General features: G+C 29.9%; 1 protein-coding gene across 1 annotated transcript; it reads right to left on the bottom strand.

Annotated features, from left to right (window-relative positions):
* Positions 1-980: 980 nt before the first annotated feature.
* mRpL41 (mitochondrial ribosomal protein L41) lies at positions 981-24968 on the bottom strand. The gene is made up of 3 exons (XM_067271039.1): positions 24785-24968; positions 21059-21171; positions 981-1396 (listed from the first exon to the last, which is right to left on the bottom strand). The coding sequence occupies exons 1-3, from the start codon at positions 24936-24938 to the stop codon at positions 1160-1162; spliced, it is 504 nt and encodes a 167-aa protein (XP_067127140.1). The 5' UTR covers positions 24939-24968; the 3' UTR covers positions 981-1159.
* Positions 24969-60948: the final 35980 nt, after the last annotated feature.

The raw sequence follows: 60948 nt of genomic DNA, 5'->3' as shown, positions 1-60948 counted from the left end.
AGATGGTATATCATCTGATCCTGTTGCTTTTCCATTTTTTTTATCTTCTTAACAGCTATTTTCATCTCTTCAACAGTAATTCACATAACTGGTCCAATCAGTACTTAGTATTTGTGGATGTGAAAATTCTTTATTGCATATTTCTTCAAAGTATACTTTCCACCATTGTGGTATGGTAGATGGATTGCCCAATGGTTGTCAATTGGCATCTTTGTTCTGTATTACAAGTCGCAAAAAAACTTAAAATCTATTTTCACTAAATTTTCAAAATCCCAAAACAATATTCAGATCTCCAAATTATAATTTAACTAAAATAAGCTTTAAGATTATCTTAAATTATTCTTTACTGCATTTAAATTTCACATTAAAATAGTTTAGTTAGATATTGACAATATTTTATGTTAATCTCTCCTTTTTCATAAAGAAGTAACTTTTAAAATTGTTTCTATACTTTCAAATATACTTTAATTGGAGAATTTTGTCTTTAACAATTTAATTCATTTAATAGCAATCTTAAGTTTTAAATTCTAAACGTCATTTGCATCAGAATACTTTTATAAATAGCAATCTTTTAATTTTTAATAAATTTAATTTGATCATTTTTGCATAATTAATTAAAGCAATTGCTGCTAATTAAATTTTGGTATTTTATATTCAAAATTTTTATATTTTATTATTATAATATTAACTATTTTATTTAAAAATTCTTAATTAGAAATATATGATTAATTCTTATTGATATCATATAATGAATATATATTTCAAAATGTTTAAAAGATATTTTCAAATATGCCAAATATAACTCCATACTGAGATAAATGTTATAAAAAGTCATTCAAAATATATATATATATATTTAATAAAATTCTTAACTTACACCTTTAACTTATTACGAAATCATCTAAAATATAAATAGGAAAATTATATAATAAATAATTCTAATTGCTAAATTGTTTGATATTATTATTGTTTAAGACTTTTTAGAAAGAAAATTCACTTTTATATTTTGTCAGTTTTTTAAAAGTTTTATTTATCTAAATTAACTATATGAATATTCCATTTTAAAAGTTATGTCTTAAATACATCATGAGTAAATTTTGAATTTATTTTTTAACAAGTTATTAGGAATATAACATTATTATTTTAATTTTCTCAAAAATTAACATATAGGATTAAAACCAAATATATCACTTCCAGATTTTCGAGCTCTTATCCTTGCTTCTTCAGGAGTAAGACTTTCTTCTTCTGATGGTTCTAAAGGATTTCCATCATTGTCAAGCTTACCAGATTTAAAATCATCCATAATTTTTTTAGAATATACAGCATCAAATAAATCTTTTGCAGTGAACTCTGATTGTGTAACTTCTGGAGCTTGATATGATACGTATGGCTTTAACTATAAAAAAAGTTTGATTGAAATTTCTAAAATATTAAAATATAAAATCTAAAAACAAAGATATATTTATACATAATAATGATAACTAAAATAACCAATTAATGAATGATTCATATTCAAATAACATTTAATTTGGTTAAAAAAAAATCCAACAATGTGTTGCATAACTTCCCCAGCTGTTAAAATTTTATTTAAAAAATAACTTTTATATTATTAATCATAATAAATAAAATTGTGCATGGCACCATCTGTTGTGAGAATTTGTTATAAAAACTTTTTATATTATTAATTATTATAAAATGGCAAAAACCTTAATTTTGACTGTAGTGATGAGTTTTATAAAAAATTGTAAATGCTTATGAGTGAAGTTCATTAGTCCAATCCCTCTCAAGATATGACAAGTGACAAGTGATCCACTATCCCCCCATTTGCTCATCAAAATTTAATAGCATCAATGCTCTTTATACCCACCAAGCTACCTGTGCCAAATTTTGTTTCTTACTCTTTATCCCATCATAAGATATTAAACAAAATAGATGCCAACATACACACATGCATACCCATAGAAATTTTTTTTTTTATGCTTTGGGTTCAGAGGGTCTCAAAACACAGAGATTTACAAAAAACCTGGAGGATCAAATTTGACACAATTCTTACATTTTCTCTAATTATGTAAATGTTACACTCAAAGAATGAAAATGCTCATTGGGTGAAAAAATGGCCACAACACAATGTGGTTTCTTTAAAACAGCCACAACACATTGTGACTGCTTTTACAAGTGCCACAACGCACTGTGACTAACTCAAAAAGACCACAAAGTGAAATTCACAATGTGGCTTTCATGATATTTGACCACTGTGTGTTGCAGTGATTAAGAAAAGCCATAACGCATTCTGAACATTAGCTGATGCAACCATAATAGAGGGTGATATGATGCACAGTGGTTTGTAACTTTAAATTTCTAGGAAAACTTGTAGAACTAATGTTGTTCGGCACTAAAAATTGTAGACAAAAATGTTTTCAGGCTAGAACCTATATTTTAAAGTTACAAACCACTGTGCATCATACCACACTCTATCATGGTTGCATCAGCTAGCGTTCAGAATGCGTTATGGTATTCCTTAATCACCGCAATGCGTAGTGGTCAAATATCACGAAAGCCACATCGTGAATTTCGCTTTGTGGTCTTTTTGAGTTAGTCACAACGCATTGTGGCCATTTTTTTGACACAATGAGTGTTTTCAGTCTTAGAGCCTAACATACACATAACAGCCAAGAAAGTAAAATAAATTAAAATTTCATAATGCATAAATTAGTGTTGTACCAATAATAAAAAATTTACTAATGCTAATATTGACAACCAGTTTGCTACACATATTGATATTTAGATTGTACTTTTACCAATATCATCATCAATACTCTACTGTTCATTAGTAATATTGTCATATACTACTCCTATTACTATATTTCAAATTAAACTTCATTAAATAAATGAACACTAAGTTGTAAAATTAATAACCTAGAGTTTTGATCAAACTATTAGCTAAAATTTAAAAACAACTTTGTCTCTAATTTGTTTGGTGGGAAAATTATTTATAATAATAAATTTTCTCAAGTGCAATAAATGTAAAACTAAAGAAGTTCCAGCCCATTCCAGCAAAACTTTTTAATTTTCTAATGTTTTCGGCTATCTATGTAGCCATCATCTGAAACAAACACAGAATATTTTTTTAAATTTAAATTCAAGTGTTCCAAATATGATAACTACATAGATAGCCAAAAATGTTTGGAATTAAAAAAATATTTTTTTTTGCTGAAACATGCTGAAACTTTTTTAGTTTAATTTAATTTGAAGTTAATTTAATTAATGTTATTTTATTGTCATTTTGTAATTTTTATGTTGATTGTACTTAATAGCAAAAATTTTGTATTTGTAAGTTTGTTTTTCTCTCCCTGAATCATGGAGTGTATCTAGTATGCATAAATAAACAACATAAATAAATTTGAGTGTAAAATAAGAAAATATGGTTGCACAGTCCAGCAAGATCATTTGAAGTACAAGATCATTTTGTATTATTTAAAAAATCTATGATTAAAGAAATAAATTTCAACTCCCGATGACCCCACCCTCAACCCAGCCCAAAAGGAATGCTGTACAGTGTGCATTTGCAACACCTACTGACACATCAGTGTTCCAAAGAGCTATACTATCACAATGTAGCTAGGCAGAAGAATAATCTGTCTAGACTATGCTGATTAGTTGACTCTGAGCCAAGATCACAAAGGTCTCAATGAGCCTGGTTTGAGCCAACCGTTTATCTGAAGTAGGGGTAAAAGCAGTGTTTGAGGACATTATATTGCCCCTCAACTGCCAGGATCCACCTTTCTGGCATACAGCTATCCATGCACAACAAACACATGGATGGCAAATTCTACAGCAATGGTAAGATAAACAAGACAGAAACAATATTATATATATACGAAGTCACTTTAATCCAAAAACTTTTTGGTTGACAGTCTCACAGCACTTCCAGTTAGAAAATTATATATATATTAATAGTACAGCTTAAGATAGGTTGCATTTGTGAAAACTCAAATATTGTACTTTGCGAAAAATCATTGTGTGATATGTATATATGTACACATATAGAATATTAATTTACTTTAACTAGAAGAACTGATATATAGTTACCTTTATTGTAAAAAAGAAACAACAGGATACATAATACTGGATAAATTTAAAATAAAAGAGTGTTTTATGTATATTTATGGAAAACAAGGATGTAAAAGTAAAAAACTTTATGTTATTTCTCTATGAAACATCACTGAAGAGGGGTTGTAAATTTACAACAACCCGAAATGCATTTGTATAACAGCCATTCAATTTGTGCAATAAAGTCTTAATTTTCTAACCAGAAGTGCTGTGAGACTAGGGTTACCAACCATGTCATTTTCGCCTGGAGAGTCCAGTTTTGGTGACATTTATCCAGTCTCCAGTTTTACTAGTAATTTCACCAGGAATATCAATGTTTTACTTATTATTCTTTAATATTAAAATTTAAAATCGGTTTGTTAATTATTCTGTAACATTCACATTATTCCTCATATTTCCAGATCGAAAACTTTTGTTGAAAATTTGCATACAAAATCATCATTACGATAAGCGCTGAATTATTAAAATTAAAAACTATTACATAATAGTAGTTTATCCTGTTATTAATCCACAGCTGTAAAATTATATGGCTTCAGAACAGTGAAAAAGCCATTTTGGATTCTGGTATATTTTCTTATTAAAGATTGCATGTGAAAAACAATTAAATTACCGATTTTTACTGATCTATTTAGCTATTTTGAAGTGAATATTGTAATAAATTACAATTTCAAGTTTTGGCAGACTAGAAATGGCAACAGTCTTCTAGTGTCTTGCAACTGTCTTGATAGAACGATAATATTCTTCGTAATGTCTTTTGTCCTTTCTTCCTTTCGCGCCGTCACCAACTGTCATCTTGGTCTTGCTGTCACTAACTGTTGTTTTTCCTCACTTCTCCCCTTCCACAACTCTCTCCCTCTCAACCCCTCGTAAATTTATTATCTTAACAGCTTAGGAATGTTAGTCGTCTAAACCCCACATATTTCCTAACATTTATTAGCACAAGCTGTACAATTATTATTACACTTCTCCCGACCAATTTCCTGTTTTCTAGGAATGTAAAGCTAGTTTTGCCTCCTCATGGTGCACCGTGGATAATGTCTATTTGTGAACTAAATGAACTAGCAATTTTGGCATCCAAATAATGTGTAGGATCTGGACAATACACATCTTTTCAACTGAACTTTTCAACTAAACTTTACATGACTCCTCATTACAAAGGCTCCTATAAGTGCCCCAGTACCAAAGACCTTGGACATCAAATTAAGATCTGTCAAATTAATATTGAAGGCATGGCATTAGTCAAACAAAATGCCATAGAATTCTAAAGAATAACGAAATTGACATAGTTGTAATTCAAGAGACTCACACTGAGAATGAACACCAGCTTCAGACAAGAGGTGTGATTCCTGGTTTTGAACTAATTGGTTCAACTTACCACAAAACATATGGCACAGCAACATATACCTGTAGCAACATTGAAGATGTCCTGTTTTCTAAAGCAACTACTGATGATAACATTCATGTGGTCGCTATATAGGTTGGCCAAATCACAATCAGCAATATCTATAAGCCTCAGCTACAATTTGGCCACAACATATCATACCACAATTACCTCATACTGCTGTCTACCTAGGAGACTTCAACAGCCACCATGAGTGCTGTAAATACTGTGACACTGATCAAAATGGTGAAATGGAAATTAAATGGGCAGAAGAAAACAATCTCTACCTTCTGTTTGATGCTAAAGATCAATGTACCTTTAAGTCTAACACTTGGGGTTGTGAATACAATCTGAGTTATGCTTTGTCTTCAGATGAAAATGGACAACTGCTACCAGCAACACATACGGTCTTAAATCAGTTCCCGCATGCCAGCACTGCCCAATAATTATAGAAATTGGACTTAGTATTCCTATAATAAATAGCATACCATGCCCAAGATGGAATTTCAATAAGGCTAACTGGACCTTGTTCTCTGAAAATCTTGACAAATGTTTGGGATGGATCCCACTTAACAACAACTTTAAACTGGTTTATTGGAGCACTGTTTATTGTAGCCAAGAAATGTATACCTAGAGGATATCACAAGATATATATCCCTGGATGGTGTGAAAAAAGTGAATCTCTGTATAAAAAGTTCCTAGAATCTGGTGATCTTGAAATAGGGGATGAACTACTTCATAGCTTAGATGATACCAGGCACACTTCAAAATCTGGATTTTAAGAGTCAAGTAGGAAGGCATGGTCCCTGTTTAGAATATTGGGAGGGGCAACTGTCAAACCAGGTAGAGAAATCTTTATTACGCCAAATATTACTGCAGAACATATATTAAATACATCTAGAGCTCCTACATACCATGAATTCACAATTAAGATTAAAAAAGAGCTTATGTCCATCAAAGTTAAATGTAAATATGATACTGCATAGTCACTACCCATTATTATTGAAGAAATCTCTGCTGCTCTTAAACAAATAAAAGAATAACAACAATCTTTTTAAATGGGAGAAAAGTTGCATCCCTACAGTGTAATTGTGGTGCTGAAAGACAGATTATACATCATATTTTGGAAGATTGCCCAATAAGATCCTATCCAGGAAAACTGAGTTACTTCCTGATTGTGACTGAAAGTGCTCTAAACTATGTTTTTGACTAGATTTACATTTGTGACCTGTTCTTTTAACTAACTAGATGTGTAGCCATATGCTAAATAAATCCTGTTTTCTAATGTAATTATTAACACAGTTGTGTATATCTTTGGTAGCTTTTTCTTGTGGATATTTACACGAGTAAATCTTCTATATTTTTATCAAAAATATGTAACAAATAAATACTAATAATACTGCAAACCTGTGACATCTGAAGACTCATCCACTTGCAATGCATATTCACTGCAAAAATCTAATTAGCTCTCTATGTCAGCAAGATCTTTAATGCAACATAAAACTGTATTATTTGATAATTGTACTGCATCTATTATTTTTAGCAGCATGCAACATGCTTGTTTAGGGTACAATGTCTTTTATACAAGGCTTTCCCTTCCTTGTGTCTTTAACCAAGAATTAATGGGTAATTTTGGAATAATATTTAAATTCTAATATATATCAGAGGTATAATAGAAATAAACATAATTGTTTTATTAAGGTAACTTTAATATGAAAAACAATAAGATAATAAATAAGAAATGTCAAATAATGCAAAATAGTAAAAAAGACTGCAACATACAAAAGTATATGCAGCACAATACTGGAAGAAAAGTACTAAAACCATGTCAAATAATATAGACAATTGTAATAAGAATGATTTGATAAAAAGTTTAGTAACAAAAATTACACAGTTCAAAATAAATCCGCTATGTCATTATAATATAATATAAAATCAAATGTAAAACAGTTGAGTAATGTTCAAAATAACCACTCAGTCGGTTTGACGAAACACAAAGTTTATATTTACAATATAAATGTACAAAATAATACAAATTAGAGTCACAATTAAATATGCACAAACACTAATCCAACGACAACCGACTATTCCCGTACAAATTCGTCAAAAGAACTCCTTACGATCAAACAGACTTGTAATTAATAAAACCTCCGAGTCAGGAACAAGTTTGTACTAAAAACACTGGAGATTACTTTACCCGGATTTCCGTAGCGTCCAACGAGAGAGTTGGTTAGCACTTCGATAACGACGATCTCGATCCAATCCGATCTTCCCGATCCAAACCCAGCCGATCCCGATATGAACTCCCGTTCCCGCCGAAACTTGCTGCTTATATAGTGGTCGGCGTTTAAATCGTCCGCCAATCCAATTCGAATGTTTCCATAACGGCCGACAACAGTCACTTCCCGCCGGCCAATCGTCCGTCTGCCGTCGATTTGAAACACAACGGATCTTTCCAACGGACGTTTCTAACGGCCGTTGCTAACAGTTTTTCCGTTATGAAAGTTCGTTATAGTAAAACAGGGCGGAAATCGCTTCCCTAGGCGATTCCAAACCCTACACCTCCGCAGCCAAGGATCAAACTGCGCTTAGCTCAAGCCTGTTTGATCCAACAACAACACACAGCAATTTTACAAATGTCTTCTAGTGCGGACTGACCCTTAACTTCCGGTACAACCGGGAATGTTCACTCGTACCTACGCACAGAGATGCTTGCGGAATCTGATAAGACCCGATCAGTTCTATGGCCGCGCGCATTTTTACTATGATCTTATGCGTATCTTGATGCGATTTCCCTAGTCCGATCCATGACAAATATCCTGTAAAACTACTAGCCTGGGCGTCCCACGCCGAGGGCGAGGAACATAGGGGAAAATCCCCAATTTGTTCGTGTTCCCGGCTGCGATCGTACACCTGGCGCATAGGTAGAGCCATTACTACTTTTCCGACGCTTGTGCCCAAGCCAAATCCTATTCTGGCTGTACTAGTCTGTATTCGGCAGACTTCTACTCGGTCACCTTGGCCCGACTGCTTTCGGCCGTTCTCTGCCCTTCTCCGGCGGCCACCATCGCATTCTCCCCTTTCCAGCGTGTCGATTTTGTTGACCCGGTACACTTTCCTGACCAAAATCTTACCCCCGACACTCAGTTCCTCAGCCCCTGCGAGCGTCGTAATGTGAACTGTCGTAATGCGAACCAACGCACTGCTCAGGTACTCGTGCCAACTCTGGCCGTACCTTCGAATACCCGTCGCCGTTTCCCGACGGTATGAACCACCGTGAATGCGATTCGTCACCTTCTGACCGCCTAATTGTTCTTCCTGTGGGGTCTTGTAAGCTAACCCCAACATCCTTTCCCTCCCTTCTGGGAGTTTTACAGCCTGTTTAAAGGGTTTGCTGATACCCCTATTCTAACCCATGCTGTCTTTGGGGACCGGCGCGTCTTCCCCGCCCCCGGCGGCTTCTAACGGTCGGGGGAGCGACCTATCTTGGACTTGGGTGTCCCGGAGACCTGACCCGTTTTCCTCACTGTCGCTAATTTCACTGTCCGCTGTTTCCGAAAGACGTTCCGGTTTTTCCCCCCTTCCCTGCGTATCTTCATTCCGGTCAGCCACCTTTCGGTGATCCTCTTCCGCTACAGGTACGCCCGGAATCTGATTTACCGTGCCCACTACAGCACGTGATACAAGCCCCGACCCTCGTGATTCCGTGGGATCTTCCTTCCCCAATTCTATCGGGATCGTTACCTTATCAACCCGGTGACCGAAGGCTCCAACGAGTTGGCTTTTCTTCTTCGTTCCCGTCACCGCTTTAGGGACCCATGACCCCCTTAAACTCGACGCTTCCGTTCCCGAAACGTCCTTAGCTGGGGGACTATTTCTGCCGCTTACTGTCTCAGTTCCCTTCAGCGACCTCCCGACTTCGGGAACTTCCTCCTCTCGTCTTGCCGCGACTCTACTAGGCTCTCTGACGTCCCCGTCTACCCATGAGTTGCACCTTCTCTCTACTATTAGCCTGGGGACTTTTGCCATCCTGACACTAGGGGTTTCCGTCCTCGATCCGGCTACGAGCATGAGCCTTCCTTTTCCCCGCATTGCCTTGACCCGATCCCTTGCTTCCCCGCTGCCCGATGGGCAAGAGAGTTTGGATGCTCTCACCTCCACCCCCACACGGTCCGCTGCCTTGGGTCGCCTGCGTTCGGCCTCGCCGTCTACCCGCCTATCAGGACACCCTCTTTTCTGCCGGTCAGTTTCCCTTGGCCTATCCCATTCCACCCGCGGCTTGTTTCCTGACGAGCTTGTCCTATCCCCAAAGTCGCAGTTCCCCTCGACTTTAAGTCCTTCGGATCGTGTTTGCCGTTCCTGCCGCCTCGTATCATCTAATTTTCCGGTGATCCCCAGCCGTAACTTCAACTGTTCTAACTCTATCTCTTCCCTTCTCACCTCAGCCTTGATTTCCGCGAGCTCGGCCCGTAGCCTACGTGCTTCGAGTTCACGACTCGACCCGCTTGTCCTACGCGCTGTTCCCTGCTCGTCGTCCTCCCAATCTCTAGCCTCTAGCCGCCGCGGTTTCGCGTGTCTAGGCATCTCTGTGTGCTAGCAAGAAACAAATAATTTACCTGGGTCTAATTGCTGGTGATGCTCTGTACGTCTGCTTCTCTGTCGTAGCTCAGTTCTTCCGATTCTTTGAAGTGTAATCCAAAATATTTCGACGTAATCCAACGTGTCTAAAGTATCCTGCCGACTGCGCCAGTAATGTTCAAAATAACCACTCAGTCGGTTTGACGAAACACAAAGTTTATATTTACAATATAAATGTACAAAATAATACAAATTAGAGTCACAATTAAATATGCACAAACACTAATCCAACGACAACCGACTATTCCCGTACAAATTCGTCAAAAGAACTCCTTACGATCAAACAGACTTGTAATTAATAAAACCTCCGAGTCAGGAACAAGTTTGTACTAAAAACACTGGAGATTACTTTACCCGGATTTCCGTAGCGTCCAACGAGAGAGTTGGTTAGCACTTCGATAACGACGATCTCGATCCAATCCGATCTTCCCGATCCAAACCCAGCCGATCCCGATATGAACTCCCGTTCCCGCCGAAACTTGCTGCTTATATAGTGGTCGGCGTTTAAATCGTCCGCCAATCCAATTCGAATGTTTCCATAACGGCCGACAACAGTCACTTCCCGCCGGCCAATCGTCCGTCTGCCGTCGATTTGAAACACAACGGATCTTTCCAACGGACGTTTCTAACGGCCGTTGCTAACAGTTTTTCCGTTATGAAAGTTCGTTATAGTAAAACAGGGCGGAAATCGCTTCCCTAGGCGATTCCAAACCCTACACCTCCGCAGCCAAGGATCAAACTGCGCTTAGCTCAAGCCTGTTTGATCCAACAACAACACACAGCAATTTTACAAATGTCTTCTAGTGCGGACTGACCCTTAACTTCCGGTACAACCGGGAATGTTCACTCGTACCTACGCACAGAGATGCTTGCGGAATCTGATAAGACCCGATCAGTTCTATGGCCGCGCGCATTTTTACTATGATCTTATGCGTATCTTGATGCGATTTCCCTAGTCCGATCCATGACAAATATCCTGTAAAACTACTAGCCTGGGCGTCCCACGCCGAGGGCGAGGAACATAGGGGAAAATCCCCAATTTGTTCGTGTTCCCGGCTGCGATCGTACACCTGGCGCATAGGTAGAGCCATTACTACTTTTCCGACGCTTGTGCCCAAGCCAAATCCTATTCTGGCTGTACTAGTCTGTATTCGGCAGACTTCTACTCGGTCACCTTGGCCCGACTGCTTTCGGCCGTTCTCTGCCCTTCTCCGGCGGCCACCATCGCATTCTCCCCTTTCCAGCGTGTCGATTTTGTTGACCCGGTACACTTTCCTGACCAAAATCTTACCCCCGACACTCAGTTCCTCAGCCCCTGCGAGCGTCGTAATGTGAACTGTCGTAATGCGAACCAACGCACTGCTCAGGTACTCGTGCCAACTCTGGCCGTACCTTCGAATACCCGTCGCCGTTTCCCGACGGTATGAACCACCGTGAATGCGATTCGTCACCTTCTGACCGCCTAATTGTTCTTCCTGTGGGGTCTTGTAAGCTAACCCCAACATCCTTTCCCTCCCTTCTGGGAGTTTTACAGCCTGTTTAAAGGGTTTGCTGATACCCCTATTCTAACCCATGCTGTCTTTGGGGACCGGCGCGTCTTCCCCGCCCCCGGCGGCTTCTAACGGTCGGGGGAGCGACCTATCTTGGACTTGGGTGTCCCGGAGACCTGACCCGTTTTCCTCACTGTCGCTAATTTCACTGTCCGCTGTTTCCGAAAGACGTTCCGGTTTTTCCCCCCTTCCCTGCGTATCTTCATTCCGGTCAGCCACCTTTCGGTGATCCTCTTCCGCTACAGGTACGCCCGGAATCTGATTTACCGTGCCCACTACAGCACGTGATACAAGCCCCGACCCTCGTGATTCCGTGGGATCTTCCTTCCCCAATTCTATCGGGATCGTTACCTTATCAACCCGGTGACCGAAGGCTCCAACGAGTTGGCTTTTCTTCTTCGTTCCCGTCACCGCTTTAGGGACCCATGACCCCCTTAAACTCGACGCTTCCGTTCCCGAAACGTCCTTAGCTGGGGGACTATTTCTGCCGCTTACTGTCTCAGTTCCCTTCAGCGACCTCCCGACTTCGGGAACTTCCTCCTCTCGTCTTGCCGCGACTCTACTAGGCTCTCTGACGTCCCCGTCTACCCATGAGTTGCACCTTCTCTCTACTATTAGCCTGGGGACTTTTGCCATCCTGACACTAGGGGTTTCCGTCCTCGATCCGGCTACGAGCATGAGCCTTCCTTTTCCCCGCATTGCCTTGACCCGATCCCTTGCTTCCCCGCTGCCCGATGGGCAAGAGAGTTTGGATGCTCTCACCTCCACCCCCACACGGTCCGCTGCCTTGGGTCGCCTGCGTTCGGCCTCGCCGTCTACCCGCCTATCAGGACACCCTCTTTTCTGCCGGTCAGTTTCCCTTGGCCTATCCCATTCCACCCGCGGCTTGTTTCCTGACGAGCTTGTCCTATCCCCAAAGTCGCAGTTCCCCTCGACTTTAAGTCCTTCGGATCGTGTTTGCCGTTCCTGCCGCCTCGTATCATCTAATTTTCCGGTGATCCCCAGCCGTAACTTCAACTGTTCTAACTCTATCTCTTCCCTTCTCACCTCAGCCTTGATTTCCGCGAGCTCGGCCCGTAGCCTACGTGCTTCGAGTTCACGACTCGACCCGCTTGTCCTACGCGCTGTTCCCTGCTCGTCGTCCTCCCAATCTCTAGCCTCTAGCCGCCGCGGTTTCGCGTGTCTAGGCATCTCTGTGTGCTAGCAAGAAACAAATAATTTACCTGGGTCTAATTGCTGGTGATGCTCTGTACGTCTGCTTCTCTGTCGTAGCTCAGTTCTTCCGATTCTTTGAAGTGTAATCCAAAATATTTCGACGTAATCCAACGTGTCTAAAGTATCCTGCCGACTGCGCCAGTAATGTTCAAAATAACCACTCAGTCGGTTTGACGAAACACAAAGTTTATATTTACAATATAAATGTACAAAATAATACAAATTAGAGTCACAATTAAATATGCACAAACACTAATCCAACGACAACCGACTATTCCCGTACAAATTCGTCAAAAGAACTCCTTACGATCAAACAGACTTGTAATTAATAAAACCTCCGAGTCAGGAACAAGTTTGTACTAAAAACACTGGAGATTACTTTACCCGGATTTCCGTAGCGTCCAACGAGAGAGTTGGTTAGCACTTCGATAACGACGATCTCGATCCAATCCGATCTTCCCGATCCAAACCCAGCCGATCCCGATATGAACTCCCGTTCCCGCCGAAACTTGCTGCTTATATAGTGGTCGGCGTTTAAATCGTCCGCCAATCCAATTCGAATGTTTCCATAACGGCCGACAACAGTCACTTCCCGCCGGCCAATCGTCCGTCTGCCGTCGATTTGAAACACAACGGATCTTTCCAACGGACGTTTCTAACGGCCGTTGCTAACAGTTTTTCCGTTATGAAAGTTCGTTATAGTAAAACAGGGCGGAAATCGCTTCCCTAGGCGATTCCAAACCCTACACCTCCGCAGCCAAGGATCAAACTGCGCTTAGCTCAAGCCTGTTTGATCCAACAACAACACACAGCAATTTTACAAATGTCTTCTAGTGCGGACTGACCCTTAACTTCCGGTACAACCGGGAATGTTCACTCGTACCTACGCACAGAGATGCTTGCGGAATCTGATAAGACCCGATCAGTTCTATGGCCGCGCGCATTTTTACTATGATCTTATGCGTATCTTGATGCGATTTCCCTAGTCCGATCCATGACAAATATCCTGTAAAACTACTAGCCTGGGCGTCCCACGCCGAGGGCGAGGAACATAGGGGAAAATCCCCAATTTGTTCGTGTTCCCGGCTGCGATCGTACACCTGGCGCATAGGTAGAGCCATTACTACTTTTCCGACGCTTGTGCCCAAGCCAAATCCTATTCTGGCTGTACTAGTCTGTATTCGGCAGACTTCTACTCGGTCACCTTGGCCCGACTGCTTTCGGCCGTTCTCTGCCCTTCTCCGGCGGCCACCATCGCATTCTCCCCTTTCCAGCGTGTCGATTTTGTTGACCCGGTACACTTTCCTGACCAAAATCTTACCCCCGACACTCAGTTCCTCAGCCCCTGCGAGCGTCGTAATGTGAACTGTCGTAATGCGAACCAACGCACTGCTCAGGTACTCGTGCCAACTCTGGCCGTACCTTCGAATACCCGTCGCCGTTTCCCGACGGTATGAACCACCGTGAATGCGATTCGTCACCTTCTGACCGCCTAATTGTTCTTCCTGTGGGGTCTTGTAAGCTAACCCCAACATCCTTTCCCTCCCTTCTGGGAGTTTTACAGCCTGTTTAAAGGGTTTGCTGATACCCCTATTCTAACCCATGCTGTCTTTGGGGACCGGCGCGTCTTCCCCGCCCCCGGCGGCTTCTAACGGTCGGGGGAGCGACCTATCTTGGACTTGGGTGTCCCGGAGACCTGACCCGTTTTCCTCACTGTCGCTAATTTCACTGTCCGCTGTTTCCGAAAGACGTTCCGGTTTTTCCCCCCTTCCCTGCGTATCTTCATTCCGGTCAGCCACCTTTCGGTGATCCTCTTCCGCTACAGGTACGCCCGGAATCTGATTTACCGTGCCCACTACAGCACGTGATACAAGCCCCGACCCTCGTGATTCCGTGGGATCTTCCTTCCCCAATTCTATCGGGATCGTTACCTTATCAACCCGGTGACCGAAGGCTCCAACGAGTTGGCTTTTCTTCTTCGTTCCCGTCACCGCTTTAGGGACCCATGACCCCCTTAAACTCGACGCTTCCGTTCCCGAAACGTCCTTAGCTGGGGGACTATTTCTGCCGCTTACTGTCTCAGTTCCCTTCAGCGACCTCCCGACTTCGGGAACTTCCTCCTCTCGTCTTGCCGCGACTCTACTAGGCTCTCTGACGTCCCCGTCTACCCATGAGTTGCACCTTCTCTCTACTATTAGCCTGGGGACTTTTGCCATCCTGACACTAGGGGTTTCCGTCCTCGATCCGGCTACGAGCATGAGCCTTCCTTTTCCCCGCATTGCCTTGACCCGATCCCTTGCTTCCCCGCTGCCCGATGGGCAAGAGAGTTTGGATGCTCTCACCTCCACCCCCACACGGTCCGCTGCCTTGGGTCGCCTGCGTTCGGCCTCGCCGTCTACCCGCCTATCAGGACACCCTCTTTTCTGCCGGTCAGTTTCCCTTGGCCTATCCCATTCCACCCGCGGCTTGTTTCCTGACGAGCTTGTCCTATCCCCAAAGTCGCAGTTCCCCTCGACTTTAAGTCCTTCGGATCGTGTTTGCCGTTCCTGCCGCCTCGTATCATCTAATTTTCCGGTGATCCCCAGCCGTAACTTCAACTGTTCTAACTCTATCTCTTCCCTTCTCACCTCAGCCTTGATTTCCGCGAGCTCGGCCCGTAGCCTACGTGCTTCGAGTTCACGACTCGACCCGCTTGTCCTACGCGCTGTTCCCTGCTCGTCGTCCTCCCAATCTCTAGCCTCTAGCCGCCGCGGTTTCGCGTGTCTAGGCATCTCTGTGTGCTAGCAAGAAACAAATAATTTACCTGGGTCTAATTGCTGGTGATGCTCTGTACGTCTGCTTCTCTGTCGTAGCTCAGTTCTTCCGATTCTTTGAAGTGTAATCCAAAATATTTCGACGTAATCCAACGTGTCTAAAGTATCCTGCCGACTGCGCCAGTAATGTTCAAAATAACCACTCAGTCGGTTTGACGAAACACAAAGTTTATATTTACAATATAAATGTACAAAATAATACAAATTAGAGTCACAATTAAATATGCACAAACACTAATCCAACGACAACCGACTATTCCCGTACAAATTCGTCAAAAGAACTCCTTATGATCAAACAGACTTGTAATTAACAAAACCTCCGAGTCAGGAACAAGTTTGTACTAAAAACACTGGAGATTACTTTACCCGGATTTCCATAGCATCCAACGAGAGAGTTGGTTAGCACTTCGATAACGACGATCTCAATCCGATCCAATCCAATCTTCCCGATCCGAACCCAGCCGATCCCAATACGAACTCACGATACGAACTCCCGTTCCCGCCGAAACTTGCTGCTTATATAGCGGTCGGCGTTTAAATCGTCCGCCAATCCAATTTGAATGTTTCCATAACGGCCGACAATGGTCACTTCCCGCCGGCCAATCGTCCGTCTGCCGTCGATTTGAAACACAACGGATCTTTCCAACGGACGTTTCTAACGGCCGTTGCTAGCAGTTTTTCCGTTATGAAAGTTCATTATAGTAAAACAGGGCGGACATCGCTTCCCTAGGCGATTCCAAACCCTACAAGTTGAAAGAAATAAATGCTAAATAGGGAATAACTATAATAAGAAAAAATTAATATTGTTACTCTAAAAGAAAAATTATAATAAGAACAATAAGTTCCAAGCTCATATTAATTTGATAATTTTTCACAAAACACTTATTCATTTTCTATGAAACACAGTTTGGAAACGCTAGCCCAAGTCATTATATTTGATAAATATGTTACAATTTGCAGACATATTGAAAAAATAGTTTGGCAATAAGGAGAGAAATATTATGGTATCATTATGCTTTATTCTTTTCAAATTTTCAGTCAGTTATCAACTACTGTCTACCAGTTTGGGCCATTTCTGCTCCTTATTTTCAAAAAAAGGATAGTGGTACACTTAACAAAATTTATCTACTCATAAACAAACTTTTTAATCTAAGAATTGTGGATAATACCAGATGCAGACTTGTTTTCCAGCTTTAAATAAATGTGCTGAATATTTTGATAATGTTTTATTTTTAAAATATTTTTATGGCATATTCAACATGAACTCAAATTGAATTTGAGTTTGTGTTGAGTTCAAGCTCCTGTTCATGTTACTTGCAACATAAAATGCATTGTTCTTCCTTACTTTCATCTAGCTATCTCTAAGAGGTCCTCTTTGTTAGACAAATAGAAAAATCTGTTTTATAATATCTCTCATTTTAAAAATCTTTGTTGTCATATTATTCAAATTTAAATACGTTTAATTAGTTTTTAAGCAGTCTTTGTAACAGAGAAAGTATGGCAATTGGTCAAAAAATGACACTCCCAAGGTTTTTACATTTTTGGACTTAAGACACCTTGAAATGTCAAGAAATGCAAAAAAATTTGAGAGGTTGTAATTTCTGTGTAGGGGGGCACAATTTTGTTCATCCTGTTTGAAGCTTAATAACTCCTATACTTTTTGTCGAAAATTTTTGAAATTTTACAGGGTGGTTTGTTTATTAGAGGGATTGATGTTATTAAATTTTGATGGTTAAATGTCTAGAGCAGAAGTCAGCAACCTGCAGCTCTTTTTAAGTTAGTAAATAATATTCATATAACAAAATAAAATTTCTAATTTAAGTAAAAGAAAATGATAACTCGTAAACTCCACTAATATTTTTTAAAAAAATTTTTAATCAATTTAAAAAATCACTTAATGCTTCACTATCAGAGTAAGAACAAAACTTAATAATAATAATTGAATATCACCTTGAGAAAAACATGCCAAACTAACCTAGAAAAGATAGAATTTAGCACTTTAGCAGATGGTGCTTAAGAGGTGATTTCATATTGTTTTAATATTTTGTGAGCATCTTCGGGCAGTTTTGTCTACGGCCCTCATGGTTTCATCTAAAAATATAACCTGCGGTGACATCTTGCGACTGTAAGGCAAATTTAAAATCAGAGACATTGAACCATCACAAATACGCCAATGTGGTTTCTCCTGCCTGATTTAATTTAAAAATGGTGGCATGAACAATTATGTCGTCTTGGCAGTTTTATACTGTTCTTATTTACTTGTGTTTAATTCATCAATATATTATAGTGTGCAAAAGAAAAATATTAAATACAAGCTTCTTCTAGTATTGAGGGTAATATTTAATATGGCTGGAGAAAAGAGAAAAGTAGAAGAAGAAAATTGAGAATTTAGAAGTAAACGGATGCAGTTGTTGCAAATTTAACATTCTTTTCAGTGTGTTTAATATGTAAAGGAAAGTTTTCTAATAACAAAAAAATCAAATGTACAAAGGCATTTTCTTAATAAACATAAAGCATTTGCAAACACTAATAGAGAGGGAGAAGAAAAAAGAAAGACAGTAGAATGTCAACATTAAATAAACTTAAGTGAAGGTACATTTTCAAATTAGATAAAATCAAGTAATAATACAACTACTGCTAGTTTTGTTACAGCTCTAAAAATAGTGAAATGGGGAAAGCCCTTTATGGATAGCAATTTTGTGAAAGATTGTTTTATTAAAATGTTTGAATATCTTTTTTGCAATTTTAAAAATAAAACAGAAATAATTGCTAAAATAAAAGACATGCCATTGTCCTCTAAGACTGTAAGAGACAGAACTGTTCTTACGGCTGAAGATGTAACTAGTCAGCAGGTTAAATCCAACATCAGGATTGTCTTTACCTGTGATGAATCTTGCAATGTGAATGATATTGCACAGGTTGTACTTATTTGTAAATAAGTTAACTCTGACAGACCTCAGAAAGAGTTACTTGATATACTGCCACTTACAGAACAAACTCGAGGTGAGGATATAGAATCTGCTGTTATCAATTATTTAAAAAGTAAAAATATTGATATATTAATAAAATAGTAACAATTGCAACCAATGGAACACCAAGTATGAAAGGTGAAAAGAAAGTTTTGTTTCTATGTTTAAAAACCAAATTTTGCACAATGTTTTTCACTGAACAATCCATCAAGTGGAACTCTGTTCACAAACCTTTCCAAAGGAAATAACATTAGTTATGGACCTGGTTGTACAAAGTGTGAACAAAATAATGGCAAGACCACTGTATCATTGGCAATTTTGTGAACTTCTTAATGAAGTCAATAGCCAATATTCTGATCTTTTACACAATAAAGTAAGATGGCTTTCCAGAAGAGCAGAGGTGCTAATGCAATTTGCTTCTTGCATTGAAGAAATAAAATTATTTTTAAACCAAAGATCTTGAATACATTGAGCTCAATAATCACAATTGGTTACAATAATTTTATTTTATGATGGACATGACCTCACATTTAAACACACGAAACAAGAAACTGCAAGTGAAGGGAAATACAGCTATTTTGCTTTTAGAAGTACTTGCTTTTGAACAAAAATTATGTTTGTTTACCACAGACTTAGAGAAAAGTACATTGCTACATTTTCCTATGTTGAAGAAATATCAACAGGATCATATTTCAATAGATTTAACACGTTTCATGCAAATAGTGGTAAATACGAAATTGAAATTTAGTGAGAGATTTAAAGAGTTTAGAAAGGAAAAGGCAAGGCATTTTTATTGGGGCCACTCTAAATAAATTCTACCAATTTGAATATTTCATCTTTTAGTGATATTGATCAAGCAGTTTTTCAACTAGACCTAGCAGATTTAAAAATCAAGGAAATGTGGAGCTCAAAATATGTAAATCTTAAAAGTGAATTAGAAAATTTAGAGAGACAGAAATCTACTTTTGCTGCACAACATAAATAATCTGACAGAAAATCTTAAAAGGCAAGGTCTAGTTGTTTTTGGTACTTGAAACAGTTTGCCTGATATTTAGATTCAATTAAAAACATGCATATGGACTTCTGTCTATTTTCAGATCAACATATTTTTTCAAATAGACATTTTCAAACATAAATTTTATTATAAATAAACTAATAAATCAGTTGAACTGTGTGAATGTGCCATCTTGTTTGAAAATGAAAGTAACATCATATTTCCCAAATTTTGACAAACTTCTTAAGAAATTCAGCAACAAAAATCTCATTAGAAACTATATATTGTTCTTACTTTTTTATGAAGTTTTCTATTTTAATTTTTATTATTCATAGAAGTTAAATATATTATATTTGAAATCTTAGCATACTGTTTGACTACAGAAAAATGTTAATATATATGTAAGAATGTTTAAAATCACTTATTTTTTACTTTAATAATTATGACTATTGTAACATTGATAATAAGTAATTGAATTGCAGTGCATTTTATTACAGCACCTTTAAGCAAAGCACAAATAAAATCCATTTTAACCAAAAAAAAAAAAAAACACATTTTAGGCTCAATTTTCAAAAATTTATATTTCATAATTCAAGTTGCTGACTTGTAGCTCTGTAAGTATTATTTTGTAAATATAATTCTAAAAATGGCTCTTTAAGAAAAAACGGTTGCTGACTCATGGTCTAGGCCAGGGGTCACTAAAGTGGTCAATATCGACCCCCAGGGGTTGATAAAACATTATTTGGGAGTCAATGAAAAGACTAAAACTTACAAATTTTGAACTGAATATTGCTAAGCTTGCTAAGCAGATCATCAAGCTTATCCGTCTCATTGATTGTCAGTTACAAAAATTATTATTAACATATATACAATAAATGTAAAATTAAAAAATATATATTAAAATAATAGGAGATTTTTTTTTGCTTGTAACACAAAACTTTTTAGTGGGGGTCAATGTGAGGTTTCGAAAAGTTGTAGGAGGTCGACGATCAAAAAAGTTTGGCGACCCCTGGTCTAGGCAGTGGAAAGATAATGGGAGTCATGTGTATCTCCTGTAGGTCAGACTTAATGATGATTTTGCTCATTATTAGAATTTACCATTTTTTATAAAACTCATCTCTATCCTCAAAATTAACATTTTGCCATTTTATAATAGTTAAAAATATAAAAAGTTTTTAAAATAAAATATGATAACAGATGGTAACTGAAACCAAATATGATAAACAAAATTTTAAATGTTGCTGGGAAAGTTGAGAAACTCATTACTGGTTTATTTTTGTAGAGTTTTTAATGGGGTGTTTGTTTTTGCTATTGTGGGGTTTAGGTTATCCCAAGTTATGTAAGACTTTACTTCTGTATAAATATAAATAAATAAATTTATAACTCACTTTGCAATCTGTCAAATCTGGTACAACCAATTCTGGTAAAAGTTCAGGAAAATACTTCTTTTCAAGTTTTTCCCCATTTGGAAAGTGAAGATAAGAAACACGAAGGCCACGATCTACAAAAGTATATAATGTTTTCCTTTTTAATTAAAAGTAGAGAAAAATGTAGCACAAGATATACAGCTACAATAAGCATCAATAAAGTTAAACCACACACAATTATAAATAAAAAAAATTTACATATTAAATTAAAATATTTATAATAATAGATAAATTTACATATTAAATTAAAATATTTATAATAATAGATAAATTTAAGTATTTGTAATAGATAAATATATATATGCAGGCATATAAATTGAATCTTTATGAGTGAAAACATCTCTTTGAAACTAGAAACTGACTTATACAATGAGTAATGACTTTACTGTATAGAGGTAAATAAGTAGAACAGCTTCTAACAATTGAATAACTAACCACAGTACCTTTAAATAGTCCAACACCTTTGTTTCTCTAAAAAAAAATGCTTTCAATCTTTTCCTAAGATAATCTTCAGGTATTAATCAAACAAAAAATGAAATGTCTGAAGAACACAATGTATTTCAAATTTGAAAACTCCAATCAGATGCGTGTATAAGAATGATGTACTTAAATTATAAATGTTTATCAAAATATGTTTACTATGCATGAGAAATACATTTCTCTTCTTTATAATTAATACATCCTCCAAGTTGGTTTGCTTTTAAAATCTCCAGGGCTTCCAATTGTTTGAGTTGTTCAGTAATTTAAGTGTCATTCTAATACATGCACCTGATTGAAATACATCATGTTCTTCAGATGTTCCATTTTTTGTTTGATGAATACCTGAAGATAATCTTAGGGGAAAATCAAAAACATTTGTTTTATAGAGAAATAAAGCTGCTGGACTAGATAAAAGTACTATGGTTATTTATTTATTTGTGAAGTCCAGTTTCATGACGACTTGCTCCTAACAGTCACTGTGCACTATTTATTATAATTCCAGCAGCACCACAAAAAAAAAAAATATTTCCAATCAAAATTTGTGTTCGGTAAATGTTTAATATCCTAAGACAAGTTTAAATGTTTGGAAATTATACAATAAAAACTGAAAGGAGTGTTCAGACGCCATACCAAGCCAAGGAATTGCCCAAGATCAAACCAATTATCAGTGCCCTAACTAGACAAGTGCAATTGGTATACAAATGAGGTATCAAAAAATTATCAGAATTATATTTTTATTTTCAAATTTTAAATTTTTCTGCTCTAGAGACCATTCTATAACTTTTTGGTTAAAGTTAAAAAATAATCAATTTCTATCATATTTCTTTCTTTATATTTGTTTTCAAAAAAAGGGAGGAGTCAAAAATAAAATTTTGCACAAGGCACATGAAAAGCTGGTGATGATACTGCCCATCATTGCCTATCTAGAATGTGAACTGTAAAGAGATATTCAAAAGAGTTCCAAGATAGACATAGTACAGTAGTGTCCCACAAACTCAACTTGTAGACTGAGAAGGTAATGAGTTATCAAAAGTGACAAGTTTTAAGGCTGAGCAATGATGCCAGTCTAAATAGCAGAATTTTCATAAGAGTTTTATATGTGCAAATTTGTATATGTATTAACTATGTACCAATACAAGAAATCCTCGTTAATTCGAACTAGATAGTTTGAAATCCCGTTAGTTTGTAACTGTACTTTTGTCCCAGCAAGCAGGGGTGATATTCGAAATATTTAAGAAAGGGTTCGCTAACAAAAAATTTTTCCTTAGCAATTTTTTTTTCGCTCAAATGGTGCATTACCAAATGGTTATGACTCGCACACGTCTAACAACTAACTGGCTACTCCCTGGAACCGGCTCATGCTCCGAGCAGTTTTCTTGGAAACCATGAATGGTCTAAGGCTCTAGTTTAGTAGTGTTACAGAGTATAATACGTATATTTTAATATATTTTTTAAAAGAAACAAAACCACCGAGAAATGTTACGTGTGTTTAACAAGGTTCGGAAAACTTTGAAAATTTTAACAACGGGTTCGGCCGAACCTGTGCGAACCCACTGAATATCACCACTGCCAGCAAGGGATATAAAAATTTACATGTTAAGAAATTCAGTAAGTTCAAAATATGATTACTTCAAACTTTGAAGTAAAAATTCTGTCTGAACTCTGATATGCATATGTTAACTGGCTCTTTGCTATAAGAAAACAATTAATTAATAATATAAAAGCCATCATCTGTGTGTGTGAATTTCTTATAACTCCTGAAATTTTTGTCCAATCCAGATGAAATTTGGTTATATTTGTTTTATGTTCTGACAGAAAGTATAGGCTATTTATTTTGTGAAAATATTAGCTATATAGAATAAACATTTTATCAATTTCAGATCAGTGATCACACTTACATTGCAGTGAAGTCATTGACTTTTTTAGTGCATGCTTGACAACAGAATTTCCCTTAAATTGTGTTTTTAAACATTTTGGCAAATGGCATGCTTTAAACTTACTTCGTTAAGTTTAAATTTAAAAGAAATAGCTGCATCGTGTCACTTCTATAACAATTAAAAAAACTTTTATAGTGACCATGTGACGTTCTATTATCCGATTGGAAGTAACGATCAAACAAGCCTGTTATTTAAAATATATTATTGCACATTAACTATGCCTCCACTAGCCAGAAATCAATTTGCATGCATTGTATTGCAATGGCTTACTGCCCAAATTAGAATAAAACTTTTTTCATTAACTTTAATACAATAGGCAGTGCTTGTATTTTGTTTATTAATTTATTTTTCTGGAGTAAAATATAACGTATATTAAACCAAGAAAACAGTCTGTTAGGAAACTGGAACTTCTCAGATATAAAGGGAATAGAGCTTTTGGAAATTTATAAGTTTACCAGGATATCCAACTGTATCAATTTAAGGAATGAAGGATGCATATTTAATACCAGAGATCATGTTTTGAAATTTTCTAACCCAAGGGAAGTGTTATATTGTGTGTGATCGATACTCCCTTTTTTTTTTCTTTTATTTAGTTAATTTATGTTTAATTATGCCTATTTTAAATTTTAATTATATTTTGTTCTATGAATATTTGTTTAAATTTTTCAATGTCACAATTTTTGAATTTTTAAAAGTAGTCTTTTATATGTTTAATTTGCATTCTTTTAGCATTTGCAATTTTTCCACTTGATCACAACCCAATAAAAATCAGGTTAATGTTACCTATGGTAGCGAACGTGGTGGCTCATCTCTGAAACAGTGGGGACGCACGTTCTAACCTAACCTATTCTAATAATTTGATTGGCAATAATTATGGTAATTTATTAGAATAAGTTAGGTTAGGTTAGAACGTGTTTCCCCACTGTTTCAGAGACGAGCCTCCACATTCGCTACCATAGGTAACATTAACCGTATTGTATAAACCTAAAATATTTTACCAGTTTATATAATCTAAGTACAATAATATGTTTGACAGTACTGAGGAAACTATAACATCGAAAATTCTGGTGAATGTTTAAGTTAAATATTTACATTTGAAACAAAATCAGAATATTAAACAGAACATTCCAAAAAGAAAAAAATTTGCCATAATTTTATGTCATTAATTAAATTATTATTTAAATGTTTTGCAACAATATAGATTGATGAATTTATACAGTACTTACTATCTTTAATAAAATAAATAAAATATACCCATAACTTTACTTACGATCTACTAAATTATTCTTTTGTAAATTATCTCTATATTGTTTAGGTCCTCTTTTATTAGGAAAATAAAAATTTCTAAAATTTCTTTTCCCATTTACAAGTTGTGTTGTACTAAATCTTCTCGTTTGAATCAAGAAACACATGTTAGTCGCCATTTTGATTATTTTAACCCACAGATGGCGACACTATCACAGAATAAATTTATCTCAAAAATAATAATAAAATAATGTAAAAGAAAATAATAATAATAATACGAATTTGCTACATTTAATTTAAAATATAATTTAACAATATAAAATTTGAATATTTTCAGTAATCGAAGATTTATAGTTAAGATATAAATAATTACATTGTTTTTTAGTTGTAAAGTAAACAATTAAATTTTTAGGCAGCTTATAAAATTTAAAATATAATGTTTCGTTAGAATATCAACTCGAAAGCAATCGAAAATGTCCAATATAACATTTATTTCTTCCCCATTACTCATTATAGATTATTCCCTTTCATCTTTATAAACCTGCTTTTCTGGATAACCCATCAAGCTTAGTTGATCCATTTACATTAATGAGAAAGATTTTGAATTTATAAATTTCAGAATAAAAATTACAAAACTTATTCAAACAAATGTTTTAAAAGGGCAACATTCTTGTTTTCAAATGTCTGATCTTTAATCAATCACTTCTTCAATTCTACAAGAAATTGACAATAAAAAATATCAAATGGTTTTGTAGAAATTCTTAAAATTTAATATAATGTAAAATATTAAGTTTTAATAGATATTTATTTGACTTCAGTACAAAGTTTTCTTAAGCTTACTTTTCTTTCAAACCAATTCAATAAAACGTAAACAAATTCCTGTTGAAAAATTCATAAATTTACAATATAAAATTTCTCTGTTATTTGGGTCAATATAAGTAAAATTTGTAAAAATTAAAGATATTTAATCATTAAAGTGTTGTTATAATGATAATAAATCCAAGTTATTTCTGTGATTATATAAAATTTTAACATAGAATAGGTTTATTAATAAATTTTAATTTTTTTTTTCTATTTTTATTGTAAAAAAAATTAAAATAGTATGAATTATGAGCAATATGTTGGCCTAATAAATCTTTAGTTTATACAGTTTGTGCCTGTTGATCAGTTAAGTAAAGTAATAATGATTTTCTTAAAATATACAAATCTAATGTAGAAATATTTTATATTATGTTTAATTCAAACATTTAGTTTTATATTAATAAAAATGCTGTCATAATACAAAATAATATACTGTAATGTGTAGATACAGAGATCACACTGGTCTTTTTATACCAGAAAATTCATTTTATTAATTAATGATTGGAGAAAATACCATAAAATTTTCTATACATTCCGTCAGTTATTCAATATATTCGGAATTGTCCATATTAAATAAAATTGTTTTTTTATCTTAATTTAATTGAAGTATAATAATTCTTCAGTTTTTTTATTGAAGGGTGATAAGTCGTCAAAGACAATATATTTTATTAGATTATGAAATGCCCAAAAGATCTTAAAATAGAAAAATTAATGAAGTAATAAATAGCATAGATCACAATTTTGATGTTTTAGTTCTCTCCCTGTAAATATTTGTCTAAACTCAAAATCATTCCATTTAAAAAAACATTCATCTTTTGTTAAGGAATAATTTAAAGCTTAAACATTATCATTCAACTTTGTTTATTTAATAAGGCCTATTAGATTTTAACTCCATAGAATAAATATCCAATTAAAGTAATGCATTGTTTTAATTATTAATTTGTCAATATAGAAACAAAAGGCATGCCATCTTTTCTTATCTTTAAGGTATTTTTATTATCTTTTCAAAGTAACAAAGATGTGTGGTTGTAGACCTATTAATAATTTTACCTTGTCAGTTTATTATTTTTTAAAAATTTGTTTTATGTTTTTATTATATGCTATATATGAAATTCAAACCTTTATGTCCTATTATACATTACAGCCTATATTTATAAACAATTTATTTATAAATATTTTGATATAAAATTCATATATCTCATTTAAAATATTTATTTTGTATAAAAAGTTTAGTAACATTAAGAAAATTTTTGTTTATATATATATAAACAAAATGTATATGTTTTTATGCTTAAGTTATTATGTTCAATATATGGATCTTTAGGATTACTTGAATTCAATAATCTTAAATGTCTTTTGGATGCTTTACTAGATTCTCAATAACAAAATAACAACGAAAACTATTATATAATCTTAAAAAAGAAAAAAATATCCATAATCTATTTAATCTATAATCATCCGTAATCTATTTAAAAACAATTGACAGACTTTTCATTTTAGGATTGTTTTATTTGTTGTCCACATTACATTCAGATGACTTCTTTGTATGAGACCATTAAATAATCCTGTAATGGATTAATGTTTTCTTTAATTATTCTAAATACTTGTACAGTTTACTAATTTATAACGCATTTATGTACAGAATAAAATTTGAAAGTAGACATAATTTTTAAATTAATTTATTATTACTACTAATTTTTTAAAGCAAATGTACGCGAATTTAAGTGGGCAGTATTCAAACTAAATATTTGATACTAAAAGTAAGGAGGTCTTTTTCACTTTCAGACATCTCAAAGTAATAGTTTATAGACTTAGAATCAATTAAAACTATGGCTTATTTATAGCGACATTTATATTAAAAATAGTTTTTATAAGTTATACATTTGTCTACCTCTTTACATAGTAAGGATAAAACGTTAAATAATTACAAATTAGCTTATATAATTACTCATAAAGTAAGTTATGTAGCTTGCTTGAAGTGATATTTTTTATAGTTCAATTTAAATTTAAGCATTAAATATATTTAAATTGTAAAATTAAATTATATTTTACAAATAAATAAATTCTAATTCTCGATTTTGTTGACTTTGTTATTTATTATAGTACTTAATTGAGAATGTATCACTTAAAGGGGAAAAAAATGAAGATAATTTTACAAAAATAGCTATTTTAATTTTTAATTATACAGAATTTTTGTTTATAAATGAGAATTGGTGGTGAAATAAATGAAGAAAGATGCCATAGATTTAACAAGTATTTAATAACAACAAATTTATAATTACTGATTTTTTATAAAATAAAAAAATATATAATTTTAAAAAGTAAAAATTTATCATTTTCATTTTTTTTAAATTAATTTCAATATTGTTATATATTTTTGTCTGATACTTGGCATAAAATGATACAGAGAAGTTGATCTAAAGTTACAATTACAGTCATTTCATTCTTGAGTAATTTCGTTGCTTTTAAAGTAGCCATAAAAGTTAAACAACAAGCTAATTTTAATTAGTACGTTCAATTACTACGTAGATCTTATAGGGGAGCATTAAAACATAAAGAGACTACAGCAGTATTATATTCTTATTGCCAACTTTATTCTATGTTAAATAAGTTTCCAATATGATCATTTCCATCATTTTTACTATTAGATGAATGCTAACTTACATACTTAAAATAAACGAAATTAAAAAATAAATTGAGATCCAAAAATATAATGACTGAAACGATGCAGAAATAAAATCTTACAAATAAAATTTAAAAAATATAATAATTTTTTCAGTCTCTTTTCTTATTACAGTTTTTATTAAATTTTGTTTTCGAATAAATTTAATAAAAACTATTATAAGAAAAGAAACTGAAAATCAATTTAATGTTTTTCAACTGAATGCTAAATGACATTTTGATGAATAGACAAGTTAATTGTAGAAATTAATTAATCTACCATATACATTAGTGGCAGTCTCTTGATAACAGATAATTAAGCCAGCATTTAGGACTGCTTTCTTAACATGGGTAATCATGTACAGCATCTAAATTACTGAAATAAAACAGAAAAAAGTTAAATTGATTTTAATAACCGAACTTTAAAAATTTGATCAATTTAAGAAAGTATTTGAAATGAAGATATGGAAATGATTTTTTAAAATATAAAAGATAATTTTTCGTGGTTATGATGGTTAAAATATATATAACTGATTTATAAAATCATTTGTGAACGCGAAGAAATGAAGTGGTGAAATATAAAATTAAAAGATCTTATAATTCGAGATTTCATTTTTAAAATAATTCTTCAGACTTGTACAGAAATAGAACGAATTCATAATATGGAATGAATCAGGATTTTTAAGATGATGAAATTAAAATAAAAAGGCATTATTTTTCCATAACGTGGTTTATTTATTTTTATAATATAAATATAAGTTAATAGACTAAGAAAGAACTGAATCGGTAAAAAATAAATATATCGTGTATTGTAAAGTACAATATAAAGTTTAATTGTAATTGTTTAATCCTTCTCGAATAGGAGGGTTAAACTCTCAAAATCCCCGAGTGCGAGGGCCGTGGAATGAACACATAGAACAGATTTTGTGATATTGGCATTATATGATAAACTAAAATTTAATTTTGTTATCAAACGGTACTTTGAACTTCTTATACTAAAATGATAAAATGATAAATATAGAGTTGTGTGTAACGGTTTTAAAGCTGAATTTAATTGTCGTATCACTAAGCACGGTTTACGTTATTCGGATAGAAATAAGAGAAAACATAGATTCAATTAACCAAACTGATCAACTTTGGATTGTTTGTATACAAAGGAACTTATGTTAATCGGACTTCAAAAATTTCGAAAAATTGATGACGTAATAACTGGTAGTGAAATACGGTACTTCATATCAGTAACGAATGAATCATAAGTAAATGATTTATTGCGATTAGTTCCTATTACAGTAAAACCTCGATTTAACGGTCAAAATTTCCGGTCCATATGTCTTATGTAAAAATTAATATCCTGTTAACTTTAAAATGCTCTTTATATACGTAATTAAATTAACAGTCTTTTTTCAACTCTAAGAGTCGCCTCTCTTAAGAGTATTATTTATTTGTTTAGTTAAATACAGTTAAAGTGTATTTTATTTATTTCGATTTCGGCTTTATTCGCCCGAATTAGTCCGTTAAACCGAGGTTTTACTGTATTTATATTTAAAAAAGTCTTTTCTTAGACATTTTAATTATTGCCGATGTGTGACTTAAATTTTATAAACGTTATAATTTCTTTATCTCTATTTTCATAGATGTTATTTCAAGAATTAAAACACTTTATAAAGAATTATTTATTTTTGTTGTTCAATTGCATCTGTAAATTATTATATTAAATGTTATATGCATAAATAAATTATAACATGAACAAAATAATTAAATTAAAAATTATTTTAAAATGTAATTAATAAATTACGAATTATAATACTCAGTTCGGGTGTACTATAGATTACTCCCTATGGAATTTCAGGATTTTGATTATATATTTGCACTCAGGGGACCGAGATGAGTTCAACGGTACCCTATTTTTGGACCGGAGACGAAAAATAAAAAAGTTATCATACTTTTTCACTTACCATACTTTTTTAATGCTCTCATGAAGACGGCACCATAGTTGCTAGTATTGCCATCTTGCGGTAAAGTCTGCAAACCATGACGTCGGACTACGGTCATCTCCAGTAGGGTTAAACACGCGATACGAGAGCGGAGAGAGCGACGCGACTTCCGATCATCGCGCGATCGCCATTTCGGTAAATGTTACTTATGGCAGCGAACATGGCGGCCCGACTGACCTCTCGTACGGGCGCCACCACACGCCGCCATGTGCTAAACTAGTGATCGATTCACGGTAGTTCTTGAACAAAGTAAAAAAAGGGGGGAAACGTCTACTAAAGGCAATTTTAACGGCAAGCGATCGCGATAGCGAGGCCGACTTAGCGGAGAGCGACGCGACTCCCTGTCATCGCGCGATCGCCAGAAAAAAGTATGATAACTTTTTTATTTTTCGTCTCCGGTCCAAAAGTAGAGTATCGTTGAACTCGTCTCTGTCCCCTGAGTTCAGATATATACCCAAACACACGAAATTCCATATGGAGTAATCTATAGTACACCCCTCAGTTCTTCATTGATAATAAAATACAAATATGAATATTTGATTCTGTAGATGTCTTGCAAAAATTGACAATTACAAAAACAAAATTTAAAGTTCATGTTCCGATTTGTTTTATTAAGATAGTGTCCATGATATACTTACTAAATTAGTCAAATTATTTTAAATTTACAGACTGACACAAGATAAAGAACGTGGATACAATTTAAAGCAAATGGGCAATTATTTATTGTGATATCGTCACAATGCCAGCTACAATTTTTAATCGAGTTTTAATTTAAAAAACAATAATGTGCCTTCCGGTCCTGACCAGAAGTTCGTATATAGTTAATCAAGGTTTCCGGCCCCTAAGTTTCCATATTTGGTCTGGATTTTAGTGTTTCTTGCCCCTGTACATCATACTTCTGTTGATAACAATCGAATCATGCTGGTCATTTATCTAACTCTGTTCTTAAGATTAATGAAGGACAGACAGACAACGGATGAGAGTGGAAATGTATAGATCTGCTATTTGGAAATTTAAGCTTAATAATTTAAAATGATTACAAATTTATATTGGTAAATTTTCAGACATATAACGTAATATAGATTATAGATAAACTCTTAAGAAATTCAAAGGATTTATTTTAATAAAAGAAGCTAATGTTTAAAAAGTTTCTTTTGCCTAATTCAGTGTTACAATGCATTACTGCTGCGTGATCTTCAATAAAAATTATGCACATATAATTTCAGTAAAAGAAACATTTTTCTGATGTTTTTCAATAAATTCTTAAAGACCTTTCTTAGAAGTATTTATTACGCTAAATCTATAGCCTATAGGGTATACACAATGGAACCACCAATAATTATCACCTTTTTTTAACAAATGCGTATAAAATAACAACCTCCAAACAATGACCATTTTTATGTAGGCTCTCCGTCAGTGACCGACGTTCAGAGGTTTGACTGTATTAATATATATACATGAATTGCTGCAAAAAAATCGTCCCACCTTAAAAGCCGGTGTGCAATAATAATCAAATTGATGAAATTGATGCAGGTGGAATGATAGTGAAAAAAAAAACTTCATTATAACATACATAGGCGGATGAGACTTGTTCAAGCAACGCAGAAAATATATGGAATACAGCACAAGGATACATCGTTAAAGAAGAATTTAATCACAAATGTTGTTTATTAGTAAATTGTAACGAATTTGTCATTTTCTGATTTGTAACATTTGTGATAAAAATGTCCTTTAGTCAGGGATGGAACTACATAAGGCACCCATGTCAAAGGCCCACAAAAATTGAATTATTATTATAAATTTTTAATACTTTTTCATTAACAATGAGCACTTATCGTATAGTAAAAAATAGTTAATATTAATAATATAATATTAATGATAATTTATCATATTGTTTGTTTTATTGTAAACAGGGCCCCATTGGAATTCAATAAGCCCTAGGCTCCGGAAAACCTAGATCCGCTCTTGCCTTTAGTGATGTATTCTTACATTGCGAGATAATGAACTTTTCATTTTTTTTCACTATCATTTGACGTGCAGAACTTGATTAACATTTTGTATTTGTTAATATATTTATTATTTATTAAATATGTAAATATAATGTAGACTCAAATTAAGTTTGATAGTTGGTAAAGATAAGAGAAAAAATATTAAATAACGAATCTTAGGTTAACAGTATTTATTTTCAATGTTAAAAAGCTTTTTATTTCAGCTTGAATTTTGGATTATTTGCTACTGGACTTATATTGATTTAATATTTCCTTTAATTCCCAATACATTTCTGAATAAAAATAAAATTTGTTTTAAAAAAATGTTAAATACTTAAAATAAACAACGAGTTGTAATTAATTTTTACAAGTTTAATTATTATATTTAATAAATAGGACTGTTAATGGAATAGAATATCAAAAGTAATACAATACCTGAAATCAAAACCCGGATTACAGTATCATGACAGAATTGAATGAGATTAATATTTTGGTAACGAAACCTTTTAACAAAATATATAATTAGTACAAGAAAGCTTACAAAAGTTAACTTTATTTGCAATGGATCAGTGGAGATGTGAAAAATGATCTCTTGTTAGAAAACTATTCCGTGCAATAAATTAAAAATGACAAGCATTACATAATCCTAAATTTAAATTAAGCTACTTTTATAATTTTTAATGTCTTTTTCCAGACAATTTTTGCACGGATTTTAGAAAAACTCAAGTTAAATATTAAGTTAAAAATAAGTTATCAAAATGATCATTTTTACAGAACTAAATCAATAAAATTTAGGCATAAAAATTAATGTAAAATTTATTATTGAACTACATAATAATAGCACACGTAATTGTATTATAATGCATCTTTTATATGCTACTATCATACACAGTACATTGCATATCAGTAAATCGATGAAGCATATCGATAGTAAAAAATTCAGGAAGACGTAAATGTAGGCAATGTATCACATATTTTACTATTTAACTGAAGAATAAATAGACTTGATAACAAATAAATAAATATTTTATTTTTATATATTTCAAACCTACTAAAGTGGAAGTTCTGCAAATATGTTATTGATCAACTAGTAAATAAGAATATTAATTATTCAATAAAATTATTTTTGGAATAATTAATATTAAAACAACTAATGTAGTAATGTTTTAGTATTTATTTTTATCTAATCAAAATTGCCATAAAAAATTGATTTTATTTTTATTAAATTTGGTCTCAACATTCTATAATCTAGATAGAAGAAGATCATTTATCTGGAATTATTCTAAAAAAATTTTTATGATCCATTTCATTAAAGAATTGAACGATTGATTCGAAGAACAATTTGTTCAACTTAGTTCAACTTTGATAAGTTACATTTTAACGTGTTATTTTTTTCTGTTTTAAGGTAAACCCAGCTTTGTCTTCCATTGACGCAAAATTGACGACCATAATTTATCGACGATTAATGATACCTTTTCAAATTGATTTGTAAAAAAAAAATATTACATTAAACAAGGACATTTTTTAAGCATTATATGAAGTTTATCATCATTTATTTCTTACTATACATTACTATCTATATTACATACAATATATTATGTGCTTAAAGGTCGTGCTATCATTGTGTTCTTTTAAAATTAAGTTATCTAAATAACTTACATGTAATGTTGTTAATCCGAAACAGATTTGGTCTCTAATTTTCCAGATTAACGATTTGCTACTTCATTACTTTAAGGTAAACTTATATAACTTGTGACATTTAATTACGCGCTATATCTAAATCGTCATTCAATTGTTATAATTTCTCAAATAAAGAAGTATGTAGGCCTATATATATATATTGAAGTATTTTGTAAAATTTTCTGTTTTACAAATTCTTTGCAGTTAAAATATTTTTAAATAAAATTTTCATCCTAATTTTACAAATTTATATCTAATATAATTCACATTGTTTTAGTCTTAATCGTTAGTACTAAATATGAATACAGTATTAGAGTTCTATGATATAGAATTAGAAATAACAACATTATTTCTAAATTCTACATTTATCATTATGATCAAATTTAAAATGTTCTTCCTTAAATATTCGTTGTTACAGTATGAAAGTTATTTAAAGTTCTGACCTCTTACAAATGTGAGTCATGTGAGTCAAACAATACCACCACTCAAAAATATTTTAAAATTCCATACGAACAAAATTTATTTGAAATAATCAAATCTATATCACACAATTACGGTATAATCTTAGCACCAGAAAAATTTCCTTGTTTGAATTACAAGATAAACCCACATAATAATAATAATAATATATGGGACCAAAAAAACGTAATTTACAAACTCAGTTGCAACTGCACTATTCCCAAATCTTATATAGATGAATCTGGTAGAAATCTGAAGACCCGGTTTAAAGAACACACATCCGCGATTAAATATAATAATTGTAACTCAGCTGTTGCTGTTCATTGTAACAACAAAGGTTGCCAAATCATAAAGGAAACTGTAAAAATTGTCAAAAAAGAATTACATACGCAAAAAAGAGATGGTATGAACATCTTGAGATACTTAAAAACAAAGACAGTGCGATGAATAATAATATCGGTCAAAAGTTACATGAAACTTGGTACCCATACTTGACCAAGAAAAGCCGAGAAAGGGTGGCGGTAGTGGTTAAATAATGTGTTAAAGTACGGCAAGTTGTCGTTAACTCTGTGCATCGTTTCCAAACGGTACCCAGCAGGGTGCTCATACGTCTCACTTCCACTTCCCCCTTTACTCTTCTACATTTCCCAACCCTCCCTTCCCTTAAGACCATCCCACCCACTACCCCCACCTCAAGATGATGCCTTTCTGATGCATCCTGTTAACTCTCCCACTTACAATTTGTGGACCATCCCATCGTGTAAAACTCTACTGTAAATTAAAACAATCTTTTTATGTCCCTTTTATTTTAACGGTGCACTACCTTCACTTCATCATACTTGTCGTTCCAAAAGGTTTTTTCTATTGTTCTTACCGTAACCAAGATCACGGTTTTCCCAAATTTTATAATCTTAACTCAGCACTGTGTCGGGTATACTGGGATGTTTTTCCAACACTATGTACAGTACCATACCGTCATGTTTGCAGTAAGTTCAAAACTTTTTACATCTATGTTGTTTGTTTTTTCCTTTTGTAAATCATTTCCGATTTAATCATTATTTTAGCTTATACCTGTTAATCAATAATCGTCATCCATATTTTATCTAATGTCACAACTCCTGCATTTCTCATAATCCATGTAAGTTTCCTAATGATCTTTTACAATTTTGTAACATTACAATAAATTTATACTAACTTTATACATTATGCTAACCTGTATGTAATTTTCCCTATATAGTTGTAACACGAGAGTTGAAAAGGTACAGTACATACTTGTCCGAAATGCATACTCGAAGAAATAAAAAGTTTTTCTAAAGCTTGTCCTCCTTTTTATTGATGGTATACTAAGTCTAGCGAAAAAGAAAAACTACCTTATAACCGCTCGTATAATTGAAATGTGAATCAAGTGTATACCACATATAATTAACCTTTTCTAAAAAAAATTATATTAAGTGAATTAAAAAAGCATTCCTACATAAAATGTCCTCACTGGGACATAGGTTTATAATATTGAGAGATGTCATACAAATAAGAACAACATAATATTTAAAATACAATAATAATTTAACATTGTTTCCAAAACATGCTAAATTCCTTAATTATGAAAAATTTTCTTTGCTTGAATTTACCAAAAATTATTAATCCCTAATTTACTTCAGTGTTCTTCTGGAACAGCAATATTATGTACTGTAAATATTTTATCATAAAATATTAACTTTTCATCCTATTTACTGTTTAGATTTAAAAAATACCTTTACTGTACTTTACTAATGAAATATCGTTTACAAAATGTTAACTTATATTATACTTAATTAGTATAATTTAAGTTAACTTTAAATCGCCAGCATTATTTATATACAGTATAATAGCCGAACAGTTTTATAACCATATATTGTATTTTACTAAAGTAATAATTTTCAATTCGTACTATCGCGAATGTGATATAATATTCTGTTACTTTTTAATTAAGATGACCGTTACCAATGCTTGGCACCCGATTATTCTTTTCGTTATCGGTGGCACGAAATGTATAGGCTACGTTCCATCTGCTAAATATGCCACTATTCTGTCACGTTTCTTCAAGTCCATTACTACGTTTGATTTCACGATATATAAGCCTACTAACTTAAAACAGTCTACTTTTCCAGGGCGAACACAATTACAGAAGACAGGACAGATTGACACCTGTGCTAGTGTCCGCTCGGACACTAACTTCAGAATACTTTAACAGGTTACACCGAGCATATTAAACATACATTTGCTGGCGCGTAATCGTGTAGTATTGCTGCAGTGGCATCATTGCATGCCACTGCAGCAATAACTGATGAATTGCACACCGGAGCCAGTAAACGTTGCCTGTGTGAACAAGAACTGTCATGCCAGTCCATCCGTGCATGTGAAGATTTTGCTACTGGAAGTTGTGTTTTTATTATTAATTATTATCAGAGACACGTTGTGATTGTGACTGATGATTATTTAAACACAAATTATTTTTTAAGAGTAAAACATGAATAGAAAGTGGACTTCAGTGGACTTCTAAAATATTCATATAGTTGCTATTTGATATGGATTATTTCATCATAGTAAATAAACTCAATTTTCTTGCAAAGTTTAGATTTGTAGTATCTATTGAAATATACTTCATAATTTGTGCGAAAAGGAAAAAAAAATATGTTTATTTTTTCTGAAATAATCAACTGATTGATAATGAGTCTTATTAATTCCTATGTTTTAGATAATAACATTCAGTAATTTCGAGAAAATTAATATTTATTAAATATTTTGTAGCTATAGATACTAGATTTAATATTCATTAAATGTTGGATTGAACGAAATATTTTAATTAAATTTTATTTTTAATTTATTTCATAAAAATTTCAACGAATTTAATACTAGAACTTTTAACAGCCTGTACGAGTACATAGACAATTAAGATATTTTAAACTATAAATTTATTTACTTTTTATTCAAAATATAAATAGTATAAAAACTAAAATATCTTACAAAATGCTTACCTTTATTAATTATTTCTATGATACATTCGAGATTCTCTGTCTTTCTCTCCCTCTTCTCCTTCAATGAACATCTTTCAAACGTAATTATATAAACACGATATTTCAAGCTCCAGTAAGTTACCTTTTATTTTGTTACCAAAAAATATTTATTCATTAATAAAAATGTTAGGTGAACCGGTAATAAATATAACTACTCGTTGAGATAGGTTGATGTATCTATAAGCATAGTAAATATAGAAATGTATGTATTATTTTATTTTACTTATTGCTAACACATATGTCAGTATAAACATGTTTCGTTACATGCTAATAATTGTTGAAGAATTAATTATTTATATACTTATCTCTTATAAAAGATCTTGTTTTGTAATGTCAATGATAACAGAATATCCTTAATGGTGATATAGTCAACAGATTGATAATAAGCCTTATTGATTTCCTATGCTTTAGATGAGAACATTCAGTAGTCTCCAGAAAATTAATGCAATCTAGTCCATACAGAATCCTTTAAATCTTTAAAGGATCGAAAGTGGAGCCTAAGGGAAATAATATGTCACATCTGAATTATTTAAACAAATACCCTTAATAGTTTCCAAATTACTGAATGAGGCAATATGCTATATTATATTTTCTACTATGTTGTTTTATTTAGTAGTTATATCAAGCTGTTTCGTTTGTTTCAATGTATATTGTATGTTATTTTATCAACAGGAAATATCTAAACCTTTGAACACCAAATTTCAGTGAAATTCGTTAAGATACTTGAATAAATATGGTTATTTAAAAATAACACAAATGCTATAAAATGTAATGCTATAATATAAATACGCTAATAATATAAAGTATTATACGATATTTCTGGCATTTTAAGGTGTTTACATGCATTTCAGATTCGATTAGCACAACTTGAAACACATCGAGCTATTTAAATTCATTATATATATAATGAATAAATAATTTCAATTATTAGAGATATTATTATATTATGTAAATTAAATGGAATTATATATAACAAATAAATACACAAAATGTATATAGAAAGAGAAAACTTAATATACTACGCATTAAAGAAATAAATATTTCATATAATAATAATATAATATAATATAATAAATATTTATTTATTTAATTTACAGCACATTAATTTTTCTTCTACATAACTTATATTTGAAAGCGCCATATTATTACCATGCTCATAACTGCATGAATATCTAAAAATACAAACGTTATTTAGAAGGACCTAGATATTAGTGCATAAGATTTACATTAGTTTCTGTTTAAGATCTATATATCTTATATATTACAAAATTCCCAACTGTAAAGTGTAACTTTTAGTAAAATTAAGCGTTTGTTTTACGTAATTCTCTTATTTATGCCATTTTATAAACCCCATTAAACATGATGTATACGTTATGAACGAAAAATATTTAGGCAGAGACCATATATTAAATTAATAAAATAACAATTTAAATTATATAGATAATAATTTCAAAATGAATAATAATATTTAAAATTGTTTTCCTTATTTACTAGTAAATTAAAATAGTTTACTATTTTAATTTTAAAAAAGATAGTATTTAATATCGTAATTATGACAATAAATGACAAAAAGTGACCATGATGACAAGCGGAATTACTAGATGAACACATTGTTTTAGCATTTAGAAACGAATACTGTTTAGATATTTTCTCATTTAAAAACTGTGTCAGTATCATTCTGATTTAAAATTTGACAGGATTTAATTCTTGGAAGATTGAATTCTTACAGAGATTGAAACGAGAATCAAATTCTTATTTCCAAGTGATGTTGTATTATTATCCGGGATGATGATAGTAGAGGATTACATTATAACGAATGTAATTTTCACTGTCTACGGAAAACGTATTACGAAGAAAAATGCCACGAAATAAGAAAGCAATCAGTTGGTATCTTTCCAGCTTGCGGATTAGAAGTGCACATTGTTTTTTATTTCTAAAATATAAGATTTATTAGTAACTGTATTAGTATCAACAAATATAGGGGCAACATCTTTTCATTAAGCTATACGATACAATTTATTAATTTACTAAGTGGAAGTAAAATTAATCTAAATTTAAGGACACAGAAAATATCGGAATTGTGATAATATCTACTCTCGTAGATTGAATTGTTAGTGTCTTACAAAATAGCGATTTCTTCAATTTTTTATAAGTCATTCAGACCTTTAGAGAGTTTTAAAGTTCAAAAGTTGGTATACTGAACAGACACGAAATTCTATTGAGATGTTTTTTGAAATTTATGAGAGTTTTCTTAAAGATTTATCCATTTTACAAAACTACTATTTTGAGATATAAATTTTTTATTTAGACATTTATTAAGCTTTTCTTTTTAACTAGATCTAAATTTATAACGTTATTATAAAAATAATAAAAATTTGTCAGTTATAATTTATATCATCTAAATATAAATACAAATAAGTGTGATTTTATCACGAGAAATATATTCAAAATATTACTTATGATATTAAATGATGAGATATAATATCTTAAAATTGATAAGTTAAGAATTAATATATTATTACAGAAATATTTAGTTTGAATATTTGCAATTTAATTCAAGATATGAAATATAAGTCAATTTTCCTTATTACAGATAAATGAAATAAAACTAATAAGCTTAATTACTCCTTATGAAGCATCTATACCATTTTCGCCTTATATTTAAGGTATAATAAACGAAATTTAGTTTAGAATTAGAAATAGAAGAAAGAAAATTAGATGAAAATCAAGACCAGATATGGAAAGCTTAGGGCAGGAAGTCCCAATATACTAATTTCGGAAGTTTAATTCAAAAATTTTCTCCAGAACGAAGTTAGATAGATGACAGGCATGACTCTATTTTTATCAGGAAAAGTATTATGTACAGGAACAAGACACTACTAACATATAGTTTAAATGAAATAAACTAAAAACATAATTAAAAATTGTAGCCCGGCATTGCGACAGTCACAATAATTTTGTTGATTTTTACTTATTACATTATTATATTATTAATGAAGAGATGCGTTTAAATTCTAAATTTATGTTAAATATTCTTATTACACCTTCTAAATGAATATCGTAAATAGATGTAGATATATAAAATAAAAATATTTTAATATTATTGCAAACATTCAACAGCTAAACTTAGACTATTCTGTAATCCTCTCAACAATGCATATTACTTCAAAATAGTGTTTTCATCTAATCTTGTTGAAATCTAACAAGCCTTGTCGACAAAAATCCATTACAACTCGCGTATGACCTAAATACGTAATTACTGCAAATTTTGACATTTATCGGAAATATTTTAAACGTATAGTTCCTAAATGAAAGCTGAAGTTTAGACCTATAGTTATTTGTGTTCTTAATATTTCATATTAAAAATTCAAATGACTATAGGCCTAAAGTTGTTTTCATAGACTTCAATAACTCACATGTACTGTATTTTTACACTTATAGATATTACCTTCTGAAATGTAGCATTTATAGAATTTAAAAAATTTTTAAATATAAAACATATTATATTTGTAAATTGATTAAATTGTAGCTTTTTATCTACAAAGGAATAATAGATATTTTGTTTTCAGACTTAGTAAATTAAACGCTTATATTTGTCCTACATCCTGGTCAAATTTAAGCATAGAGACAACTAAGGAATGTAAGACAAACAAAGAATTCAGTTTGACTTCCTTATCTAAGGCTATATTCTCTCTAGAGGGTCCCTAGTCTCTTTTAGAAGCCATCCTTAATCGCGCTTTGATTAAAAGATATGATTTCTCGAATAAGACATAATTAGAAAAAAAACCTAATAAAATGTTAAGCATTCTTATAAAAATTATTCATCTAAATGAAATAATAAGAACTAAATTTTCCAAATTTAACAAATGTAACTGTAGGAATTTAAATAAATTTAAGTGATTATTTTATTTAAATTTAAATTTAAATCTTTCAGAAAGAATTACATAATTAAAAATATACAAAAATAAATTACTTGGTCCAATAATGTAAGAATAATTATAAGATCAGGCGGTTATTTTAATAATAATAATAAAGAAAAGAGAAAAGTTGTTATTATGTAAGTTCATCGGTGAATAGCGACGAATTAACCGATAATTATTGTCAAATTGATTTTAGTATTAAAGTAGTTTATTATAATAGAAAGGAGTGTAAACATCAATTAATAGCTTATTTGTTTACATTAATGACCGTCCGAGAAGTTATCTATTTTCACTTTTTGAAAAGTTAAAAAGAACTGAATTTACACATAACCTGAATAAAAAATTTAGCAAAGCAAAATTTTACGTAAATAAAAATTTTAAAAGAAGAATAAATAATGATTTCCATTTAATAGAAGCTAAATTCTTACGTTAAAATTCAAAACTTTAGATCTATTTATTCTAAAAATAATATACATTATGGTCTCTTATAACAATAATAATAAGAATACATAATTTGATTCTTGTAAATCAGGGATGACGAATTTTTGGCAATTGTGACAAAGTGGCACGTCGGGAGAAATTATTTCGCACGCAATATACGTGGTACTATACGAGTTCATTCATTTTTTTGCTGTTAAATTTCAATTTATCTTAATTTTTTGTTGTGATTTTATATTCAGTTCAGTATATTATCTTTTCTAAATCAGCTACACATTTATTCTAATTAAAGCATATTCATTGCATTTCTTTAAAAATCATCATTCTAAGTCTAAATTTCGATACCCATAAACATTTTAAAAGTTAATTATGCTTACTATATGGCAGGTGGACTCAAAAAGGTTCGCTATCCCTAGTGTAAATCCCCATAAATCTGTATTAATCTCCGAATTTCCTCTATCAGAAAAAATTATTTCGATCAAATTTTTAATAATTTTTATTACTTTTTTATATAAAAGTAAACACTAAAAAATATATAAGAAAAAAGCTGCACATTCTGTAACTATCCGGTCTATTGTAACGGTTGTAACTCTCGAATATCTTAAAAATACAACATAAAAATTTTTTTAAAGATTAAATTTTCTTTTATTAACAATTTGATTGTATTTATGACGACGATAATATTTTCCAGTTCTTATTTACATCAATAGTAATGTCATATAATGATTGTTCTATTTATATTAGTTGTTAAGAAATTTATACAATACATTGAAGAATAGACATGACTTGAATAATGATAGTCTCTTAGTTCGTTTTAAGAAAGTAGAATTTCCTGTTCTTCGATTAAAGATCAAACAATTGAAGATGTCGAACGATAAATCATATTTGAATTATTAACAGAACAAATTGAAGTAATATGTCTCGGGTAAAAGAAATATAAACGCGCTTTTCTAAACATTTTAAACTTTTGAAATAAAAAAAAGCGCTTGTAATTCAAAACATGAGAATTCAAATGCAATGAAAATATAATTAATTATAATGTAATAAAAAATTTGTATGTGAATTAATAATCTTAACATCGTTCATAATCATAATAAAATTTACACACTTGTAACAAAAAGAAATTTAAAACCGGCTCCTTTATTTGTACGAAATTTATAGAGAATATGTTATTAGAATTATTCAATTGCTCTTAAATCGCTTTAAAAAAGTAAAGTAAAGAAAACAATATTAAAAGTTATAACTGCAATATTTTATATTTTAAAATACGAAAGTGAAATTTTCATCTAATTATTATTCTCACAATCACTTACAACATGCCATTGGTCCCTTAAAAATGACTGAAACACATTTTTAGAATTTTAAGATTGTTTTTGAAAGAAATCTGTTCTTTCGTGTATCTAAAATACTTTTTCTGATTAATAACTCTTCCATAAATATTAAAGAAAATGTATTCCACGTAAATAAATTAACAGTTGACGAATCGATTAATTACTTTTCTTTTTAAATTAATTGTACATTATTATGAAGTTTTAGAATTAAAAATTATTACTTGCTATTTAATATTCATAAGGCTTCTGGGCTCTCTTTCACCACTTTTGATTTACTCTAAGTTCATCTTTGGATTTAATCTGAAACTAAAAGAAGAAAAAAAAAAACAATATTGTTGCGGTATTTATGAAACTTACGTTATGATTTCTATAAAATTATAAATATTAAGTCACTACGTTTAATATTATCATCATTATAAAAATTTTAAATAGGTTAGAATATTATTAAATTGCATATTTAATTATAAATTCATCCTGTACTTATACAGAAAAAAATTTTCAAAACGTTTCTGGCATTATTTGATCGTAAAAATTTACAAATTAAATATTTGTAAACATCTAAACGTATGCTTTCATTCTAAAGAGATTTATTGTTAAGAAGTTTGCGAGTGTAAGATAAAGGCTATCTGCAAAATTTCGTTAGAATCGATCCGATTGATCATTAAAATAAACAAGAATGGGCGACTTAGAAAACTTCAGATAAGGTTACTTCAAAGAAAAGAATATAAAAAAAATAATCAAAAAACTGAAAAGCCACGAAAGCGGGGAGAATTTATTCACAGAAAAACTATTTAAAAAGTTAACCAATGAAAATTAAAGAGTTTTAATAAAAGAATATAAATTAGAAAATTAATAATTAATGAATTCGATAAGCAAAATGAGATAAATGTTAAACGAAAAAAATAAACAAATAAAATATTTTAATATTATATTATTGTTATCATATAAATTCATTTATCTAACTCGCTCGGAAGATTTCGAACAATATATCCTTTAGTAAAAATGTTATATAAATATTAATTTTCAGATAAACAATTTCAATAAATAATTATTTATTTGAATTTTATAATAATAATAATAATAATAATAATAATAGAATTGGAGTTTTCTATATAAAAAAGTTTAAATAGTTTATATATTTAGTAAACATGAAATATTCGATGTAATTATTAATGAAATTAAGAAAGAATTAAATAATTTATTTTTGGAAATGCGTTAACTATAAAAGAGTTAAAATTCAATCAATAGAGTTACCCTATCTGGCAATGTTGGAACTTAATGAAGTCAACTCCACAGAGACCAGTGATACATTAACACTGCTGACTATTGGGATTTCTTCTCTGTTTTTCCACTTATCTGCTTTTGTCCTTCAATCGAAAAACGTGTTAGATTTGCTTAACTAATTCAGAAGATTCCTATAACAAGAAATATTTCTACGTATTAAGAAAACAAACGAATTCGAGAAAAAAAAAATCAACTAGAATTCTTATTAAAATGCTAACCCGGTTTACAATACCTTAAATGTTAATTAGAAGTTAATAAAAGACTTTTATTCCTATCAGGTATTTTTCTCTCCATCCTACTTTATTTTATTTTTTTTATTATAGTAGGATCGACAAGATTGTTTTCGAAAATGACAAAGTTATATATAGTTTTGTTGCTTTATTGAATTCACTTCAACCGTTTCTTATTTTTTAGATGTTATTGGAGGTTATTAACTATAGAACTGCACCAGGAAGAAACTTTCTATATACAAGATCAGATTGCAACATCAGTGTAATATGCAAGGCATTTCCTGTAGATTGCTTCTTAAGAAATTAAAATATCGACGTAAGAAGTTTTAAAAATAATATGAATTTAATGGAAATTATTATTAAATGACTTTCATAAAAATGACACTATTTTTTTAATATTTTAAATTACAAATAGTAGGTCTTGTTATTATTATTATTGTTGTTGTTGTTACTATTTTTATTATTCGGTTTTATTTGACTTTCGAAAGAACAAAGATGACTTCATATAAATATATATTTTTAATTTAATAAAAATATCAGATTTTCAAATTAGAAAAAAACAACCTCCCCGTAAAATACATTAATAATGTTACCATTTATATAACATGTTAATCAGGAAATCCAATCAGTCATTCATTCAGATAATGAAAATTGAGTTGATTTTTTTAAAGTCATATCTGCGACTTATTTTACTACATTTTCTAGTTGAAAACTTAAAATTATTGGACTGCAATTTTCAAATTTCAGCTTAATAAGCTTGTCTGTCCGTCTGTCCTTCGTAATTTTCGAGAATGGAATAAGATATATGAAAATCGAGACAGATATGGAAAGCTTAGAGACTGGAAGTCCTGATTAACTATATACGAATTTCTGATCCTGGCCGAACGTTACGTGATTTCAATTCAAACTTTTTATTTAAATAAATTGCAACCCGGCATTGTTACAATAAGTAGTCTAATATGGATTTTTATATCTAAGTTATTATTTTAAAAATCTAAACATGTATACTCTCAATATTTTAAATTTAATGCATATTCCTAAATCGTATTATTCATTATTTATAGTATTTATAGTATACAAATTAAATAAGTTATATCTCGTATTAACGTCTCTTGAAAACATATGATAGGATTATAACATGATATTTCCTATAAATGCATATTCTAATAAATAAGAAAACTTAATTATCTAAATAAATAAATAAATAGTAATTTTAATACAGTATAATAAATACTAAAAATACTTACCATAACAAGAATAAAAGCTACTTAAATAAATGTTACTTACTAACTTCATGTTATGTTACATGTGCTTTTCTACTTAAATAATTTTAAATATTAAAAATATTTGTAAAATAAAATATAACAAGCAAAAATTATTGTGACATCGCCAAAATTCCGGTTGCAATTTTTAATTATATTCATTAAGAATATAATTTATTTAATTTAAAATATATGCACTCGATCTCAAATTAGTAGTGTCTTGCCCCTGTACATCATACTTTTCCTGATAACAACGGAGTCATACCAGTTTTCTATGTAACTCCTTTCTGGGGGAAATTTTGAATTGAAATTATGTGAGTTCGTATGTAGTTAATCCGGGTTTTCTGCCCTTAAGCTATCCATATCTGGTCTCGACTCTCATCTATCTAACACCGTTTTCGAGATTAAAATAGGACAGATAGGCAGACGAGAGACAGTGAAAAATTATAGATCTACAATTTTTTTCAAATTGCAGCCAAAAATGCATCGCAACGAGTCATCTTTTTCCCGATGTAACGCGCACAGAAGATTTTTAAAAATTTAACAATTACCATAATCAATATTGAATCGTTGCAAAAGTTTATAAACTTCATCATAAGAATATGACAAACTTTTGATACAAAAATTATGTTCTTGTGATTATTCGTTTCTTAGATACGCTTGATGTATATTATCTAGTCACAGATACTCAGACATTATCTAAAAACTATCAAATAGTATTCTTGACGCCTCAAAACCTACAGACTCTATAAATCAAAAGCTCCACGTCAAATTTTCCTAAGAAAACACATTATCTTCACACATATATGTATGTTGCATATTGTGGAAAAAGTAAAAATGATTGTTTAAATAGAAACACGAAATCCTTTTCAGAAAGATACTATTGTAACATAGAGTATTAAAAATACATTACACATGAATATTACGATGAAAAATGATCGCAATAAATATTTTAAAAGTATTATTTTATTCAAATATAAACAAAAATATGAAAAAAAAATTAAATTTTGATGAGATAATTCGATATTAAACGTCACAAGGAATAGTTTAAACAATAATTTTTATTTGTATACAATACATTTTATAAAATAAATAAATTTACATGTTAAAATAGATTTCTTCTTCCACCTACTTTAAATTTTCAGACGAACGAAATTTATTACAAGTAGTCACATAAATTTTTTTCAATTCTTCTAAGGTTAACATATAAGGACCAATGTGATTTTTCTGTGGAAAAGAAAATTTAACTGACAACATTGACTCGATGAATAATTTATTTATTTCGGTTACAAAATTGCCCAGTTCTATTGAAAAAATACAAAATTCCTATGCAAAAATATATTTTGAACGTCAAAATAAATAACGGCAACGAAATAAAATATATTTAAATAGATTAATAAAGTAAATAAAGATCTTCGTAAATTTTAAGATTCGAAATTTCTAAAACATTTCTTAAGTTTTCGTAAAAATTAAGTAAATTAACAGTTAAAATTATAAATTTACAAAAGCGTTAATTATATTAAAATACGTTTATTATTAGTATTTTCTTTTAGACAAATTATAAGCAAAATTAATGGTTGAACAGTTCAAATTATTATGAACATGAGTTTAAAATATCTTTTTACGAAAAGTTTTTATATTTTAAATTTGTTATATGTTATTTTAATAATATTAAATTAATATAATGTTAATGTCAACGTTTTAAAAGGAGAAATTAATATAAATATTATTGTAAATAAAAACAAGTTTTTTAATAACTAAGAATATATATTTTTTTTAATTTATTTTAAATTTAAAAATAATTATAAGCATTTGAAAAATTATTTTAACAAGGATACAATTGAATAAATTTTTGATATTTTAAATTGATTTAACGATAATTTAGTTTATTAAATATAATACTATAATAAAACAATATTATTAAATATATTAGGAAATTGTATACATGCTTTAAAATGATATACTGTAATATGAACAAAATTTTAAAATAATTTATACATATTTAACGAGACATATTGTACTTATTTTATATAATATAAATATAAATATATAATATAATATATATATGTTTTACAATATAATAAAATATAAAATATAAAAAATAATAAATTTAATTTAATAATTACAATAGTTTAAAAACAAAAGCGTATCACGTGTTTGAGATCGATCCTGGACTTCCAGATTTTCCTAGTAATTAACTTACAGTAAATACGATTTCAGCACCGAATTTGTATTATTTCTCTTTCCAATTTTCAATTTTCTTTTTATTCTTTTATTTTCCTAACGGAATCTGTTATCGAAATATTTTGTAAAGTAATAAAATAGTAGATAATAATTTTTAAACCAGTTTTAAAATCATAAAAATTTGATAAATAAATTGCTTAAGTTGATTTTTATTGAATGTAATTATGAGTTCATATAATTACATATGATTGTACAATGACCTTAAGGTCATTGTACAATCATATGAAACTATAATGCATTGAAATTACTTCATTATCATATTCCTATACCAGGAATTTAGTAAAATCAGAACAGTTATTTAAAAGTTGAAAGACTTTTAACTGCTGGAAAAGACTCTTTTCAGTAGCATATCAAAGTAGAAGTTTATAACTATTGAAAGAAATTCCTTTTTTCAAAGGAAATCAAAATAAAAATTGAAAGCTGAAATGACCCAATCCATTCAACTATTTCTGTTTAACTTCATAAATATTTTTTTAAAATATCAGTAAAAATTAATAATTTAAATTTAAAAAAGGGGGAAGGTTTTAAAAAGCAATATATTCAATCGTCAAATTAATAGACCATAAAGAAATTAAACTTAATAAATAAATTTCGTGTAATAAAAATTTGATTAAAAAATTAATAAAAAATGAAATTTCATCGTTTAAAAATTAAAATAAAATTCTTTTAAAATATTTTTTATTTTAATTTCTAATAATTTTTTTTATTATAAATAAAAGTAAAGAATAAATTATACTTTTTGTTACATGTATAAAATAGCATTTAGAATATTAATAAATCTAATCGTTTTAATTTATTCAAATTAAAATTCTGTTTGTTTTTGAATGAAAAATAATTAAAAACTGCAATTCTTCAAGGTAAAACATATTATGCTAATGAAAATCTCTTGAAGTAATAGAAAAATTATATAAATACAAATATTTACTTCATGTACATTGTTGAATTCAGAATAATACAAGAAGGTAAATATAATTTTAATGTTCATAAAAGAAACTATTATTCAGTTACATATCATTTTAATTATTATACAGTAAATAATTAACATTAGACTTGTAAATTACGTAAGTCTAATTCATTTAAGACAAAATTGCATCGGTTATATGCTATACGAAACTACATATATTATACACATATACACAGGAGATTGAATAGCTAATCAATATCAACCTCACCATTCTCTATGAATTAGAAGCCCGTATATTTAACATCTACTATAGATGTATAGTGCATTGTTATGTAATATCGAAAAAATATATAGTATAAAACACGAGGGAAAATATATATTTCTAAGTTATAGATTTATAGATTAAATATTATTAATTTAAGAATTATCATTCCCAATTTTCTGATGATGATATAGATTTTCACTACTAACAAATAGTGGTTGTAATTAAATATTATCTCTTATATCATTTTGATTTACAACTTAGAATTTAGTAATCGAAAATTATCATTATATTCTCTATATGATAATTATCGTTAACCACAGGAAATTAGTTAACTCCAAGTAAAGTGATTTCACTCTATCATATCAGAATTACGTAGATCTTAATTGATACTTATCGGAAAACTAAACAATATCCAATTAATCTTATCTTATATTACATATTAAAGAAACATATTTGGTTAAATAACTTTCTATAGAGTTAATATGCAGAACATCTGTTTAAGTAAAGAATATAATATTGACATTTTATAAAAAGATATTACATCTTTTACTAATGGAGAAAATTTTAAATTTTATGTAATTCGTTAATTATTTAAATATTTCTAGATCGAAATATGCGTTTTTAGAACGTTTAAAGCATATTTTAATATTCGTTAATTAATGCAAATAGAAAAAGTAGAAACTACTTTAAATTCGACGATGCTTTTGTGTATTTAACAGAATTTGAACTGTTTAAAATTTTCTCGATTCATACGAAAGAAGTGCAATTAAATAATCACATTGACATATAAAATAATCTATTTATAGAAAAAAATTAAATAAACTGAATTAACCTATTTTTTATTAATAAAAAAATTTTAAAATTAATCTATTTTACGTCAATTACATTTATTTAGTAATGCATCCTTTTCTTAAAGATTTATTTTAAAAATAATCATATTAATGAATTAATTTAAGTAATAGATAAGAAGAAAAAATAAAAGTGTATATATAATATTAAAAAGTTATCATTAATTAATATAATTACATCTACAAAAAAATTAGTAATGTGTAAATATCCGTAATTGAAATTTTTTTACTTACTCTTTAGTTTAAAGCAGGGCTTTACAATGGAGATAGTGTCGACCTTTCATGGGTCGATGAAAGTTTGAATGGGGGTCGATAAACAAATTAGAAACATATTGTACTGTACAGTATATAAAAATATATTTTAATATTTTTTAATTATTCAGATAATTTAATCATTTAAAATTTATTGTAAATGTTTTCACCATCATTTTTAAATATAGAAAATGTATTCAAATACACGCATTATTTTTATTTACATTATACATATATTTTCTTAAAGAGGTCGATAAAAGTGGTTGGGATGCTTGGTCTAAACCAAACGTTATCAACCGTTTTTAAGAGAATAAATACATGCATTACACGGATAGATATAAATGAGAATGTTTGTTTGTTCGCTGTACACTCCTAGGCCGTTCGACTAATTGCTACGAAATTCGGAAGTTAGGTTTATATACTTCTAACTTAGATCATGACGTACATCACACTCCAAAATATCTATTGAATTTCTGTAAATCAATTAATTTCTATTTACATTCGATTTGATGATTTACATGTGGGGCCATCTTTTGACAAAAAATTTAACAAAATAATAAACTAAATATAATTCTTATGAAAAAGAATATAATTTTAAATATATATATATATATATATTATATTCATTTAATTACTGCGACAATGATATAGCGCGAAATAGACGTGGTATATCATTACTGAGACAAATAGTACATAACACTTGCCTGCGTGGAATCGAATGTGTTACCCTGTGAAAAGTCTATAGTAAGTATATTTAATTTTCCACATCTAACGACTCGGGTCTTTTCATTTCTGGGCGATACTTTCTTAATTCTAATAAGCGTCCTCCAGTAGCCGAGTGGATAAAACCACCGAACACTGGAAGTTAGTTAGTCGTGGGTTCGGGATGGCCAACGGGCTGGCCACGTGCAGTTTTCCGGATCTTCTCGTCAGTAACATCTAATTAAAGTCTAGCTTTCCATAAAAGTCTTCCTAGGATGCATCCCTCTCGGCAGATCGCTCACGTGTCGCGTTGCCGTAACCAAATAAACCAAACTAATTCTAACGAGAAGTCAGCCCGGCATTGTGACGATGTCACAATGCTAAGCTGCGACTTTTCATCACAATATTCTGAATTCTTTTAATGGTAGTCTTGCCCCTATACATCATACGCTTCCTGTTAGCAATAGAGTCGTGTCGGTCATCTATTTAACTCCGTTCGGGGGGGGGAGATTTTAAATCGAAGTAACGTGACTTCCGTTCCAAACCTGAAGTTCGTATACAGTTAATCTGGGCCTCCTGCCCCTAAGATTTCCACATCTGGTCTCTACTTTCATCTATTTACTTCCTCTCTTAATCTCAAGGAGGCAGACAGTCGAAATTTGTAGGTCTACAATTTTTTCAAATTGCAGCCCAATAATTTTTCTATAAACGCAATATTTACGAGAATATTCTTCCCACGTCGTTTATACAATTTAGTGCCAAAATTTAAACACTTTATTATCACATAGAAGCAATTATTCTGGCATTTTGACAAGATTTTTTCTTACTTAAAAAAATCATATGAAGACGTTAAGGTTATCAACTTCGATCATATGAAGGTACATCACAACCTGGCTAACACTGATCACTTTTCAAATATTAATAGTAGACCAGGAATAATTAGTAGTCGTTGACTATCCTCTCTTCCGGGAAAAGATTAACGACTACTTTTGGTCGAATTACTTCAACCCCGTTCCGCAACAGCCAGTCTTATGGTGGCAAAAGTACAGTACATAATACAAAGTTATCGGCGAGCATAAAATATGTTTTAAATGGTTTTCCCGGGTGCAGAGATTAAATATTTGGTCCGTTTTTCGCAAAATTTGATTCGACGGCAGATGACCATTTAATATTCGGCTGTGAATGAAACTGTTTGTTAGAATTAACATTAGAAAAAAATATATCTTAAAACAATTGGTGTCTACTTGACCAATGAAATTGTGCCATTTCGTACCATCCGAGTATCGCGATAAACGTGACAATGGTAGTCTAAAATAGCCAAACTTTAAATGATTTTCATTCTAATGTTTGTTATATTATAGTACTATATTTGATTTATATAACTACAAAGGTTACCTTACAAAGGGTTTATCACACCGAGTGACCAATCTAACACATTTTAAAAATTCTTTATTCCTCTTCTGTACACAATTTATAGAATTTTTAAAAGGTATTAGATTGGGCACTCAGTGTGATAAACTCTTAAGTAATACAACCTTTGTAAATATAATAGCAGGGTTAGAAGTACGAAATAATCTAATAATCTTAATCTTTGCTGTTTTTATTTTTTGTCCGAGCAACGCCGGGCTCATCTGCTAGTATTATATATAATAAATTAATAAATAATAAATATGAAATGTATGTTTGTGTAACATATATATATATATGCATTTAATAGCCCAAATAATAGCATTATATAATAGCTATTATATAATATATATAGCATTATATAATAGCTATAATATTGCTTATATTGCAAATTAGTTAACCAAAGAATAAAATATTATTAATTAATACATTTTTATCAAGTTTTCATCAGTTTTTTAAACGGTAAAACTTTACAATTTATTATTTATAATGAAATACACAAATCATAACACGTTAATTAATTTTCTGTAAAAAAAAGTGCAAATAAAAGTGTACTCTTTTGAACCAAGAGATTGTTTAAACTCTAATTTCGTCCACAAGTTTAATCTGTATAATAAGTCGTATTATAGATTATTAATACATTATACTAATATTAATAAAATAATATTTAAAGGCCAAGAAGCATTAATTAATTAATTTTCCGCAAGTTAGCTATGTTTTGTTAGTCAACTCCGAATGTTTTGTGTATATAACTATTTTATATAATATGAATATGCCTTTACGTATTACTTAACAAACCTCATAATTTTTGATTTTGATTATATATATAATATATATATAGGATAAGATTGCCCAAGTCGTACACCTTAAAAAAACATTCTCAGAAGTCAGAGAATATATTAGTAAACACATACTTATGAGTATCATTGGAAACCTTAGTATACCCTGCTTTTATTTATTGCAAAAAAGTTAAATAGTCTGCGCATATTTTCTTTAAACTCATAAAATTAAAAAAAATTGAAATCGGTACGACTAAGGAAACCTGTACCTTAAGCCGTACCAACTACTACCTAAGTCGTACCTCAAACTAAAATTAAATAAATATATAGTTTAAACGAGTATATTCTATTAACACAACTATATCTTTATTCACAGTCAATACAAACATATGTTTTTGTTTGTTTTGTAACTCCGCCGCATACATCACGAATCCAAGATTTGCATTTTAAACATTGAATCATGTTTTCTTCACGGATACCGTTGCATATTTTACAAAACAAATCGTTGTTCTTACTATTCTTCACTTTTTTCGTTTTACATTCTTTTTTTTGTAATTTACGTTTAACGGAATTTTGCTTCATATCTTCTTTAAGGGGGTACGACATAAGACATAAAGTGCATGTCAGTTCATAAAGCCCAAAACTATTTTGAAAAAATCTTTCACAAAACTGTAAGAGGCAAAACAAATCACTAATAGATATATAAAAGCAAAATGTATTTAACTAGTGTTTTCTTACCTTAGGAGCTTCCACACACCAGATGAAAATTACACTCAAACGACTATAAATGAATTTGTTTATCAAAAACATATTTCTTGAAAAGCAGATGCTCATTGCCTATACGCATAAGTACAGCCGAGCCGTATAACTATACACTGTTGTCATTTGTATGGCGGATAAAGTACTTTTGAAATCATTGAGGTACGATTTAAGCACCGGTACGACTTCGGCGACTTTCCCCTATATATATATATATAGTATATATTTAAAATTTCATGATAGTTTTATAAACTTATATTTTTTTCCAGATTAATATTTAAAATACAAAAAACTTTTAGTTGTTAGGCACTACTAATCAAATGAAAGAAAATCTTTTGGAGTGAAGATAAATAGAATTATTATGAAACATTAATTTATATTAATAATTAAATTTGTTTGGTTAATTGTTTTAGTTAATTAATGTTTTAGTTACATTTGTTATATTTTAAAATGTTGAGTGAAATAGAAAAAATATAAATAAAGATAAACAATCGAATAAAGAGTTTTATAAGCTATGAAAAGCTGTCAGAATTAATTTTAATGATAATGCTGTTGACTACGGCAGATAACAAATCTCTAAAGCAGAATTCCGAGAGGACGTCTCATTCAAAGTATAAATAAGATGAAATTCTTTAAAAACGTTTTAAATTTAAAGCATTAATATTAATTAATATCTCATTTCTTTTTATAAAAGTGACAATTATTGAATATCTTATACAAATATAAACATTGGGTTCTCCAAATAATTCACCTTATTTCCAGGAACAAATTCATTTAAAATGTCTAATTTAATTTGAAATTTATTGATTCGAATTAAGATTTTTATAAAAATATATACAGTATATCATCTCTTAAGTATTCACTTTTACTTATTTAATATATTTTTAAATGTATATTTAATTTATAAATAAAGTATGAGTAAATAACTTGTGAATAAGTTACAAATTAATTATGATTTTGATTAGGAAACTATTTTTTATTTAACATTTCGTATTTATAAAGTAAATACTTATTGTTTAATAACCGAATTACATCTTTTTCGAATATAATTTAATCTGTATAAATAAAATAAAATATAAACTGGTTGTGAATATTAGAATAAAATATTAATAGAGAAGTTGAAATTTATATAATTTTGTAACTCGTATAAAATATTAATAAAGACAACTCGAAACTTTACAAATTACATTGCATATATCTTAATTTCTAAGAAGCAATACAAAATGATTTCAAGTTTAGCACTTCAGTGCAAAACATTAATCAAAATTGTATTTCTTAATTGTGATCGAGAAGTAAACAACACTTTTATCAATAGTTAGAAAAAATAAATTAAATGTCAGATAAAATTAATTTAATTAAAATAATCTCAAACAGGAATTTCATAGTAGAGAAGCAACCTTATAAAACAATTATAATTAAGACAGTTATATAAAATTGTCTTCAAATTATACAAATAGAAGTCTGAAATGTGCTGTTTATTTATATTAATATATGAAAATATGAAGTTATATATGTAGGCCTATATATAAATATATTAATATATGTATATTTATTTATTTATATTTACTGAAAAGAAGTCAAATTTTATAAAGTTTCTCTTATTAATGTTCGTCCTGTCAATACACGCGAAAGAATATTTTATTCGCGTGTTAATACGACTTTACATCTTTTAATTCTATAATAAATATTGACTTAAAACTTCATTAAAAATAATACTTCATTTTCGATTCTTAAATATTTGTTTAAAGATGCGTAATAAAATTTAAATGCGAAAAATCTTTTATAGATTAGCAAAAGGGAAGAATTCACAGCATTAGATAATTACAAAGTGAAGTAGTAGAAAAGATAAGATAGAGAGAATCCATTAATAAAGACTCGATATATCTGTATGGATCACTGATATACTAGATTATGTTTGGCACTAGATATTGATGGATGTCGTACAGAGATGGACACAATAATGAATTCTGAATATATAATCATCAAGAGAATCGAGATGTACACAAAAAACATTTTATCCTTTTCAAAATAACTTAATGTTTATTATAAAAGAACAGTTATTAATTTCTACCATTAATTAAAAATAAGTGAAATATCAAATGATGTTTCTGAAAGTAAAGAAGGAAAAAACTCGAAAAGTATTGACGCCTTGCATAAAATCATTAAACCAATATTTCCAAAGAAGAAAAATGTCGAAGGGAATTCTCTGTGGATCGGAAACAGAGAGAGCGCAGTTTGACGTCTGCGTTGTGACAAAAGGCTCCCTCTCTTTCAAAGGCTCTGCATGTTGCTCGGATCTGTCAAATGGGCATCTGGCAGTTGCGTTCGAGATTTGCCATTTTCACATGCTTATCATCCGAATCGTACCCCGGACAAATACACGATAATATAAATCCTGTTCGTACAAATTAGCTATAAATAATATATCAGAAATTATAAGATTCTTTTTAAAACACAATATTTAAAATATGAATTATCATCATTTAGTTTTAACATACCGTATAGGAAAAACCGGAATAGAACGGAACACTTAAGGTTTTAAGAGTTGTGCTGTACAGGGTAAAATAGTAAATGCTAAACACAAACATTTGAAAATGAACAAGTTTATTTTTTAACTACTTGATAATGTAATGTTTCTTTTAAACTACTAAAAATTAAACACATCAATTGTTACTTATGATATAATAAACGAGCACTTTGGTCCGTTCAGCTCAGTCTCAGGCAGAACGGAACACTGTTATTTTTATTACTTAAAAATAACCAATGATAAAATTACATTATTCTGTATTTTATTTTGTTTTATGTAAATATTACTTGTCAAAATTAGTTGTATTACACATGAAACACTTGCTTGAAAAAACTTATTTTAATTAAATAGCATCTTCATCGTCACTGTCCACTGCAGTACATGAATTATGGTTCTATTTGAAGCAGTTCTGGCAAACGATCCACCCTTCAACAAAATGGAACTGGGACGAAGAGGTTGTTTGAATGCTGTTAGTCTATGTTAAAAACTGAAGACTTATAGGTACGTAAATCTACAGTTTAAAGTGCAATATTAAATAGCAGTGCTTATAACACTTAACATTAACTTGTTTGACGAATCGTGAGAATGAGAATCAGCAAAATTTCAATATCTTACTGGAAAAAAGGGATGGACTCGTTTCAGAATTTTTTTTTTTTTTTTTTTTTTTTTTTTTTGTCAACTCAAAGCGACCTGGACGGTGCAGACGTGCTGTAGGGTCTGTTATGAAGTTCTTGAAGTTCTCACTAGTTTGCACCATCTACAGACCAAAAAAATATAGGGAGTTTTATCCTGGTTTTTCCTATACAGTATATTGTTTCCATTATGATATTTTGTTTGCATTAAATATTATTCTATACATTTTTCATGCTTAAATTAACTTAATTCTAACAATTCAGTATTGTTTTCAAATAACTAATTGCTTTTAATCCATTCAATTGTAATTTATAACAATATATTAATATAATTAAGTTATATGTTTACGTAAACAAATTTCTTTAAACATTTAATTTAGAAATAAATGAAATTATATAGAATAGTATATACTATATAGGCCTAATTTCATTTGCAAGATAAAATAAGAATATATTTAATTTTCAAATTTGATAAAATTATGATAATATTTGATTTAAAAAAAGGAAAATATTACATAATAAATTAAAAAAGTTAAATTTATAAATACTGTAATTACAATTAAATAATTATTCCTATTTTGAGCAATTTTTTATTTTCCTTACTCGATTCCTTAATAATTAATCATTAATAAATAACTACATAAAAAGTATCATTAAATAAATATTTAAATAATTTGAATTTTTAATTATTAATTTTTAAAAACTGAAATTAAATTTTATTTTTAATTTAGATCTAATGATAAATTAGCGAAAAAAAATTTATCTTTATGTTGTTATAAAAAGACACAAGGCTTTGAAAATGAAGGGTTTTTGAGATTTTAACTCCTTTATTTGAAGTATTAAAAAATTAAATAAAAAAATAAATAACATTTATTTTTTACCCGTTCAGTTCCATATTGTGCTACTCTATACTTACATAATTATATTGTAAAAATTAATAAACTACGTTATAAAATAATAATGCGTATTTTTAATTCTATTCTTTTAAAAATCCCGAGCAATGGCCTGTAGCATCTAGTGAGATTGCAATTCTCTCACAGCTATGCTTACTCGATATTTGCTGTTACGATTCTTATTCGTATAAATGATAAAATCATATTTAATCAATAAATTTATCATTAATTTACTTATTTTAGACCGTATAGGCCAAACATAAAAATAATTATATTTTGGAATTTGAGTTTATTGATAGGACAAAACAGTTAATAATCTGTTATGTAAGATCTCTGAACTGATGGTGTAAACATATATATATTAATTAAAAATAGTTAGGCGAGTAAGAATTTTTTTAAATCAGATTTTATTTATTCGAATTTTGTTTAAATTTCCAAAAATGATTTTTATCATAAATAGTAGTCCTATGATTTAATCATTAAATGTTTAAGAATTTATTTGATTTATAATTCTATTTGTTTTTGTACATAATGAGGGAGATTATTTCAACTAGATAAAAAGTCTGATTTCATTTTAATGTTGATATTATACAAGAGATCATAACAATATCATTTCTTTTAATATTTTGAATGTATTATCTAACATCATTCTCATTATCATTATTTCAAATAATTAAAGGTAAAATAATTTATTCGTTTTCTAGAGATATTTAGCTAAATGTTTTGATAATGAATTCAATCTCAAAAGAATTTCATGCTCTTTTATAATTTCATCGTCTTTATAATCAAGCCTTTTAAGCTGATGTAATTCAAACCTAATTATAAATTAGAATATACTGCTTTTTTTCCATACTTAATAAGGCGATCATAAACTACACAGATCAGATTACATTATAAAATTACATTTATAAATATTATAAAATTACATTATTCTGTATTTATAAAATTATAATTTATAAAATTATAAAATTATATTATAAAATTATAAAATTATAAAATTATATTATAAAATTATAAAATTATAGAATTATATTATAAAATATAAAATTATACAATTATAAAATTATAAAATTATATTATAAAATTATAAAATTATAAAATACATTTATAAATATGAGTTATAAAAAGTTTTCTAACTATATCTGTAAGTTATAAAAACTTTTAAAATATAACTCGATAAAGACTTATCATTAAACCTTCTATAATTACACTAAATTACAATTATTTATTCCATATTTTAAAATATAATCTTCTATTATATTGAATATTTGAATAAACAAACTGAAATTTGAGATGTACAGTATAAACTTCTGAGCATCACTTATCCCTGATCAAGACTCTCAAAACAAGCACATTGAAATATATATCCTGTCTTGCTAAAGATAAAAGAAAACATTTCTCAACTATGTATACAGTATATAAATTTCAATGATATTCAAGAAATTGTATATTAAAAATTTCCAGTTTAATCTCTATCTTATAATAATTTATTAATTTACAATTTTTTTTTAATATACAACAAAAAATAATTCAGTGGTTAACAGTTTATCATGACAGACAGTACAGATTTCTATGTTAAACTAGTTTAATATTTCAGATCTTTTTTTATGTGCGTACAACATAAGATATCAAAAGTATTAATAATTTTAATGTAATTTATACGAAAATGATATAAATGATGAAGGAGAAAAAATATAATTAAGATAAATTTAAGAAAAAAGTAATTAGAAAAAAGCCTAATAATCTCAGAAGAGCGATTACATATAAATCAATAAATTGAACAAGATTTCAATTAGGTCAAAGGAAAATATTCAGAGAAAAATAGCATTTAAATAAATTCAAAATACTGCTAATAATTTATAAATTCGAAATGTTTTCAATTTATTTTTCTTTCCTTATTTAAATTCAATAAATAGACAACAATGGCAAATTATTTTCTATAATAATTTCATCAAAGTGAGTTATTTTTGTTCAATCGCATCAGCGAACATTCCGATGAAATTTTCGAAAATTCGAAGGTGATTGGCAAATGAACTGATACTAATTATCGAGTTTATTCAATGCTAAAATGTCATTTTAATTTTATTTTAATTAATGAGGACTTTGAACAATTATGTTTTACAAATTAATTAAACGAAATTGTTAATTTATCAATACAATTTTCAATATTAAATACGAACAAATTGATTTATTTGAAAGGTTCTCTCGTAATTATAGGTTATTTACTTTTCTTCTCACTTTCGTATACTTCTATTTTTAATTATAAAAAATCAGTTTAATAAAAAAAATTTTTACAAAATTAAATTTTAACTTTAGATAAATATATCTTACAAAATTTCATATTTTTTTTAATTTAAAAAAAAGTTAAGAATTGTTGTGTATTTTAATATGTTTATTTTGTAAGTAAAAACATAACTATTATTTGGTTCCTGATAAAAATATATTATGAGATATTTTCGGTTAAGTAATTTTAATTTTATGAATCTATTATTACTATTTCTCTTTATTTATTTTTTATTTTGCTTTAAAAATTATAACTATTTTACTTTCAATAAAATAATAATTATATCAATTTTTATATATTTTCTCACGTTTATTTAATGTTTAAATTCCAATAAAAATAAATTACAAGACATCTTCTAGACACAATACAGATGTTAAACATTTTTGGTTTTATTATTAATTTGACATTACAATGTTATTAATAAATGGATAAAATTCCTGAAAACAAGTCACTAGTCATATTACTTCTATTAATTTATTTTTAATTACTAATATGAATTGATAGAATTGGAGAAATTAAAGTGTCTAAACCT

Source organism: Centruroides vittatus, unplaced genomic scaffold (assembly GCF_030686945.1).
Source record: "Centruroides vittatus isolate TY-2023 unplaced genomic scaffold, ASM3068694v2 contig_391, whole genome shotgun sequence".
Taxonomy (NCBI): Eukaryota; Metazoa; Arthropoda; class Arachnida; order Scorpiones; family Buthidae; genus Centruroides; species Centruroides vittatus.
Note: the sequence above shows the minus strand (reverse complement) of the source record. Positions and strands in the feature narration are given on the sequence as shown.

What these genes read in the sequence shown, in the direction of transcription:
- mRpL41 (XM_067271039.1), bottom strand. Translation starts at nt 24,938, where the DNA reads ATGGCGACTAACATGTGTTTCTTGATTCAAACGAGAAGATTTAGTACA. An exon ending in AAAGAATAATTTAGTAGATC is followed by an intron (nt 21,172 to 24,784) that starts GTAAGTAAAGTT and finishes ATACTTTTGTAG; the next exon opens with ATCGTGGCCTTCGTGTTTCT. An exon ending in CAGATTTGACAGATTGCAAA is followed by an intron (nt 1,397 to 21,058) that starts GTGAGTTATAAA and finishes CTTTTTTTATAG; the next exon opens with TTAAAGCCATACGTATCATA.